General features: G+C 48.1%; 2 protein-coding genes across 2 annotated transcripts in view; both read left to right on the top strand.

The window, feature by feature from the left end:
• Positions 1-31971: 31971 nt before the first annotated feature.
• On the top strand, positions 31972-47197 carry CIMIP5 (ciliary microtubule inner protein 5). The gene is made up of 3 exons (XM_075338770.1): positions 31972-32352; positions 39294-39333; positions 45543-47197. The coding sequence occupies exons 1-3, from the start codon at positions 32111-32113 to the stop codon at positions 45732-45734; spliced, it is 474 nt and encodes a 157-aa protein (XP_075194885.1). The 5' UTR covers positions 31972-32110; the 3' UTR covers positions 45735-47197.
• A 12169-nt stretch (positions 47198-59366) lies between these two features.
• The window catches only part of SLC66A3 (solute carrier family 66 member 3), a 17298-nt gene continuing 4575 nt past the window's right edge, over positions 59367-72089 (top strand). Inside the window, exons 1-6 of the mRNA XM_075338771.1 lie at positions 59367-59622; positions 65194-65276; positions 67233-67302; positions 67905-67962; positions 71242-71362; positions 71633-71674. Coding sequence (XP_075194886.1) covers positions 59474-59622; positions 65194-65276; positions 67233-67302; positions 67905-67962; positions 71242-71362; positions 71633-71674 — 523 coding nt within the window. The 5' untranslated portion in view covers positions 59367-59473. The remainder of the gene's footprint in view (positions 59623-65193; positions 65277-67232; positions 67303-67904; positions 67963-71241; positions 71363-71632; positions 71675-72089) is intronic.

The following is a 72089-nucleotide window of genomic DNA, read 5'->3' on the forward strand; positions in this document are numbered from 1 at the left end:
GGACCTGTTTATGCTTTACCTGTTGAAAATAAAAAAAATGTGTAACCAGTTTACCTTGCAGCCCGAGGACTTGCTGAAATTAATCAAGGGGGAATGTAGCGCCCCAGAGACCATCAGGATGCTACAAGGTTCTGCATCCCCACCAGGATGCAGCAGGGCCTACCCCCTTAAGGACCCAGAAACCCAGTGCCGGTAACACCAAAAACCCAGATAATGACAGTTTTCCCCAACAATCCCCGATACAATAGTACCTAGCTAGGGTGGAACCATGGATGACCGCCTAGAGGTGGAGCCACTCCAGTCCACTAGTTCACCAGGTGGGAGGGGCAGACTGTGGAGAGTAGTAGTCAGGAACATAGGAAGTCAGAAGGGAGACTGCAGTGAGACAGAGCAGTCAGTCGAAGTCGAAGTCTAACTAAGTCTAAGTCTGAACAGCAGTGACAGCAGAGGTGAAAAGGTGGAAGTGAAGTGACTCCCTGACTCGGGTTGACGGTGACCTGGTGCCCAGAAGAGGTGGTTGCCAGTGGAGTACTCCTGGAACTACGCACCGACGGGGTACAGGACTCTAGGACAGGAAAGAGCTTCAAGCCGATCTGTTTACACCTGCACAGCAAAGGGGACAATCAAGGACCTTGCTGACCCTTAAGAATCCAAAGAATCAGTAGCAAAGAGAGAGTCGGGGACAGGACCAGAGACTGCACTTCCACAGGGTTCACGCTACCGTCAGGCGGACAGAGGTGGACAAACCACAAACCGGGAACCCTCAGTGTTCCATACCACGGGTTCCCACTTACCAGAGACAGGTGCAGGGGAAGAAGGTACCAGAGAACCAGACTGGCACTGGGACGAAGGGGACCTGGAGGCGAAACCAGCCGGCCTCGGGCAACCAGTTAACACCCGAAAAGTGAGTAAACCAGTTGCACTGAATACCTGTCTGGACTTCTTCTTCCGATGCCCACCGCACCATACACCCGCTGGGGCAATACCCTACTTGCGGAGGGACTACCATACTAGCTGGAATACCATCAGCCTCAGAAGGGACACTGCAGCGGCGGCTCCCTACCTTTAGCCTCATTACAAAAGGGTCCAGGGCACGGAATCAGGCATCGGCCACCACCGTGACATTCCCAATAGAAACACTGCCCGAGACCAAGTACCTCATTTTCCTGAGTGCTACACATCTTTAGAGTGGAAAACATCTGAAGAATAGTAAGGTCACTTATTTTAATAACTTGGTGTCTTTGGAAGCATAAAGTAGTTAAATGACTTATCCAAGACTATTTTAGTTCTTTCTTGTGGTCCAAAGAAGTTACAAGCAGGTAGTTGCTAACTATCAGACCAACTAGACCTGGTTGTTTGTACATCTGTCTTCTCCATGTTTTGAAGGTTTTATCCGGTTTTGGAATAAAGGATGAATCTTTTAAAGTGCTAGACCTGGTTTTCTAATTTTGATTTCTATTGAGGGCATTTGCAGCCCATGCACTGGCGCAAGTGAGCTGGTTTTTCTATTCCATTGCAGTTGTTAACTACTTGCCAGTTTTACCTGGTGCCATGTAGCGGTAATCTTGAGATCACTGCAGTGACGGTTGCAAATGTAATTATGGTACACAAGACGAGATTGCAGAATCAAGGGTAGGTTTTATTACCAGGCAGGGAATAAGAGTTTATGCAAGTGAACGGGGTAATTATTCTGGTAACAATAAAGTTTTAACACGCACCAGAACCTAACTGGCACGTGCCAACAGTATGTCGCCCCAGCAATTGCAAAGATCACAACAACAATAAACTTGCAGACACAAACTAATTGCAACTGCACTGCACTAGCAACCTAGTTGGTCTTCGCTACTCAGGCTGCTTTAGCTACGGAGGACTACGCTACACCCTTTCAAGTGCACATGCCGGTAAAGACTGATGGTCCAGTTGAGGGAGAACATGTCCACTCTCGGAAGCTCGATGCTGTAATGCTCATCGGTGCGCACTTCTCCTTGCAGGGTGGGAGGAACTCTTCCCCAAAATCATTGACCTTAGAAACATCGCGTTCCTGTACTCAAACATCAGTCTTCAGGTCTCTCTCATGGTCCGGCTCCCAGTTGGCACCATTCCTTGTCCCAAACCACCTCTCTCAGACAGAACACAAAAAATGTCCCTGCTCTCAGGCAACCTAACTGTGCCAGTTCCCGCCTAAACTCTTCTTTTGTTCTTTCTCTCTTTCCCGCACTTTTTGAGGTCAGGTTAGTCCAAGTTTACAGCTCAGAGGTGAGGTAGTGGCCAAGCTGGCCAATCTATAACATAGAGAAAACAGGAGAGCCCTCCTCTTAAAGCAATGGTACTCTAACCATTTGGTAGGGGAGATACCGCTACAGCTGATCTTTGCCGGCTTGGAACAGTGACAGACTGCATCTGCTAGGAATTCTGTGGCTTCCAATGACGCTATATCAACAGAGCCTCTTCTTCTCTTCTGCTCTGTTGAAGGGGCTGTTACTGCCGATATTATGCTGATTGCCAGCTGACTCCCCGCTGCCTAAGTGCAAGCAGCCGTCTGTCAGTCAGGCTGATTTTAGCACTCATACCCTGTGGAAAGAGCAGCCCGAAAGAGGAAGAGCTGCTCTGTTGACAAGAACTCAAATGTAGCAGCATACTTGCCGGTCGGTGCTGCCCACGAAAGCTCTGAGCTGGCAACAGGCAGATTAGTCAAATAGTTAGCAATGACCTGCCTAACAAATAGTCCTGGACAACCCCTTTAAAGGACACTCAAAAGGCTGAACATATGAACAGCAATGGAGTTTTTATATAGAAATGCGAAACACATTTGTTCATTCTTTTGAACATTTTTTGGGAACTTTTTTCAAGTGGATATTGGAGAGGACTTGCTGGAAAAAGACGTTGTGTGCACATACTCTGAAACCAGCTCTGTTTTACATACCACCAACAATCAGAAACAAATAAAAGGAAATGGCATGGCCAGCACTGATTACACATGTTGGCTCAAAGAACATAGTTTATGATTTGGTTGCAAAGCTTTTATTGACAGAAGTCAGCAGGACTCTTCCAGACACCGAATTAGTGAGCAAATAATTAGAAGTTTGCTAGATAAATCAATGAGAATAAAGCCGTCTGCATTTGCTGTGCGCTGTTTCTTGGTTACCGGTTCAAGAAAAACAGTTAAAATTGTAGTCAGATCATGCACCCGAGCTATGACAGCAGTGTATAATTGCTCGCCTCTCCCACAGGAAAGCTGTCTTTGTGAAACTCTGTCAGGTGTCAGGTTATGGATTACCATATGTTTCAAGTAAAGTGCTTAATGGAGAGAAGGAAAGAACCCCTGAATGTCTCAGAATTAAAAGTATTTATTTCCATATTGTTACATGAGCCTTCAAAGACATTAGTCCTGACCCAGCAGAGAAACTCCAAGGAATGGGGGGAAAAATGTAAGATAAGCAAAGTCTCTCTGCAATAGAATTCAAGAAAATCTAATCTAAAAAATAAAAATAAAAAAATCCATAAACCTATATGTCAATTTGTAAGATTTTGAAAAAAAAGTGCTGGGTGCACAGAATAATTGATTTCAGAGAGAAGCTTTCTTCAGAAGCAATCTCCTTCTCAGTCTGCACTTCAGTAGCTGAAGTCCAGCTGTTTTTCCCGAATTTAAGGTTTTATGTGTACATACTGTATATAAAGAGGAAAATCTAAGGAAAAGAGTAAACAGATGCCTGTTGGGAAACATATTCGAGTATTTTCCTCTCACTTTCGATCTTGATATAGTTGACTTATTGAAAATTTAAAACCCAATGTAACTCAGAAAAATAAATTCCTTGCACAACTACAGTGCCTACAAGTAGTATTCAACCCCCTGCAGATTTAGCAGGTTTGATGAGATGCAAATAAGTTAGAGCCTGCAAACTTCAAACAAGAGCAGGATTTATTAACAGATGCATAAATCTTACAAACCAACAAGTTATGTTGCTCAGTTAAATTTTAATAAATTTTCAATATAAAAGTGTGGGTCAATTATTATTCAACCCCTAAGTTTAATATTTTGTGGAATAACCCTTGTTTGCAATTACAGCTAATAATCGTCTTTTATAAGACCTGATCAGTCCGGCACAGGTCTCTGGAGTTATCTTGGCCCACTCCTCCATGCAGATCTTCTCCAAGTTATCTAGGTTCTTTGGGTGTCTCATGTGGACTTTAATCTTGAGCTCCTTCCACAAGTTTTCAATTGGGTTAAGGTCAGGAGACTGACTAGGCCACTGCAACACCTTGATTTTTTCCCTCTTGAACCAGGCCTTGGTTTTCTTGGCTGTGTGCTTTGGGTCATTGTCTTGTTGGAAGATGAAATGACGACCCATCTTAAGATCCTTGATGGAGGAGCGGAGGTTCTTGGCCAAAATCTCCAGGTAGGCCGTGCTATCCATCTTCCCATGGATGCGGACCAGATGGCCAGGCCCCTTGGCTGAGAAACAGCCCCACAGCATGATGCTGCCACCACCATGCTTGATTGTAGGGATGGTATTTTTGGGGTCGTATGCAGTGCCATCCAGTCTCCAAACGTCACGTGTGTGGTTGGCACCAAAGATCTCGATCTTGGTCTCATCAGACCAGAGAACCTTGAACCAGTCTGTCTCAGAGTCCTCCAAGTGATCATGAGCAAACTGTAGACGAACCTTGACATGACACTTTGAAAGTAAAGGTACCTTAAGGGCTCGTCTGGAACGGAGACCATTGCGGTGGAGTACGTTACTTATGGTGTTGACTGAAACCAATGTCCCCACTGCCATGAGATCTTCCCGGAGCTCCTTCCTTGTTGTCCTTGGGTTAGCCTTGACTCTTCGGACAAGCCTGGCCTTGGCACGGGTGGAAACTTTCAAAGGCTGTCCAGGCCGTGGAAGGCTAACAGTAGTTCCATAAGCCTTCCACTTCCGGATGATGCTCCTAACAGTGGAGACAGGTAGGCCCAACTCCTTGGAAAGGGTTTTGTACCCCTTGCCAGCCTTGTGACCCTCCACGATCTTGTCTCCGATGGCCTTGGAATGCTCCTTTGTCTTTCCCATGTTGACCAAGTATGAGTGCTGTTCACAAGTTTGGGCAGGGTCTTAATTAGCCAGAAAAGGCTGGAAAAAGAGATAATTAATCCAAACATGTGAAGCTCATTGTTCTTTGTGCCTGAAATACTTCTTAATACTTTAGGGGAACCAAACAGAATTCTGGTGGTTTGAGGGGTTGAATAATAAATGACCCTCTGAATAAACTTTTCACAATTTAAAAAAAAAAAAAAAAAAGAAATAACATTCTTTTTTGCTGCAGTGCATTTCACACTTCCAGGCTGATCTACAGTCCAAATGTCACAATGCCAAGTTAATTCCGAATGTGTAAACCTGCTAAATCTGCAGGGGGTTGAATACTACTTGCAGGCACTGTATACCAGGATGGGACAAGGATGGCAAACATATACACCAGGATGGGGTTCATGCAATATATACCTGGATGGGGCCCAGGATGGAGACATTAGTGCAGGATTGGGGGACATTACATCAGTGTCAGCAGTAGATCCCCCATAACTGTGCATTATGACCACATTATTTACTTCAACTATTCCTTTTCCTATTTTCCTCCTCTAAAACCTTATGATCTGGTGCGTCATATAGTCAGAAAAATACGGAATAGAAAAATCACCTCTAACTTTCAAACAATTCTACTCTTGCAGACCTGTTTTATCATTGATATACAGAGATCAGTATTCATTGACTATAATAATATAACAATATAATAAGATATAATGAGAGATGGCTGGTATTGTGTGAATAGGTGGTAAGGAAGCATTCTTTGAGATCACAGTGCATCAGGAGCCTGGAGATACAAATAAAACAATATAATAGCAATGAAGTCATATAGTCCAGGCAGAATAATATCATTTCAGAATTACATTTCAATTAAGTATTACATGGAAATAAGAACAATGCAAGAAGATGAAGAAAATAATGAATAAAGAGAAATAATAAAATAATAATACTAATAGAAATAATAAAGAAAAAGAAGAAAAAAGAAAATAAATGATGAAAAAAACAAGTTAGAAAAAGAGAATTGCTTTAAAAAAGGTAAGGGATTTTCTTGATGTAATTCAAAACAGCCAGAGTGTGATTTTTAGTATTAGTAGGGTTGAGTATCTTTTCTAAAATCATAGCCAATGGAGAAAGAATAGAATTAATAGAAGACACAATCGGTCTTCCAGGTGGTTTCTTGAGATTATGGTGTATTTTGGAGAGGGTATACAGTCATGGCCAAAAGTGTTGGCACCCTTCAAATTGTTCCAGCAAGTGACGTATTTCTCCCAGAATTTGTTTTCCATTACACATGTTTTGTCATACACATGTTTTTTTCCTTTGTGTGTATACCGTAGGAACAACACAAAAAAGTAGAAAAAAAGGCAAATTTCACACAAAACCCCCAAAATGGGGGCACCTTTCCAGAATTGGAGCAACCTTGTTTCAAACATGTGATGCTCGCTGAAACTCACTTGTAGCAAGAAACAGGTGTGGGCAATATGAATATCACATATGAAACCAGAAGAAAAAGGGAGAAGGTAACTGAATCTTTGCATTGTATGTCTGTGTGTACCACACTAAGCAAAGAGAACAAAAAGAGAAGAGAATTGTCTGAGGACCTGATAAGGAAAATTGTTGAAAAATATCAACAATCTTAAGGTTACAAGTAGTGATAAGTGGACCGGGACTGTAAGGGGTACTTTGCACACTACGACATCGCAAGCCGATGCTTGCGATGCCGAGCGCGATAGTCCCCGCCCCCGTCGCACATACAATATTGTGTTATAGCTGCCCTAGCGAACATTATCGCTACGGCAGCTTCACACGGACTTACCTGCCCTGCGACGTCACTCTGGCCAGCGAACTGCCTTACTAAGGGGGCGGGTAGTGCGGCGTCACAGCGACGTCACACGGCAGGCGGACAATAGACGCGGAGGGGAAGAGATGAGCGGGACGTAAACATCCCGCACACCTCCTTCCTTCCGCATAGCCGGCGTGAGCCACAGGACGCAGGTAGGAGATGTTCCTCGCTCCTGCAGCTTCACACACAGCGATGTGTGCTGCCGCAGGAACGAGGAACAACATCGTAACATCGGTCCTTCCGAAATTATGGAAATTACCGACGCTACACCGATGATACGATTTCGACGCTTTTGCGCTCGTTAATCGTATCAAAAACTATTTATTTACACACTCTGATATCGACAGCGACGCCGGATGTGCGTCATTTTCGATTTGACCCCACCGACATCGCAGCTGCGATGTCGTAGTGTGCAAAGTACCCCTAAAAGTCCGGATCTGTGCGGTTTCAAACTTACCCGTATGCCAGACCCAGGAGTCCGGGTGTTGCTCTGGAACCGGCAACTAGGAAAATAAAAAAATAAATAAATAAATAAAGGAAAAATAAGAATAAAGCAAGTGCTTCATACTTACCGAGTCTCCGGAGCGGCTGTAACTGCTCCTGTGGCCACCCATTCACTTCCAGGCCCACTCATTACCTTAATTGGATATGCACTGCTGTCACCGGCCACTGGCCATCCTGGTGTTTGTGATTGGTTGCAGTCATACCCCACATGCCCCAAGCCTGTGTGACCTGCAACCAATCATAGGTGTCGCGGGCGGGGAGGATGGGACGCTGCGCTCACCCACTGCTCGGGTCCAGCTGCTGCTGCTGCTCGGTGGTGGCTCGAGCAGTGGGCCGGATCCCGGGGACTCGAGCGGCGTTCCTCGCCTGTGAGTGAAAGGGGGTGGTGTGGTTTGGGGATATTTTCCGTGACGCCACCCACGGTTGTGGTGAGGTTGTGACACCACCGCTGCTCTGGACGGGGAACCCGGGAGCGATGACAGGGAGCAGCTTGGATGTTGGTTCTCCCCTCCGTGGGTAGGGGGGGTTGGTTGTCCCGGGGCCCCGGTGAGGGTTAGGGATGACAGGCGGGTTACGGGGCCTGGTGAGGTGCAGGGTTGCGGGGGCAGCGCTGTGCCGCACGGCACGGTGGTACTCACTCAGCCAATAAATAATGCAAAGTCTCCGGTAAAACAAACGGCTGGATGGACGGGTCCCACAGACGGCTGCGGTTGTTCTCTTCCCGGTAGGTTGATGGTGACTGCCTTTCCCTGCACCTGTGTTGTGTTTACGGTTCCAATGGCTTCCCACCGGTAACCCGCTTGGATGGATGCTGAGGGAGCCCCTTTTGCCCGCAGGCTCTGGCCCTGGGAACTGTAGCCTTGGCGGTGACTGTGTTTCCCTTCACGGTGTGAGCTGTTGCCTTCAATCGGGTCTTGACTGCTGGGAAACCCCGGAGGTTCCCTTCGCTAATGGATTTGACCGGTTTTACGACGACTCCTAGCCTGGTCGGGGTCCGTAGGCCCTGCCGAATGGTGCTGGCTTCTCTTCGCTCCCCGATCCGGTACCGGCGGGCCACCGCCTGTCCCCGGTCCTTACGGTTCGCTCCAATCAGCCTCTTCTGCAGACGGTCACCACCGTCTGCCAACCTTGCTGTATGTGCCCGGGCCACGCACCCGGACACGGTCAGTCTCCTCCACTACCACTTCACTCTCTAAAACTAATCTGATCTCTCACTCCTTTTCCCGCCTCCAGGACTGTGAACTCCTCGGTGGGCGGGGCCAACCGCCTGGCCCACCCCCTGGTGTGGACATCAGCCCCTGGAGGGAGGCAACAAGGATTTCTGTTTGACCTAGATGTGCCTAGCCGGGGTGTGGGGTGTGTTGTTGCAGTATCTGTGACGTCCTGGCTTGTCCAAGGCACCACATTCCCCCTTAGTAAAATGCAGACCGTCCGCGGGCTGCCCGTCCATCACCGGTTTTATTTTTGTTTAACTGTAGAAAAAGGGGTAAAACACGTACAAACATTAAAACATAAGCATTTGCATCAATCTTAAGATAACGGGAGGTACGGTACTTAAACGTTGCAAACGGTAATGGCTTCCGCTCTTCTCCCACCCAAACAACCTGGCCCTGATGCTGCCCCTAAGAAGTGGGAAGCACCCCTTGACCCTAGTCCATCACCAGGCTGCCCGAGCGGGTTCTGTCTCTTTCAGGGTACCCGCGTCCATGGGGACCCCTGAACCCCCGGAGGATCGCCACCTGTTACGGTAGTGGCGGGCCTGGGCCATCCCTTTCCTCCAGGCCCATCCTCCCAAATCAGCCTCTCCGGAGGCGGTAACGGTATCAAGCCACACATTTTTATTTACATTCCACTAAGTTTGTGGTTGCCCTGCAAGTTCTCGGGCTTATCCGTAAGAAGTTCCTTACGCAAGGATTGCAGACAGTCCCTACGGGGACAACAGTTGCCGGCAACGGCCGGTTCAATCAACGTGTCAATCTGGTTACTTCCACAGGTGATTCACTTATCATTCAAACTTTTAAACTGGTGGTCCCAACGGGGGCAACTTCTAACAACGGTGGACCGCTGACTTACTCCAGATCCACTGTGTCGGCCAGGGGAGGGGGCTGGGCGGATACTCGGGCCTCTTGACTGCCCCTCAGCTTCGCATCCAGCGCAAACCAACCCCTCTCCCCGTAGTGCCTGGTGTATTGGACCAAGTCTCCCGGCATCAGGTTGCGGCCTGGATGGTCCTCGGGTAGGTGGGCTTGACGTCCCGACTCCCGAGTCCCGACGGGCCACGAAGATTTCGGCCTCCAGGCCCGGCTCGTACACGAACCCGTACCCCCGACGGACGTCAAACCTCCTCACATGTCCTTCATAGAGCGGGCCCCGTACCCAGTAGGTGGCCTGGCGAAGGCTTTCTTTTTCCTTTATCGTACGGGCTACCAGCTCCGCCTTTCTTCGCTCCCTCTCCGCAATCTCCTGGCCCAGCGGGGTCTGTCCTCTGTCCCAGTAAGGGGCTACTGCGGGCCCAAGCACACAGGTCGGGCCCCGCGAGACCTCCTTCACGCTGCCCAGGACTGGCATTCTGGGGGGAAGGTCCCGCGGTGTCATGGCCTGGGGTGCTGCCCTGCAGCGGCAACCCGGCGCGGCCTCAGCCGAGGCGTGGGGGATGGGCACAGGGGTCGTCTCCCGCTGGACCTCCTGCACGGAGCGGTCGATCGGCACCAGTTCGGGGGAAGTCTCCACAGGTGCCTCCGGTATCTCTCTTCCAACGGCCTCAGACTTCGGCACCTTCCACAGGAGCGGCTTCGGGCGGTCACGGGCCCCGGCTGCAGGTCGGTCCGCCTGGGCGGATTGGTGGGGTACCGCTACTGGTGGTGGTGGTAGCGGGCCTAGTGGCGGGGCAGCAGCAGCCAACACGGGTAGCGGGGGAGGTAGCAGGGCGAGCGGGTGTAGACCGGGCCCCTCAGCCGCGATGACCGACCCACTAGAGGTACAGGGGCGTGGGTCACTTACCCTCTCTTCCAAGACTCCCTCCACCTCGCGTCTCCGTATGGCCGCCACCACCTCCGCCATGTCGGCCTCCCACTCCTCCAAGAGGAGTTGCACTCTGATCTGCAGCCGTTGTTGCAGATGAGCGGTCCGGACCTCCATCATTCCGCTTGGGGCTGCAGATACCGGAGGTGTTGGGAGGGCAGGGGCCACCACGACGGGAGCCATCTCAGCTGGCCATGGGGCTGCCTCAGGGACTTCCGATGCTGGAGGCTGCAGAGCTTTAAGGAACGGGCCTCCTTTAACACGGCAAAGCCCACATCAGGGTGTTCTAGGGCCCACAGCCGGAGTTGCTTGCGGTCCTCCGAGGACCTCATCCCCTGTACAAACTGCTCCACTAGCATTTTGTTGCTGTCCGCATCGTTGATGGTGTCTACCCGCTTCAGTGTGCGGAGGGCGGTTTGCAGACGCAAGGCGTAGTCCCGAATGCTATCCGCAGGCCGTTGCCGGCATTGATAAAACTGCATCCGCAGCTCGGCTTCGGTATGGGTCTCAAAGGCAGTCTGTAGCTTCTCAAAGATGGTGGCTACAGAGGACCGGTCCCCCTCGGCCCAGGTCTCCGCTTCCTGCTCAGCTGCGCCGGTTAGCTGCCCCAGCACTACTGCTGCACGTTGCTTATCAGTTAGGGGGTACAGTTCTAATAGCGGGCTAAGCTTCTTTCGGAAGACCTGCAACGCATCAGGTTTCCCATCGTACTGCGGCAGCCAGGTAGCTCTGGGCACGTAGGGCAAGGAGAACGGCATCACCTGAGCGAGAGCTGGGGCCGCGGCACCTCCCGCCAGTGTGGCGGGACCTGGGCAGGCCCATTCCCATCTGCGGGTGCCACCGCGGCTGCGACCGCCGCTCCTCCAGCGGCTCCGTCGGGCGCAGACATCTTGTTTCCGTCCCCCTCCTCTACAGGGGCAGGGTTTCGGTTTTCGCGCCTCCACTACTCGGAAAGACGCTCGAGCGGGGACTTTTCGCACCCAAAATGGCGGCTTCTCAAGATTTTCGTCCTTACACCTCCGGCGGTCACAAGGCGCACCTCTACCAGACGGCAGAGCGGTAAGATCCTGTTCGTGACGCCAAGTTGTCGCGGGCGGGGAGGATGGGACGCTGCACTCACCCACTGCTCGGGTCCAGCTGCTGCTGCTGCTGCTGCTCGGTGGTGGCTCGAGCAGTGGGCCGGATCCCGGGGACTGGAGCGGCATTCCTCGCCCGTGAGTGAAAGGGGGTGGTGTGGTTTGGGGATATTGTCCGTGACGCCACCCACGGTTGTGGTGAGATTGTGACACCACTGCTGCTCTGGACGGGGATCCCGGGAGCGATGACAGGGAGCAGCTTGGATGTTGGTTCTCCCCTCCGTGGGTAGGGGGGGTTGGTTGTCCCGGGGCCCCGGTGAGGGTTAGGGATGACAGGCGGGTTACGGGGCCTGGTGAGGTGCAGGGTCGCGGGGGCAGCGCTGTGCCGCACAGCACGGTGGTACTCACTTAGCCAATGAATAATGCAAAGTCTCCGGTAAAACAAACGGCTGGATGGACGGGTCCCACAGACGGCTGCGGTTGTTCTCCTCCCGGTAGGTTGATGGTGACTGCCTTTCCCTGCACCTGTGTTGTGTTTATGCTTCCAATGGCTTCCCACCGGTAACCCGCTCCCCAGCTTGGATGGATGCTGAGGGAGCCCCTTTTGCCCGCAGGCTCTGGCCCTGGGAACTGTAGCCTTGGCGGTGACTGTGTTTCCCTTCACGGTGTGAGCTGTTGCCTTCAATTGGATCTTGACTGCTAGGAAACCCCGGAGGTTCCCTTCGCTAACGGATTTGACCGGTTTTACAGCGACTCCTAGCCTGGTCGGGGTCCGTAGGCCCTGCCGAATGGTGCTGGCTTCTCTTCGCTCCCCGATCCGGTACTGGCGGGCCACCGCCTGTCCCCGGTCCTTACGGTTCGCTCCAATCAGCCTCTCCTGCAGACGGTCACCACCGTCTGCCAACCTTGCTGTATGTGCCCGGGCCACGCACCCGGACACGGTCAGTCTCCTCTACTACCACTTCACTCTCTAAAACTAATCTCATCTCTCACTCCTTTTCCCGCCTCCAGGACTGTGAGCTCCTCGGTGGGCGGGGCCAACCGCCTGGCCCACCCCCTGGTGTGGACATCAGCCCCTGGAGGGAGGCAACAAGGATTTCTGTTTGACCTAGATGTGCCTAGCCGGGGTGTGGGGTGTGTTGTTGCAGTGTCTGTTACATCCTGGCTTGTCCAGGGTGCCACAATAGGCGCTGTCTGCAGGTCTATATCGTACAGTAAAAATAAATAAATATTTGGCGTAGGGTCACCCATATTATGATACCCAGCACAGATAAAGCATACACCTACAGGCTGCAGTCCCCAGCTGTGCGCTTATCTTGGCTATGTATCAAAAATAAGAGGAACCGCATTGACTTTTTATATTTAAATAAATAATTTTAAAAAACAGGGTGCGGTCCCCACAATTTTGATACCCAGCCATGATAAAGCCCGAGAGCTGGGGGCTGGTATTCTCAGGCTGGGGAGACCCATGCTTATTGGTCCTCCCCCCAGACTAAAAAAAGCAGCCTGCAGCCACCCAGGATTGTTGCATACATTAGATGTGACAATCCCAGCACTTTACCCGGCTTCCCGATTGCCCTGGTGCAGTGGCAATCAGGGTAAAAAGGGGTTAATAACATCCAACAGTTGTCACTAAGCCCTAGATTAGTAATGGGGAGGCGTCTATGAGACCTCCCATTACTAATCTGTAAGTAAAAAAGTAAATAAACACAAACACCAAAAAAATACTTTATTTGAAATAAAATACAAAAAAACACCCTCTTTCACCACTTTATTATTCCCAAAACACCCCTGCAGGTCCGATGTAATCGACGCTAGGTCCCATGACAGTTCTAGCTCTGCTAAATAGCTGAATTCACACCGAGCGGCCATAGAACATGACCGCCCGCTGTGAAGTTCAGACAGAAAATGAATGAGCCACACAATCAGCAGTGACGTCACTTAGGTTATTTTTGGTCACAGCTGGAGGTTCCCATGGTCCTCCTCCTGTGACCGCAGGTAACAACCTCAGATGACCTCAGTAATGTCAGTGACCTCACCTCAGGTGAGAACTGCACCTCCTGACAGAAAACCGTGGTTTTTTGCCAAGAGATGTAGATTTGGTGCTGAAAATTTTACACCATATTCCTGCACCCACTGTACACCTTATGGCAAAAAAATTCGCATCACTACCGCATCATACCACATGTGGTTTTGATGCGCTTTTTTTGCCAGAAGGTGTAGATTGGGTGCATGAATATGATGTGAAAATGTCATCACCATATCTACATTTTTTGGCCCAAAAATGAAAAAAAAACAAAAAAACATTTTGACGCCATTTTGATGCAGTTTTCTGCCAGGAGCTGCAAATTTGGTGCTGAAATATCTGCACTAGATTTCATCACGTAATTTGCACCTCCTGGCAGAAAGTTTTTTTTTTTGCATATTTGGGCCAAGAGATGCAAATTTGGTGATGAAATTTCTACTCTATATTCATGCACCCAATCTACACCTCCTGGCAAAAAAACACATCAAAATCGCATGCGGGATTATGCGGTAGGGATGCAATTTTTTGCCAGGAGGTGTAGAATGGGTGCATGAATATCGTGTAAAAATTTAAGCACCAAATCTGCATCTCTTGGCAAAACAATAAGGCTTTTTGCCAGGAGATGCAGGTGAGTTCACTGAGTTTAATGAGGTCACCTGAGGTCCTCTGAGGTCAGTTTAACTGCGTTCACAGGTGTAGGACAATGAGAACCTCCAGCTATGACTGCAAATAACCTGAGTGACGTCACTGCTGATTACGCAACTCATTCATTCATTCTCTGCCTGAACCTCACAACGGGCGGTCATGCTATATGGCGTGAATTCAGCTATGTAGCAGAGTTGGAATCATTCTTGGACCGCATGTGGATTACATCAGACCTGCAGGGGTGTTTTTCGGGTTAATAAAATGGTGAAAGAGGGTGTTTTTTTGTATTTTATTTCAAATAAAGGGTTTTTTCGATGTGTTGATTTACTTTTAGTTACGGATTAGTAATGGGGGTATCTCATATACACCTCCCATTACTAATCTGGGGCTTAGTAATAGCTGTGGGCTTAGTACCCTTAGCCACCGCACCAGGGCATTTGGGAAGAGCCGGGTAAAGCGCCGGGACTGTTGCATGTAATGGATGTGACAATTCTGGGTCCCTGCAGGCTGCTATTTTTAGGCTGAGGGGGCGGCCCAATAAGCATGGGTCTCCCCAGCCTGAGAATACTAGCCCCCAGCTGTCGGGCTTTATCTTGGCTGGGTATCAAAATTGGGGGGCGACTGCATGCAATTTTTTAAAATTATTTTTTTAACTAATCTTTTTTAAAAAAGCTGTGTGTTCCTCTTATTTTGATACACAGCCAAGATAAGCGTATGGCTGGGGGCTGGAACCTTATGCTTTATCTGTGCTGGGTATCATAATATGGGGGGTGGGGCCCTAGGCCAATTTTTTATTTATTTATTTTTATGTCATGATAGATGCACATAGTGTCTGCGATTAGAAGCAGTCAGCTGACATGCTGTCACTCAGGGTGGGGGCACGTCTGACTGCAACCAATTACAGGCGCTTGGGGGAGGGGAAAGCGGTGTATATGCAGTGAAATCTAATTTTCAGCCCCGGAAATGAATGGACGGCCTAAAAGCAGTGTACAGCGGTGACTGAGCCTTGGTAAGTACAGTGCGCTTGCTCCCATCCTTCTATCCCTTCTACCAACATTTTTAATCGCCGGATTATGGTCCCCATAGACTTATATGGGGACCAGCATCCGGCCCGGATCTGTATTTTAAAAACCAGATAACAGGGACTTGCTGGTCCTGGTTATCTGATAGTCCGCACATCACTAGTTACAAGTCCGTCTTCAAAGATCTTGATGTTTCTTTGTCCATGGTGTGCAACATAATCAAGAAGTTTATAACCCATGGCACTGTAGTAACCTTCATGGACGTGGACAGCAGAGAAAAACTGATAAAAGGTTGTAATGCAGTGTAGTCCAGATGGTGAATAAGCAGCCCCAATCAAGTCGCAAAGAAATTCAAGCTGTCCTGCGGTCTCATGGTGCTTCATTGTCACTGTCCGCTGACATTTGAATGAAACGAAATTCTATGGCAGGAAACGTAGGAGGAGCCCACTGCTGACACAGAGACATAAAAAGCTTCACTGAAGCGTAACAAAATTTACGTGAGTAATCAAAATCCTTGTAGTGTAGGCTCCCGTACAACACCTTCCCTCACAGGGTTAAACCTTGCCAACCAAATCCTAGTCACCCCCCGCAGGGTAGGAAAGGCACACCAGTGGGTGGGACCAGGCGGATGGAGAACGCCCACCTAAGGGTCTGGAGAAGCAGTAGTCTAAGTTAAGAGTTGAGAGTCTAAGTGGTAGTTCAAGTGGAGTGGAGAGGAGCAGGAGGAGAAAGTCTGAAGCTTAAGTACAGAGAGCAGAAGCGTCGGGGTTGGAGCCCCGGCGTATTGACTAGGTGGCAGACGGTGGTCCGTGTCTGTCAGGAAATGGGAAGACGACTGCCGGAGATCTGAGGTGGACCGGGGCAGGGTTGGAGCCCGCCGGTACCGACACCGGAGAATCGACCCGGAAACCGTGCACAGAGGGGCTACTGTTATGTCCTGGTGGTGGATACTCTGGGCCGTGCACCGGACTCCTCCAGTGAGGCAACCCGGAGCTAACCCCTGTACAGGGACTGTCCAATCACCCCACCAGAGTGCCTAGATGCACGGTAGCTGGAGCACTAACAGTACAGGAACAGAGTCCTTCAGAAAACTGGGATGAAGATGTCTGTGGGATCACGGAGTTCCTGGAGGTAGTCCAGATGACGAGGCTCAGGTTCAGGTGCCGGATAGAGACGTCAGGCGGGATCCAGGTCCAGCTGAACAAGAGGGCAGAGGTCAGCGGGTGAAGCCGAGGATCGGAGACGGGTTCAGGCTGAAGAAGATGGTGGGGGCCCAGCCGACAGTCACCGAAAGACTTCCTGGGCGAACCGTGGTCAGGACCGGGTTAAAGTGGTAGGACGGGCTCTGCGAAAGATACAGGGTTAATAGGAGACAAGGCAAGAGGGGACCTGAACACCTAGCTTAGGGAAACATGTTGAACAGGCACCGCCCACATGGAAGGAAGGTCCTAATATACCCTGTAACGGAATTTGGCAATATCCTGTTTCTGGAACGCTGGCCCTTTAAGAGGAGGTCAATGACCGCGCGCCCTAATGCGAATGCGCGAAGCCCGAGTGCCGGAGACCAGAGCAGGAAGCGGTGCAGAGGATGCAGGAGAGCCCAACAGTGTGTCCTGGGTCGCAAGGGAACACCGTGAGCGGGGGACAGGAAGCATGGAGGACTCAGAGGGGGAAGAGTGAGCTGTGTGGCCATGGGCAGGAGGACCGGGAACCAGAGCGGTGAGTGAGGGACGGCGTAGGGACCCAAGGAGCGTGACAGTACCCCCTCCCCCACGCCCCCCTCCCCGCAACCGGGACAAGAAGTCACGTATCAGAGGGGTGCCAACATTCTCCCGGGGTTCCCAGGACCTGTCCTCGGGACCATAACCCGCCCAGTCGACAGGAAAGAATTGCTTACCCCTCACGGTCTTCATGGCCACAACATGGCCACAACATCATCGTCTGCAATAGGAGGTAGAGGAGTACTAGCGTCAACGGAGAAAGGACCAAGGACAACAGGCTTGAGAAAGGAGACGTGGAAGGAGTTAGGTATCCGCATCGTGACCAGAAGCTGCAGGTTGTATGAGACCTCATTGATCCTTCCGATGACCTTGAACGGACCGATGTACCGCGGACCCAACTTGTACGATGGCATCCTCAATTGGACGAATTTGGAGGCAAGTCAGACCAAGTCCCCAGGAGAGAAATAAGGAGGATCAAGGCGTCTCTTGTCCGCGTGTCTCTTCATCTGTGCGGAAGCACGTTCAAGGGAGGTTTTGACAGAGGTCCATATAGCCGAGAAGTCTCTGGCCAGGGCATCTGCAGCGGGGACATCGGAAACCGCGGATACCAGTAAAGGAACGTAAGGCTGAAGTCCATAGACGACATGGAAGGGAGAGCTGGAGGTGGACTCGCTGATGTGATGGTTATGAGAGAACTCAGCCCAAGGGAGAAGCGTGGACCAGTCGTCATGATGAACGTTGACGTAGTGGCGCAGGAAGGAAGTCAGGATCTGGTTGACCCGTTCCACTTGGCCATTTGACTGGGGGTGGTAGGCCGAGGAAAAGTCCAGAGACACTCCCAGATGTTCGCAGAGGGCCCTCCAGAAGCGCGAGGTGAACTGAGTTCCTCTGTTGGACACAATGTGTGCGGGAAAGACGTGCAGCCGGAAGATATGCTGTATAAAGGCGTAAGCGAGATCCTGGGCAGAGGGCAACCCGACCATGGGGACGAAATGAGCCATCTTCGAGAAATGATCCACCATGACCCAGATGACCATATGTCCGGAAGACAGGGGCAAGTCCGTGATAAAGTCCATGGCAATGTGTTGCCATGGAACGGAGGGAATCAACAGAGGCAGAAGGCGACCATAGGGCAGGTGCTTGGGCGTTTTGTTCCGGGCACAGGATGGGCAGGCAGAGACAAAAGAGACAACGTTCTTGCGAAGGGATGGCCACCAATAGTGACGGACAATCGTACTCCATGTTTTCTTCTGACCGGCATGGCCGGCTATTTTCGAAGCATGTCCCCATTGTAGGACTTTCTGTCTGTCGATCTCCGTGACATAAGTCTTCCAAGGGGGGATCTGAGCCAGAGTGACGGGAGCCACCGGAATGACCTTACTGGGGCAGATGATGGGCTGGAAGGTCTCCTCTTCCTGTTCCATTGGCACAAAGGACCGTGACAAGGCATCCGCCCTCACGTTCTTATCCGCGGGCCGAAAATGGAGTTGGAAGTCAAACCGGGCAAAGAACAGAGACCAACGGGCTTGGCGCGGGTTCAGTCTTTGGGCAGACCGCAGATATTCCAGGTTCTTATGTTCAGTGTAAATAATCACTGGGTATACCGCCCCCTCCAAGAGGTAACGCCATTCCTCCAAAGCCAGCTTGACAGCCAGAAGCTCTCGATCGCCAATGGTGTAGTTGCGTTCAGGTGCCGAGAAGATCTTAGAGAAGAAGCCGCAGGTTACTATCTTCCCGGTAGAGGACTTTTGCATAAGCAAAGCCCCAGCCCCAGAGGAGGAGGCGTCCACCTGCAAGGTGAATTGTCGGTTCAACTCTGGTCGGTGGAGAACGGGGGAAGAAGCAAACGCCCGCTTCAGGGAGCAGAACGCAGCGTCGGTCTCAGGTGACCAGTCTTTCGGGTTAGCCCCCTTTTTGGTGAAGGCGGAGAGAGGCGCTATCAGAGCAGAGAAGTGAGGGATGAATTGGTGGTAATAATTGGCAAAGCCGAGGAAGCGTTGAATAGCCTTCAGTCTGGAAGGAGGGGGCCAGTCGAGGATAGAAGAGACCTTCTCGGGATCCATCTGCAGGCCTGTGTCGGAGATCACGTAGCCCAGAAAGGGAAAGGAGAACCGCTCAAACACACACTTTTCGTACTTGGTGTACAGGCGATTCTCCCTAAGCCTTTGTAGCACGAGTTGCACATTCTCTCTGTTGGTCTGCAAATCCGGGGAATAGGCCAGGATGTCATCCAGATATACGACCACACAGACGTAGAGGAGATCCCTGAACACGTCATTCACCAGTTCCTGGAAGACAGCCGGAGTGTTACAAAGACCGAAGGGCATCACACAATACTCGTAGTGCCCATCACGTGTGTTGAATGCAGTCTTCCATTCGTCCCCTGAGCGAATACGAACCAGGTTGTAGGCTCCGCGGAGGTCTAACTTGGTGAATATATGGGCCCCTCTGAGCCGATCGAATAATTCTGGGATTAGAGGCAGGGGATATTTGTTATTCACGGTGATCTGGTTCAAGCCCCGGCAATCGATACAGGGGCATAAGTCCTCTTCTTTCTTCTTGACGAAGAAGAAACCTGCTCCGGCAGGGGACGAGGATCTCCGAATGAATCCCCTTGCCAGGTTCTCGGCGATGTAATCAATCATGGCCCGTGTTTCAGCAGGAGTCAAGGGGTATATCCTTCCCCGAGGAGTGGTTCCAGGCAGGAAGTCGATAGTACAGTCGTAGAGTCGATGTGGCGGCAATACCTCTGACTCCTTATCAAAAACGTCTGCGAAGGACCAATAGGCGGAGGGTAGTCCTGGTAGGGACTCCGGGGCCGGAGGTCGATGGATGGGCTGTACAGACTGCAGGCAGTTCTCATGACAAGATGGGCCCTCATCGGGTAATCTCTCCAGAACGCCAGGTGACAGAAGGTTCATGTACCCGTAACCAGGGTAAGCCCAGCAGGAGCGGGGTTGGACATACGCGGGAGGACATAGAGAGCGATTTTCTCGGTATGCAGGGCTCCGATACGAAGTTCCATAGGTTTGGTGATAAACAACACGGTGTCAGATAGGGGTTTCCCATCCACAGAGGCAATCACAAGGGGTTTTCCAAGTGGGATAACAGGTACCCGGTACTTGTCCACCGTAGCCTGTTGGATGAAGTTGCCTGCTGCCCCGGAATCGAGATACGCCTCTGCTGTGAACCGTGTCTCCTCCCGTCGTCACCTGGACAGTCCATGTAACTGGGTCTGAGAGAGTCCCCGGTACCTAGGGTGGCCTCTCCTACCAACCCCTAGGCTTTTTGAGTTTCCTGGCTTCTCAGGACAGGAACGCAGCAGGCTGGTGTACTGTCTCCGCAGTAAAAACCACAAGCACTTGGCGAGCCGTTCTGCTCGGCGTTGCTCGGATTGCCTCAGTCGGTCTATTTGCATGGGCTCGGTGAGTAGAGGTGCCAGACGGCGCGGACTGAGGGACGGTGGACTTCAACGGAGTGGGGGAGTGCCGCAGGGCTGCCACTAGGAATTTCAGGGCCCCATACTGGCAAAAGTTTGGGGGCCCCTTGAGGCTCCGCCCCAGCTCCACCTCCGCCCCAAGCTCCGCCTCCACCCTACGAATCTTCCACAGTCCCACCGCCACCACCACTATTGGAAAAACTTCCCTTCTGCACTACAACCTCATCAATCACACATGAACCCTTTACACTGAACACCGTATCACACAGGCAGCCATCAGATTTTTTTTAAGCCTGCCTCCACGACAAGGCAGACTCTTTTGGCCGGGCCCTACTTTACTTAGTGAGGGACGGCGTTGGGACCCGGGGAGCGTGACAGGTACTTGGACCCTGAAGCAGGACCGGAACCAACGGCCTAGCTAATTAACCAATTGAGGGCAGGATAATAGTTCCTGTCCCCAACAAAGTCCCAAAAGCAGACAACCACCCACTGAGAGGGATAGGGGCATCCGCCAGGGCCCGGTAGATCCCACAGGTCAGCGTCACCAGGCAAGGCTCCCAACAGAAGTACCGGGAGCGGACTCCCGTGTTCCACACCGGAAGTCCACCACACCAAAAACACAATGCAGAGGAAAGTGACACAGACCTTCACCCCGGGTGAGGGGACCCAGAATACACCCGGCCGCGGCGGCCGGCCCACCATCACCTTGGTTAGCCATTGGACTTGTCTGATTCATTAATCGTGAGTAAACTGAGACTCCCTGGTCTGACCAGCCGCACCGGCCCCCTGCCATTACCGTCCCCTGCACCGAGTCAACGGACCCCGGGGCAACCATCCCTACCCACGGAGGGGTTAACAACAAGCTGCCATCCCATCGCCCCCGGGTACCCCACAACAGCAGCGGCGGTGCTGTACACTTCACCACACACCGTGGGTGGCGTCACAGACTGCGTACGGCAAATCCCGTACAAATACGTTCCCTTCTATTTGAAAAGTCCGCGTGACCCCCGGGTCCGGAGAATCCCTCGAGCCACACTGCGGATCCGGATCCGAGCAGCCCGGCTGCTACTGACGTGGGGGCGGCACAGATACAGTGACAGACGATATGACGTTTAGATTGCACACAGGTGGACTTCCTTTCACTCAGCATGTGACTTAGGGCTGCTTCTCACTTGGCGAGTTTCTCGCAGTAGAGCAAAGCGAGAAAATCTCGCATTGAAATCGGACACATGTTAGTGAATGATTCAGCTCGCATTTGCGATTTTATTCTCAGTCCAAATCGGACTGAGAAAAAAATCGCAGCATGCTGCTTTTTTGCAAGTTTCTACTGCGAGTCTCTCCAATGCAAGTCTATGGGAGCGTGTAAAAAATCGGATGTCACGGGACGGCATTCACACCATCCTAGTGACATCCGATTTTCTAAATACATTTCTCGCACGTTTCCTAAAACACTGGAAACGAGTGATGTCTCACAATGTCTGTCAATCACTATTCTCTGTCAGTCAGTCTCTCCCTCTCGGTCTCTATTCTCTCTCTGTCGGTCGGTCTGTCGGTCGGTCACTATCTCTATCCCTCACTCTCTGTCCATGTCAGTCTATCCCTCTCCCCCCTCCCTCATACTCACCAATCCCTGATCACCAGCGCGGCGCTGCACGGCGTTCACACTTCTCCGGCGGCTTCTCCTCTTTTGAAAAAGCCGGCCGCTCATTATTCAATCTTGTATTCCCTACTTTACCCACCCACCGGCACCTATGATTGGTTGCAGTCAAACACGCCCCACGCTGAGTGACAGCTGTCTCACTGCAACCAATCACAGCAGCTGGTGAGCGTGTCTATGCTGTGCATTAAAATACATAAATAAATAATTAAAAAAAAACGGCGTGCGGTCCCCCCCAATTTTAATACCAGCCAGATAAAGCCATACGGCTGAAGGCTGGTATTCTCAGGATGGGAAGCTCCCCGTTATGGGGAGCCCCCCAGCCTAACAATATCAGCCAGCAGCCGCCCAGAATGGCTGCTTCTGTTAGATGACTTAGTGACTAAATGTACAACTGGTGGAGGAAGGTTGAACTAGATGGACCTAGGTCTTTTTTCAACCTAAGTAACTATGTAACTATGTAACTATGCGACTGTTCTGGGAGTGTACCCGGCTCTTCCCGATTTGCCCTGGTGCGTTGGCAATCGGGGTATTAAGGAGTTAATGGCAGCCCATAGCTGCCACTAAGTCCTAGATTAATCATTGCAGGCGTCTATGAGACACCGCCAATGATTAACATGCAAGTTAAAGTTAATAAACTCACACAGTGAAAAAATCCTTTATTTGAAATAATAAACAATAACAAAGACCCTCGTTCACCACTTTATTAAGTACGCAAAAAACCCATCCTTGTCCGACATAATCCACGGAGGTCCCGCGTCGCTTCCAGCTCTGCTACATGAAGGTGACAGGAGCTGCAGAAGACACCGCCGCTCCTGTCACCTCCACGCAGCAACTGAGGTGAGAAGTGCGATCAGCTGATGTCAGGTTACTCGCGGACACCGCTGGATCCTCCAACAGTGACAGCAAGTCGCCTGAGGGACAGCGATGAAGTCACAGGTGAGTTGCGGTCACGGGGGGAGGATCCAGCTGGCCGCGGGTAACCTGAGTGACAGCAGCGCTAATTGCGCTGCTCAATTCAGTCACTCAGGGGATTAGCGGTCACCGGTGAGTGCTTCACCGGTGACCGCTAATCAGGACGCGACACAGACAGAGCCGAGGCATGACAATGAAGTCGGGTGAAGTTCATCCGAGTTCATTCTGATCGTGCGGCTCTGTCTGTGTCTGCTGTCATCTGCCATTCAGCTCTGCTACATGGCTGTCTATGGCTGCTGTCAGTGGCCATGTAGCAGAGCTGAATGGCAGATGACAGCTGCTGAGAAAAAAAAGGATCACACACGGATCACACACGCATTGCACACGCACTGCAATCATGAGAAAAATCTCAGGATCGCAGTGCAGTTGCATTGCACTCTGACCTAACGTGAACTAAAATCAGCCGAGTTTTTTTCAGTTAACTCGGACCGATTTTACTCGCATAGATGTGTTTCCAGCCTTATGAAGGTAATTGCTTGCACCAGAATTTTTTATTGGCTTCATAGTAAAAGGGGTGAATACATATGCACATTGCAATTTTTTTTATCCCATAAATTATATTTTTGCCTATATTTTTCTCATTTCACTTCCCAATTTAAACTATTTAGTGCTGATGCCTCACACATAAATCAGATTACACAAATATTTAAACACAGGTTGTAACTTGTAATGTAACAAAATAGATAAAAAGCCAAGTGGGGGTGAATACTTTCGCAAGACACGGTATGTATTGTCTGGTGTACTTAATAGTAAATTTGGTAAGCTGTACCATTAGGCTAGCACATTTTTTTTAAAAGAGCGGAGGGGTTGGAAAAGAGACAAAAAGTTGCACAGTTTTGCAAAAATAAGCAATTTATTAACACCAATGCACTTTTTCTGACAACAAATTAAAATGCAGCATCACAACAATTGGGATTAGTTGTACATTGTGTTTCAGCTTGCTAATATACAAAATGATGAATAAGATATGGAAAAAATCCAATAAATATTATGATCTAATGGGACATGGTGCTGCCAAGACAGTACCCTAAAAGTAATAGTCCTTTTTGGAGCTAGTATGGTGATATCGAAAACTGTTCACATGCAAAATAAATTTGCCATCTAGTGGTCAGTAAGAGTAGTAATGTCCTATCATCCCAAGAAATGTGTCCACAACTGTGATTAATCTAACCAGGGGTGTAACAATCACAGTTGTACAGGGGCGACTGGGCCAATGCTGAGGGGGGCCTGTCAGCATGCTAGTCACAGGTGGCGTATTCCAGTGACATAATGCTCTGCCTGTTGCTTGCATGCTTAAATCATTTGCCAGCTTCTGTGGCAGCTATAGAAGAGGATGCCGCAAGTCGTGCCAACACAGGAAAATAAGTTTTTGGGATTCTTTTACATTTTTTGGAGAAGAACCAAAGAACATGGACATTTTACTGGAATGGGCCCAGGATGGAGGACGTTATACCAGGAAAGGAAGACATTATACCAGGAAGGTGCCCAAGATGGGGGACATTATACCAGGAAAGGAATACATTATACCAGCAAAGGGTCCAGGATGAAGGACATTATTCTGGGACATTTTACATGGAAGGGGTGAGGATGGTTGACATTATACCAGGAAGAAGCTTATAATGGTAACATTATACCAGGAAGGGGCACAGGATGGGAGAAATTAGTACTAAAAGGGGCACAGGATGGGAACACTATTACAGGAAATAGCCAAGATCAGGGACTTTATTACATGATGGGGCACATAATTTGAGGAAGGGGCCAGTATGGAGGATATTATTACAGGATGGGGGACATTATTATATGGGAGGAAACATGTATGTCTAGAAGGGCTCATATTTCTGACAAACATGCAGGTGGGAGCCCAGGTCCAAATTTTGCACTCTCATTCTATGCTTCTTTGCTTCAGCTCTGGAAACCCAGTGTGTCCTACAGCAGCTGCTGAGAATCTGTGCATTAGTGATTGTGTGGCATTGTGTTTGGTGGCCAGTCTAGTGCCAGACTGCACCAGACACTAGTACTAAAGGTAGGAATGGCATGCCTTTGTATATCTGCAATGCTTGGTCACTGTTTGTTGTTCATAGCTTTTTAAGCTTCTGCTATGTATGCACCTTTGTATATCGTTCACCTTTGCCTCCTTATATTATGTCCTGCTTATTTCTGTTTTTAGGGCTCCTCCTGCTGTTGCGATCTGGAATACAGCTTCGCATGTCTATGCTGTTTATTACTGAGAGTTTAGTGACACCTAGTGAACTTTGATGTTTATGTATTTTTCTATGCTTTTTAACTAGCATGGAGGAAAGCTAGCGTTTAATATCTTCTGATTTTTTTTATTTCTTGCTTACTAGATGTTTTCATTGAAAAAGGAAAGTGGCAAGAGATCCAGGAAATCTAGATGAAGAATGTGTCCTAGTCCAACTTAAAAGCAGAAAAAGTTCTACACATGGTAAAAAATGCAGCAACTAGAGACTTTCCGAGGAGGTCAAAACTTCAATGGAAGACTTCAATAAAGTATCAGAGAGATGATTACGAGGATTCTTCCATGTGTTCAGTTCCACTGGCTTCTTCATCAGTTGCGTCACTCTGTATCAGAATGGGAGATTCTAATTTAGGGTCCCTGAGAATTTTTATCTGTTTAGTAAAGACAAACCTTTGCTCGCTTCTTAAAGCAGTGAAAGACTAGTTTTTGGATCTCTCTCTCTCTTCAAAACTTCAATTATGCTACTCTTTGAGAAAGCTGTCAGTTTGTCCACCCCATTCTTTGCCTCAAAAATTATATGGCCACAGCTTCTTCTTGCAAAGCAGTTCTTACCTCGCTTCCTAATGGTAGGTAATTTCTGATTTGTCTTAGCCAGTTGTGTAAGGATTTGCAAGATGGAGTCTCAAGAGAGAAAATCTTTAAGAATATTACCAATCTTAAACCTGCTTCAGAGTTTCTAGTGGACTTTTCTTTGAATGTTCTTCACCTAAGCTTTAAAATCTTGGTACTTTCTATATCTTCCAGACTAGCTTTGTTGCTGTAGGAGTGGGCAGTAGATGTGCTTTTGAAAAAAAATCACTTTTGTTCACTTCCTACTCATGCAAATAGTCTATTCGACCATCAGTTAGAAAAGATCTTTCAGTCTTGAGTTATGATTAACGTATATCTTACCCTTAACTTTCTAAAAGAAGGTACAGACCATATTTTTATAAAAAGATCTCCATGTAATACAGGAAGATCTTTCTCTTCTACAAATATATCAAAGGTTAATCAACCTAAAATTTCTTCTATCTTCCCCTTCAAAAATAAATGGTTTTGTAGGAAGAATCATGATGCCAAAAGATTTCCCCATATAAGAGCCTATCTGGCAGACTTTGTGTCAAGTTGGGCAAACATAACCTCAGACAACTGGATCATCTTCCCGATTGTAAGAGGATATTCCCTTGAATTTACCTCACCTCCAACTTTTTTATTGTAAGCCCAGGCAGCAATTTGGTGATTACATATCTCCTACAAGAATTCATTTTTAAAGGTGCATTGGAGGTTGTTACAATCCATCAGAGAGGCTTGGGTTTATATTCAACGACCTTCTTGGTGCCAACACAAGATCAAGGTTCAAGCCTTGTCATATACTCACATTTCACAATGGGTTGTTCAGGAAAACTTAATTCACAATGAAGTCCATCACTTCAGTGATCTCCCTCCATTTTTAGGATGGATATTTGGATGGCAATATTATATGTAATGCTTACCATAATGTTCTGGTCCTGTGGTCCAACAGATAGTTTCTTTCATTAAGGTTCATTTATCAAACACCTAGAGTGCAGATGCCTCCTGTTTAATGTCTCATCATCACAGAGGGTATTACGATGATTGTGGTAGTGCTAGTATCCTTTCTGATCTTTCATCTTGACAATTGCTTTCTCCTAGCTCTATCTAGAGATCTTCTACCATTTATAGACTTTACAATTCAAACCTGAAGGACCTAGACTGGTTGAAGAAAAACATATCTTGCATGAAAGAGGACCTGAAGTGGTGGCTTCAGTTAGGTCAATTGTCTCAATGTAAACCTGTGTCTTGCCTTCTTTGAGGTAAATCCTGGGATATGAAGAGGAATTATGATGTCCAGTCATATTTTCTCTAATCGCTCCCTGATGGCACCCCTCCCTTCTCCCTTCACACACAGGAAGCCTTTGCAGATTGGTGTCAAAGGAAAGGTGTCAAATAAACTTACACAGCCAGAGGCAATCTCCTATGATATGGAGATTAGCTGAGCTGTGTACCAAAGACCCAGGAAGATCCCCCTCAGTGACACTGTGGTGGAAGTTTGTATCTACTTAGCAAGCTTGGAAGTATCCAGACAGCCAGGCTCCAGTAGAATATGGTTAATATTTTGTGAGCCGTGCTTTCTATAAATATGGCAAGCAGAAATATGGCGTCCCAGCATGCGGACAATGCTAGCACATATTTTATATAGAGGTGGGACCTTTGGAAGTATCCCAAACGTGATATGGGCCAGTGGGGAACCAGCAGACCAGCCATGTGTCCTATCATTTTGAAGGTAAATTCATATCTCTTAAAATGAGAGCATTGGCATCCGCCTACGACGTTCCCAGGCAAAGGTATGGCCAATAATCCCTTGGGGATACTATCTTAGACACAGGACAAGGGTGGAGCTGTACACTCCTGTGAAGTCACCAAATGGGGAGGGGACATGTAGCAGGTTGATAACCACAGTTCAGACATTTTGGCTTGTTCTTGCTCGGGGGTCGGTGTCTGAGAACACATGTGAGGAAGTTCCTGGAAACCTGGTCGAACAGCGCCCCCCTGTGACCAGACGCACAAGGTAACTGTTTGAACTGTATGCCTGTTTGTAAACCATACTTTATTGTAAATGTACTCTGACCTATGTGTATTCTGTAGATTCCAGATTGTATATATTGTAGTTTCTAGTGTGCATAAGGCCGATTAAATTATATAATTAATCTTGGGCTGTTCTGTTATCTCGATCGTGAATCCCACGTCCGTGTGCTCGGCTTAATAGTTACCGTAATCAGTTGGTGGCAGCGAGTTTATGCCAAGGATCATTGTGGGGCGGCCAGTGAGATTTGGGGAGGTTTATATATATTCCGTCTGCGGAGGTCGGGGGAATATAAACCTTACTCTCACCGGGAGCCCTTCAATCATCGGCATGGGAGAATAGCGGCCTCCTTGCTTATTTTCGGGCAATTCCATAATTGGCCTGACTATAAGAGGGGCGCTAGACAGCGCATCACGTGCTCTGTCTGTCGGTCGGATGGGTGGTAGCAAGGAAGGGCGTAATTCCCACACCTTCCCACATTCGTGACACCTTCCCATTTGGTACTTTATAAAATAAAGCAACAATTTTTTTATACTTTTGGATGTGCCGATTTTTCCCTTTTCAATAAACAAAGAGTGACACAAAGGTGTAGTTAGGTCATGGTCAAAGGTCTAAAATCCAGGAAGGTAGCAGATCAAGACAAAGGGGCTAGGCAAATGGATTGTCAGAAGCAAGGTCCAAGGTTGAGTAAACAATAGATCAGACTAAGGGGTACTTCTCACATAGCTGCTTAGTCACGGTTTTTGTGACACACCAGTGACCTCATTAGCGATCTCGCTGTGTGTGACACTAAGCAGCGATTTAGCCCCTGCTGTGAAATCGCTGCTCGTTACACACAGTGCTGGTTAATTTTTAGGACATTGCTCTCCCGCTGTGAAGCACACATCGCTGTGTTTGACAGCAAGAGAGCAACGATCTGAATGTGCAGGGAACAGGGGCCGGCGTCTGGAAGCTGCGGACGCTGGTAACTAAGGTAAATATCGGGTAACCAAGCAAAGGGCTTTGTTTGGTTACTCAATATTTACCTTGGTTACTAGCGTCCGCCGCTCTCAGGCTGTCAGTGCCGGCTCCCTGCTCCCTGCACACGTAGCCAGAGTACACATCGGGTAAATAAGCAAAGCGGTTTGCTTGTTAACCCGATGTGTACTCTGGCTACGAGTGCAGGGAGCCAGCGCTAAGTGGTGTGCGCTGGTAACAAAGGTAAATATCGGATAACCAAGCGCTTGGTTACCCGATATTTACCTTAGTTACCAAGTGCAACATCGCTTCCACGCGTCGCTGGGGGCTGGTCACTAGTCGCTGGTGAGATCTGCCTGATTGACAGCTCACCAGCGACCATGTAGTGACGCACCAGTGATCCTGACCAGGTCAGATCGCTGGTGGGATCACTGGAGCGTCGCTAAAGTGTGACGGTACCCTAAGCACAGGCACAACAGGCATGCAAACACCACCAAGTGAAAGATATGACTGACAGTAATAGAAGGCAGAGAGGCAGCTAAATAGTAAGCAGGAGACACATGGAGCAAATCTTGCACGCACCAGCCCTGACTGGATGGCTGATGCCTCTGCCTCTGATTGGCCAGGTGAACTGTCCATCACCATACCGACAGCTAAGCATGTCCTTGTATCTGATTAGATAGCTAAACTGTTCATTCCCATACTGACAGCTCCACATGCTCCTGCCCAAGATTGAATGGCTGAACTGTCACTCACTGCATCCAGACAAACCGGTAGGAAGAATCATGACAGTATGAAATACTTGAGTTTAGACATATTTCATCATATCATGTTCAGATTTGGTTATCCAGAGGTAACCATGATGGCTACTTGCCAGAACATGACAGTCAGTAGCCTCTGTTCAGTGGTCCAGCAATGGCATGCTGTAACTCTGGACGACCAGCTAGAAAAATCTAGTTCATCTGTTTTCATACCTGTATCTTATGTCGTGTGTTTTAGGCCTTACAGGCAAAATGGACAACAGAAGGTATTTAGAAAAAGCCTTTTGTCTCAGCTTTACATTGATGTGGCCACTTTGCTTTGTAGTGGACGACCACCCCTTTAAAGGGAAGGTGTCGTCCAAAAAAAAAGTCAATAACTAAAAAAGTAAAGTATTAATGTTTTAATGTTTTGTTTAAAATATTATTATTTGTTTTTAATTGAGCAAAATATAAAAAAAATTAAAAAGTTTGATATTTTCCACTGTTAAACACTAGGGAAGCAGCTGCTGAAATCCTACAGAAATCCCACTGCAGAAATAGCCTGGATTACAGCTGCAGTAAAGTGGGCAGAGTCTGCTCTCCTGTGTGTGATGTCACCTCCCCCTCCCAACCTGGATGTTTACAAAGGATAAGGGAAGATGAAATGTAGGGACATTTGTTGGTGACCAGAAAAGTCTAAAGTGTCACCAAGGACAGCTGGAGTATCACACAGAATAGGATTAGATACACGGCTCAGCAGACATTATCACACAGGATAGGATTAGATACACAGCTCTGCAGACAGTATCACACAGGATAGGATTAGATACACGGCTCAGCAAGCAGTATCACAGAGGATAGGATTAGATACACAGCTCAGCAGACAGTATCACACAGGATAGGATTAGATACACGGCTCAGCAGACAGTATCACACAGGATAGGATTAGATACACGACTCAGCAGACAGTATCACACAGGATAGGATTAGATACACGGCTCAGCAGACAGTATCACAGGATAGGATTAGATACACAGCTCAGCAGACAGTATCACACAGGATAGGATTAGATACACAGCTCAGCAGACAGTATCACAGGATAGGATTAGATACACAGCTCTGCAGACAGTATCACACAGGATAGGATTAGATACACAGCTCTGCAGACAGTATCATACAGGATAGGATTAGATAAAGAGCTCAGCAGACAGTATCATATAGGACAGGATTAGATACACAGCTCAGCAGACAGTATCACACAGGATAGGATTAGATACACAGCTCTGCAGACAGTATCAACGGTACACACACAGGCCGACAGCTGGCAGGCGGAAAAGGGGCGGGGAGAGCAGGGGGTGTTTTTGGAGACGGTAGCAGTGGTGGTGGGGGGAGGGGCGCCGGTACTCACATGCAGAGGCACACAAACACACACACAGCAGTGGCGACGGGGAACAGAGCGGGGGCTGGGTAGAGCGGAGGGAGGGGGTGTCATTGGAGACGGTAACGGCGGGGGGGGAGGGACAGTGGCGGCAGCAGTAGCGGGGGCTGGGTAGAGTGGAGGAAGGGGGTGTCATTGGAGATGGTAACGGTGGGGTGAGGGGAGGGTAGGCGGCCCGTACTCACACATCCCGGCGGTTGACAGGGGTAAAGTGGAGAAAATAGCATACGCTGTGAGCTCCACAATGATGGCGCCGATCTCCTCCCTCTGCTGTGATCTGGACAGCCCAGGGGGCGCGTCCAGGTCACAGCAGACACCTATTTTAACGTTACTAAATGGGGTCGGATCCTGACCACTGTTCTCTATGCACAGGGGCTGCCATAAAGGAGGTGAGTAACTGTCGTTACACACACAGCAAATCCATGATGGCAGCCCCCAGTGCTTCAGTAAAATTAAAATTCAATAAAAATTAAATAAGCAGTGATTTTAATTTTGTATTAAAAATACTTGATTTCATAATCACTATTTTTAATACAAAAATAAAAAACTGCGAAACCTTCCCTTTAATACAGAGAGGCATGATCTTCCTAGAGCTAGGGAAAATATACTTATATATGAGTTTTTAAATGGGTAAAATTGCAGGGGCTTGTTAGAAAAAGCAAATTTGTAATTTAGCTCCTACAGTATTAAAAATCCTCTCCATTTTCAAGAAGGTTTTTGGACACTGTTGCAGGCTTTGGAGACTTGGTATCACCCCCCCCCCCACCTCTCCTTCCCTCCCCCAGAAAAAACAAACAACAAAAATAATAAATAAATAAAGCTCCCTTGTACACATTCTGTTTGTATAGAAGTACAATGCATGTCATCTTGGTTTGCTGTTGTTTGTTCATGGGAGATTCCTGTGAAGTCAGGGCAGCCAGTCTCGGCTGCTTTTTTCCTTTGTTCTGCTATTCATGATCCCTGCGGTAGATCCGGTTACCCATGGCTACAGTAAACACACCGGCCAATGTGTTCACCTCTCCCTGGGTTTTACTTCATCCTCAGCAACACAACATAAACTTCTCATCTTCTCCATATGACTCACTGCCTCATAGACAGACGGCCATTGAGAAACTTTGCAAGATCTTTCTTCGAGTTTTGCATTGAAAATGGGCAGCAAACAGATACCTATCAGGAGAGCCACCTCCGCCGGCTACCGGATGCCAGACAGAACTGCAACCAAAATTACATCCGTGTCCTCGGTCTGTTTAAGTAAGACGCATCCTGGGACACGACAAATAACATCACTGTCCGACAGGGAAAAGGAAAAGCAAAGCTGGGGAGATGCCGTCAGAAAGGACCATGTCTGGAGAGAGTTCGTAGAAGCGGAAAGACGAGGTGAAAAACTATGGTGAGTCCCTTGGGTTTTTTTGGTTTCTTTATTAAAAGTTTAGTCATGTTCTTTCGTCAAATCGTTCTCGTTTGTGAGATTTTTTATTATTTTTTTTTAAAAAAAAGGGGGGGGGGTGGGTTTCCTCACTAACTTATGCCATAATGGTTGGGAATTCGAGTGCGTAGGTTGACTCATACTCAGAAGAGCCAAAAGTGACGTATATAATAAAACTACACAAAAGTGATAATGGCCAGCTCAATGTACAGGTTCGTCTTTATTTTCTAAAACATGCTATGGTAGCATCCGCATCAATTGTAATAAAACTAGATGGTGGAATTTTAAAATTCATAATTTGATTTAAAAAACTTTTATATAATAGTGCGAGACAGTTTTTATTATTAATGCAAGATAAGTAAACAAATATAAAACCGCATAATGTTTTTGCAATATTTTATATAAAACAAATAATAGTTTCAAAATGTAGTGTGGTTTATGCATATTAGCACGTATTACTATCTTTTTACATCTCCACCAAGCTATTAATTTGTGTAAAATCATTTCAAATACCCTTTGAATAAACTTCCTATTGATTTTAATAGAAAAAACACCTCGTTCATACAGAAAGGCGGGTTTTTTTTAGAGGATATTAGGGATAACGTTGTATACAGCGCTGTAATCTATAGAGTAGTTCCAAAGACAAGGAATGGAGGTCAAACATGTCCATCTCTGCTATATTGAAGACGGACAACTCCAGGCTCCCATTCTTGAATTCTAGAGCCCTGTCTTATGAATAAATGGGGGTTCCAGAACTTGAACCTTTAGCAATTGATAAGGTATCCTCTATATTCTATGGATAGGGGATAGCTTTTAATTCTCCTAATATCCTTTAAATCTTCCGCAGCTAGACAGGTTCTTCAGAAGGACCAAGAGATTTTCAATAAAGAGTTTTCATTGCATTGTACGGGATATGTCAAAAATTTCTGATACACAGCAGCCACCTATTTAAGTAATGGAAGTCCACTGTGCCCAATTCTGCAAGCCAAAAAGACAGTTAGTACATGAACTTAGAGACACAAGTATTGTAGGGATTCTTCAGGTTCTTCAACACCAACAGTCCAGTTGTAATTAAGGATCAGGACATTCTGTCTATTAGCGCAAATACATACAGCTGCACTCTAGAATGCTATGAATAAGGGAACTCTGGTATTGCATTACTGCAATAGGAATATTTGACATAAATAGATACTTAGCTCATGTATTAGCCAATGCATGTGAGCCCAGTAACCAATTGCAAGGTAATCTCTGTATACCGGGAACCTAACCTGTAATGCCACTATCTGGGTTAAAAACCTACATGTCTGGGCAAAAGGGATCCAGCTATAAAGGAGGATGGACATAGCCTGATTATAGGGCGGAGAGCTCAGTCTGCCCAGACATGTAGAATTTTAATCCAGATAAGTGCAATTAAGTTAGGGGCCCAGAATATTGAGATCACCTTGACATTGGTTAACGGGCTCACATGCATTGACCAATACATAAACTAAGTATGTCGTTATTTCAAATATTCCTATAGCAGTAATGCAATGCCAGAGTTCCCTTATTCATTGTGAGCATTCTAGAGTGCAGCTGTATGTACTTTGTAGTTATATTGTGTTTTCAGCTAGCACCTGTTCACACCTGTTAGATGTGCAGGTCAGTCTTTTTGATATATTTGTCTATTAGAGCAGTATTTTTTATTTTTTTTTGTGCAATAAAACATCTTGTAGCACCTGAGCCTTAATAACTACGGGGGCCCCAAGGCTTCTCAACCACATAAAGATACCAGGATTATGAATGATACATGACAGGAGGGGGCCAAGGTGTGAATTCTGCATTGGGGCCTAGATGTTTTAAGTTATGCCTAATGAAGCTATTATTGAGTTTCTGTGTCTGCTCTTGATTTTTACCCATAAGGGCAAATATGCTGAAAATTCCCTTTGTTGTCAGAAACCAAAGTGGATGAAAAGCTCTTGCAAGTGTCTTACTATACACCATAGTACTGAATCTAAACTTAAAAAGAAACTTCTCACAAGACGGGTTTTGCTGATTAATGGATAAAAATCTTTTCATGTAAAATATATGTGAGAGCCATTAATGCTCTGCCTCCTGAATAGATGGATGTAGCTTCTTGTTGTATTGCTGAGCTCAGCTGAACACTCGGTTCATACAGTTTCTACCAGTCACGGAAGAGGCATTTTGGACATCCTTACTTGGAGAAGGGTCCTTTTAAAGAGGTTGTCCAGAACTGAACTGACCTGTCTATTGGATAGGTCATCAATATGAGCTCGTTGGTGGTCCAACAACCGGCAACCCCTCCAGTTAGCTGAAATCTGCGGCATCAATGGAAAGATAAAAGAAATACACACAGTAGAGTGCTTCGACAACTGTTGTCAGTGATTTGTAGAAGAAAGGCTGTCTGGTTGTCTTATTTCAAGAGCAAAGCCAGCCCCCTTCTCTGTGCATCCTGATGGAAAAGGAGGCTGGTCTATATACTGAAATAAGCTTGTTAGAAAGCCCCTTCACACAGTTATTCCGTTACGTACAACGTCAGTTTTCATACGTACCGGAGACACAAGCATACGCAGACCCAGGAAAATTAATAGGTCTGCACACACATCAGTGTTTTCACAGGGACCGTGTGTTCCGCACAGCGACAAGTCCGTTTTTTTCCGGCAGCACTGATGTCACACAGACCACACACTGATGTGATCCGTGTGACATGTACTGGAGAAAACACGTGTCTTTGAAATAAAATGATATTCTATTCTCACCTGTCTCATTATGCTCATTGCATATTCATGGACCCGGAAGCAGCAGCAGCGCCGGAGACAACAGCACCATGGACTGGAAAATATAGAAGTTCACGCTGTCCGTGTGCTATGCGGATGTCACACGAATAGCACAGGAGCAGCACATGTATGCCAAAATCATCGCACACAGATGGGTCATACCCACCTTCAACACAGCCGTGCAAAACACAAACGTTTTTCACGGACGTGTGAAGGGGCCTTAGAAAGTTTTTCATCACGTCTCCGAGTTTTCATCACATCTCTGACACAGAAGTGAGATTTCTCGAAGCAAATATGTAGTTGGATGTGTCGCCGGTGGAGGGGACGCGCTCGCCACGCTCGTGTCCGGGGCTTCTGCTGCTGCGGCTCGGTGGCTCGAGCGGTGGACTGGACCCGGGGACTCGAGCAGCGCTCCTCACCCGTGAGTGAAAAGGGGGGTGGTTTGGGAGATTGTTCGTGACGCCACCCACGGGTCGTGGTGATAATGGCACCACCGCTGCTGGTAACGTGGATCCCGGGAGAGATGGTAGGGTGCAGCTGAGATGTTGTCCCCTCCGTGGGCAGGGGTTGGTGATCCCGGGGCCCGATGGTGTAACAGGGAGGCCGGATGGCTGGGGTGCAGGGTTGTAGGGACTGCGCAGCTCGGTGCCAGACGGCACTGGTGTACTCACTCAGAAAATCACTGACAAAGTCTCTGGTAAACCAAAACGGCCGGGTCCCGCAGCCAGCTGCAGCGTTGTTGTTGTGCTCACCCCGGACGGCTGATGGTGGCTGTCTTTCCCTGCACCTTTGAGAATGTTCTTGACTCCTGTGGTTGCCCACCGGTAGTCCGCTCCCCGGCGTATAGGTGCCGTAGGAGCCAGTTTTGCCCACAGGCGCAGGCCCTTGGATCTCTAGCCTGTGGCGGTGGCTGTATATCCTCTCTGGGTGGACGGTTGCCTTTAATCGGGACTTTAGTAGTTGAGAAACCCCTGGGGTTCCTGTCACATTTGGATTTGACTATTGACGGCGGCTCCAAGCCTGGTCGGGGTCCGATGGCCCTGCCTGTGTGCTTAGCTTCTCTCCATTCCCCGGTCCGGTACCGTCGGGCCGATGCCCGACCCCGGTCCTTACAGCTCTGCGGAGTTCCACTAACTCCTGCAGACGGCCACCACCATCTGCCAACCTTGCTGTTAGTGTCTGGGCTCCAACCCAGACACCCAAGTGTTCACTCCTCTCACTTTCACCTCCAGACTCTGACACTTTTCCCGCCTCCAGGCCTGTGAACTCCTCGGTGGGTGGGGCCAACCGCCTGGCTCTGCCCCACATGGTGTGGACATCAGACTCTGGAGGGAGGCAACAAGGGTTTTGTGTTTGGCTGCTGTAACTGCCTAGGGTGGGGTTGTGTGTGTTGGTATGTTTGTGACTACCTGGCTAGTCCAGGGCGTCACAAATGTGTATCATGCGTTGATAATGTTGCCAGTAGATTCCTTTCTTAATTAAATCGGTTGTCTAAGCAAAAAACAAAAGTTCAATATGGTCTTAGATCTGTAAAAAAACAAAACAAACTAATAGACACTCCCCCACACCCACAGGTATCCAGCGCATACTGCCCCACATCTGTGATGTCACTCAAAGGAGATGTTAAGGGGGCTTTACACGCAGCGACATCGCTAGTGATGTCGCTGGTGAAAGCACCCGCCCCCGTCGGTTGTGCGTCACGGGCAAATCGCTGCCCGTGGCATACAACATCGTTAGGACTTGTCATACATACCTGCCTAGCGACGTCGCTGTGGTCGGTGAACCACCTCCTTTCTAAGGGAGCGGTTCATTCAGCGTCAGAGTGGCGTCACTAAGCGGCCGCCCAATAGAAGCAGAGGGGCGGATATGAGCGGGCGTCACATCCCGCCCACCTCCTTCCTTCCTCATTGCGGGCGGCCGCAGGTACGGTGATGTTCCTCGTTCCTGCGGTGTCACACGTAGCGATGTGTGCGGCCGCAGGAACGACGAACAGCAACAATTTTATGAAAATGAACGACGTTTCAACGATCAACGATAAGGTGAGTATTTTTGATCGTTAACACTCGCTCGGAGCGAAATTCGTGACCCTGGCGATATATCTTTAGATACGTCGTTGCGTGTAACAGGGCCTTTACTGTTCCACTAGCAGACGGATGACTGCAGTCTGTGACTGGCTGCAGAGGTCAAGAAGTGGACAAAATAAACAGCTCATCATCTGAAAAATATCCAATGGCAAAGTCACCTGATTCCTGCAGCCAATGTCATAATGTAAAGGGTGCTTTACACGCTGCGACATCGCTAGAGATTGCTAGAGATGTCGAGCGCGATAGCTCCCGCCCCCGTCGTTCGTGCGACATTTCGTGCTCCCTGCCGTAGCGAACATTATAGCTACGGCAGCGTCACACGAACATACCTTGTCAGCGACGTCGCTGTGACCGCCGAACAATCCCTCCCTCAAGGGGGAGGGCGTTCGGCGTCATAGCGACGTCACTAAGCGGCTGGCCAATAGTAGCGGAGGGGTGGAGATGAGTGGGACGTAACATCCCGCCCACCTTCTTCCATCCGCATTGCCGGTGGACGCAGGTAAGGAGATGTTCATCACTCCTGCGGTGTCACACATAGCGATGTGTGATGCCACAGGAACGACGAACAACATCGTACCTGTGGCAGCAGAGATATTAAGGAAAGGAGCGACGTGACAACGATCACCGTTTTTGAACGATTTTGCGATCGTTGATCGTCGCTCCTTGGTGTCACAAGCTGCGATGTCGCAACCAGCGCCGGATGTACGTCACTAACGACGTGACCCCGACGATATATCAGTAGCGATGTCGCAGCATGTAAAGCACCCTTTAGTCCCCTGACACTACTCTTAAGCGGGCTTTACACACAGCGACATCACTAGCGATGTCGCTGGTGAAAGCACCCGCCCCCGTCGGTTGTGTGTCACGGGCAAATCGCTTCCCGTGGCGCACAACATCTCTAGGAACAGTCACACATACTTACCTGCCTAGCAACGTCGCTGTGGCCGGCGAACTGCCTCCATTCTAAGGGGGCGGTTCGTTCGGCGTCACAGCGACGTCACTAAGCGGCCGCCCAATGGAAGCGGAGGGGCGGAGATGAGCGGCCTGAATATCCTGCCCACCTCCTTCCTCATTGGTGGCAGCCGCAGGTACGATGTCGTTCCTCGTTACTGCGGTGTCACACATAGCGATGTGTGCTACCGCAGGAACGATGAACAACCTGCGTCCTGAAACAGCAACGATAATCGGGATAGGAACGACTGGACAACGATCAACGATTTGGTAAGTAATTTTGATCAACGTCGCTAACGAGGCCGGATGTGCGTCACGAATTCCGTGACCCCAACGACATCTCGTTAGTGATGTCATTGCGTGTAAAGCCCGCTTTATACTCACCCTCCAGTGTCCTCATCTGTTTCCAGTGTCGGTCTCCAGCAATTTGTGACCTGCCGGCAGCTCCAGTGTTTCATGGAGTGTTTCCGGAGGTCGCAACTCAATGCATCTCCATGAGAGCCTCGTTCTGGCCTTGTCCTAGCTCTCATAGACTTGTATTGAACACTTGTGACGTAACTTCTGACTTACAGGCAGTCTGTAGTTAAGGGTGCTTTACACGCTGCGACATCGCTAACGATATATTGTCGGGGTCACGTCGTTAGTGACGCACATCCAGCTCCGTTAGCGACATCGCAGCGTGTGACACCAAGGAGTGTCGATCAACGATCGTAAAAACGTCAAAAATCATTTGATCATGGTAAATTGTTGATCGTTGACACGACGCTCCTTTTCATAATATCGTTGGTGGTGCATGCCGCTGGTTGTTCGTCGTTCCTGCGGCGTCGCACGTAGGTGTTAGACGCAACGACGTCACAAATGATGACGGAAATGCGTCATGGAAACCGTGACCCCAACGACATATCGTCAGATAAGTCGGAGTGTGTCACGGGGCCTTAACTGAGTCCGCCTGCGTTAAAGCTGGAGACTACACATTATTTTGTTACATATCCTGACTCTTAAAAAACTTTGGAGCAGTCGGACAACTCTAAACTTTGTCGGAGTACAGCGAATGAAAAAGCTATCATTACAAATCAATGTTCTTCTTTTGTCACAGGCATGAAAACTGGAGTTTTCTGAAAGAATATGATTCATTGGTAAGAAAGACTTTCATATTGTAATACCCCAAAGTTGTTGTGCCTTTAAGATGTAGCAGATCTGACACCTACCTTATGTTTGCACTTTGTTAAAATTTCCCTCTGCAGATATTGCACATTAGAACTCCGCACATAGAAGTGGTTTATATACAGTTAGGTCCAGAAATATTTGGACAGTGACACAATTTTCGCGAGTTGGGCTCTGCATGCCACCACATTGGATTTCAAATGAAACCTCTACAACAGAATTCAAGTGCAGATTGTAACGTTTAATTTGAAGGTTTGAACAAAAATATCTGATAGAAATTGTAGGAATTGTACACATTTCTTTACAAACACTCCACAGTTTAGGAGGTCAAAAGTAATTGGACAAATAAACCAAACCCAAACAAAATATTTTTATTTTCAATATTTTGTTGCGAATCCTTTGGAGGCAATCACTGCCTTAAGTCTGGAACCCATGGACATCACCAAACGCTGGGTTTCCTCCTTCTTAATGCTTTGCCAGGCCTTTACAGCCGCAGCCTTCAGGTCTTGCTTGTTTGTGGGTCTTTCCGTCTTAAGTCTGGATTTGAGCAAGTGAAATGCATGCTCAATTGGGTTAAGATCTGGTGATTGACTTGGCCATTGCAGAAGGTTCCACTTTTTTGCACTCATGAACTCCTGGGTAGCTTTGGCTGTATGCTTGGGGTCATTGTCCATCTGTACTATGAAGCGCCGTCCGATCAAATTTGCGGCATTTGGCTGAATCTGGGCTGAAAGTATATCCCGGTACACTTCAGAATTCATCCGGCTACTCTTGTCTGCTGTTATGTCATCAATAAACACAAGTGACCCAGTGCCATTGAAAGCCATGCATGCCCATGCCATCACATTGCCTCCACCATGTTTTACAGAGGATGTGGTGTGCCTTGGATCATGTGCCGTTCCCTTTCTTCTCCAAACTTTTTTCTTCCCATCATTCTGGTACAGGTTGATCTTTGTCTCATCTGTCCATAGAATACTTTTCCAGAACTGAGCTGGCTTCATGAGGTGTTTTTCAGCAAATTTAACTCTGGCCTGTCTATTTTTGGAATTGATGAATGGTTTGCATCTAGATGTGAACCCTTTGTATTTACTTTCATGGAGTCTTCTCTTTACTGTTGTCTTAGAGACAGATACACCTACTTCACTGAGAGTGTTCTGGACTTCAGTTGATGTTGTGAACGGGTTCTTCTTCACCAAAGAAAGTATGCGGCGATCATCCACCACTGCTGTCATCCGTGGACGCCCAGGCCTTTTTGAGATCCCAAGCTCACCAGTCAATTCCTTTTTTCTCAGAATGTACCCGACTGTTGATTTTGCTACTCCAAGCATGTCTGCTATCTCTCTGATGGATTTTTTCTTTTTTTTCAGCCTCAGGATGTTCTGCTTCACCTCAATTGAGAGTTCCTTAGACCGCATGTTGTCTGGTCACAGAAACAGCTTCCAAATGCAAAACCACACACCTGTAATCAACCCCAGACCTTTTAACTACTTCATTGATTACAGGTTAACGAGGGAGACGCCTTCAGAGTTAATTGTAGCCCTTAGAGTCCCTTGTCCAATTACTTTTGGTCCCTTGAAAAAGAGGAGGCTATGCATTACAGAGCTATGATTCCTAAACCCTTTCTCCGATTTGGATGTGAAAACTCTCATATTGCAGCTGGGAGTGTGCACTTTCAACCCATATTATATATATAATTGTATTTCTGAACATGTTTTTGTAAACAGCTAAAATAACAAAACTTGTGTCACTGTCCAAATATTTCTGGACCTAACTATATGCACAAAGTGATGTGCCTGTTATGTTTTGCTATTAAAGGGAACCTGTCATCACTTTTTTGGCCTATAAGCTGCGGCCACCACCACCAGGCTCTTATATGCATCATTCTAACATACTGTATTTAAGAGCCCAGGCTGGGGGTGTAACATAAAAAACACTTTATAATACTCACCTAACAGTCGTGCGGTGGGCCTAATGGGCGTCTCTGTTGGCCATTTTAGTCATCTTTCTGAAGCCTGTGTGCATGACGCGGCTACGTCATACACACTCGCCGGTCCTGCGCAGGCGCACTACAATACTTTGATCTGCCCTGCTCAGGACCTGAATGCAGGCGAGTGTGGATGATGTCAGACCCGTCATGCATCGTGACTAGAGAAGAAGGAGCACAAAGATGGCCAAAAGAGGCGGCGATGGCACCGGAGAAACCCATAAAGACCACCGCACGACCATTAGGTAAGTATTATAAAGTGTTTTTTATGTTATACCCCCGGCCTGGACTCTTATATACAGCATGTTAGAATACTGTATATAAGAACCCGGTGGTGGTGGCCGCAGTTTATACACCAACTAATGTGGTGACAGATTCCCTTTAAGAGGTTAAGACTAGAGTTAATGAGGCGGCCCAGCTTTCTATATATTGCAAACAGGTCACCTGGTACAACCGCATGACAGTGTGTCTGAAATTAGCAGGGAAGGAGATATTTTGTCTCTGTGTGAGTCTATCTGGAGAAGCTGAGGGGCAATATAAGAGAGCAGCCATAGCTCTTGTATACAGTTAGGTCCAGAAATATTTGGACAGTGACACAATTTTCGCGAGTTGGGCTCTGCATGCCACCACATTGGATTTCAAATGAAACCTCTACAACAGAATTCAAGTGCAGATTGTAACGTTTAATTTGAAGGTTTGAACAAAAATATCTGATAGAAATTGTAGGAATTGTACACATTTCTTTACAAACACTCCACATTTTAGGAGGTCAAAAGTAATTGGACAAATAAACCAAACCCAAACAAAATATTTTTATTTTCAATATTTTGTTGCGAATCCTTTGGAGGCAATCACTGCCTTAAGTCTGGAACCCATGGACATCACCAAACGCTGGGTTTCCTCCTTCTTAATGCTTTGCCAGGCCTTTACAGCCGCAGCCTTCAGGTCTTGCTTGTTTGTGGGTCTTTCAGTCTTAAGTCTGGATTTGAGCAAGTGAAATGCATGCTCAATTGGGTTAAGATCTGGTGATTGACTTGGCCATTGCAGAATTTTCCACTTTTTTGCACTCATGAACTCCTGGGTAGCTTTGGCTGTATGCTTGGGGTCATTGTCCATCTGTACTATGAAGCGCCGTCCGATCAACTTTGCGGCATTTGGCTGAATCTGGGCTGAAAGTATATCCCGGTACACTTCAGAATTCATCCGGCTACTCTTGTCTGCTGTTATGTCATCAATAAACACAAGTGACCCAGTGCCATTGAAAGCCATGCATGCCCATGCCATCACGTTGCCTCCACCATGTTTTACAGAGGACGTGGTGTGCCTTGGATCATGTGCCGTTCCCTTTCTTCTCCAAACTTTTTTCTTCCCATCATTCTGGTACAGGTTGATCTTTGTCTCATCTGTCCATAGAATACTTTTCCAGAACTGAGCTGGCTTCATGAGGTGTTTTTCAGCAAATTTAACTCTGGCCTGTCTATTTTTGGAATTGATGAATGATTTGCATCTAGATGTGAACCCTTTGTATTTACTTTTAAGTATGCGGTGATCATCCACCACTGTTGTCATCCGTGGATGCCCAGGCCTTTTTGAGTTCCCAAGCTCACCAGTCAATTCCTTTTTTCTCAGAATGTACCCGACTGTTGATTTTGCTACTCCAAGCATGTCTGCTATCTCTCTGATGGATTTTTTCTTTTTTTTCAGCCTCAGGATGTTCTGCTTCACCTCAATTGAGAGTTCCTTAGACCGCATGTTGTCTGGTCACAGCAACAGCTTCCAAATGCAAAACCACACACCTGTAATCAACCCCAGACCTTTTAACTACTTCAGTGATTACAGGTTAACGAGGGAGACGCCTTCAGAGTTAATTGCAGCCCTTAGAGTCCCTTGTCCAATTACTTTTGGTCCCTTGAAAAAGAGGAGGCTATGCATTACAGAGCTATGATTCCTAAACCCTTTCTCCGATTTGGATGTGAAAACTCTCATATTGCAGCTGGGAGTGTGCACTTTCAGCCCATATTATATATATATAATTGTATTTCTGAACATGTTTTTGTAAACAGCTAAAATAACAAAACTTGTGTCACTGTCCAAATATTTCTGGCCCTGACTGTATATATCAGAGCCTTTTGTGGCTAGGTTTGTGCTTTTCAGCAGGAAGAAGCTACGGAATCACTGAATCTGATGTTTAACTACATGAACACCCTGGAAAGTAACTGATTGCTGAATAGAAATTGAGCATGTGTGCAAACATCATTCATCTGGATGTACCTATGTAAACTTACAAGTAAATTTATTTTTCTACTGCTCCACTGGCTTCCCTGTTTTCTGCACTAATCGGAGTGCACCGCATTACATTACACTGCCATGAAATATTATTATAGCGCCATTTATTCCGTGGCACTTTACATGTGAAAAAGGGGCATAGATAGACAAAAATAGTGAACAATACAAGGCACAGACTGGTACAAGAGGAGAGGTCCTTGCCACAAGGGCTCAGAATCTACAAAGGGTGGGTGAGGATAAAGTAGGTGACGGTACACCTGTAGTGTCGGTCATTTCCATAATTTCGCTGCAGCGACAGGTACGATGTTGTTCCTCGTTCCTGCGGCAGCACACATCGCTGTGTATGAAGCCGCAGGAGCGAGGAACATCTCCTTACCTGCGTGCCGTCTGCAATGAGGAAGGAAGGAGGTGGGCGGGATTTTTACGTCCCTCTCATCTCCGCCCCTCCGCTTCTATTGGCCGCCTGCCATGTGACGTCGCTGTGACACCGCACGACCCGCCCCCTTAGGAAGGAGGCGGGTCGCCGGCCAGAGCGACGTCGCAGGGCAGGTAAGTGTGTGTAACGCTGCCATAGCGATAATGTTCGCTACGGCAGCTATCACAAGATATCGCATCTGCGACGGGGGCCGGGACTATCGCGCTCGACATCGCTACAATCGGCTAGCGATGTCGCAGCGTACAAAGTACCCCTTACTGTTGGATCCTATCATTTTTGTCTGCGGTTATGTGTATAGAAGGCCTGGTGGTGGAGTAACTGACTGTGGCTGTAAACACTAGTGTGGGGACACTGAGGCATCTGAAAGGAGGCATGCAAGAAAAACCCAAAGTGTCCTCTTAGCATATCCTCATTCTAGAAATTGTTGTCCCTGTAGTAATACATACTATATAGAGAGGCAGAATTATAATCCTTGTCTAATACTTAGGGCGGCTTTGCACGTTGCGACATTGCATGTGCGATGTCAATGGGGTCAAATCGAAAGTGACGCACATCCGGCGTCGCAGTCGATATCGCAACGTGTAAAACCTTTTTGATACGATGAACGAGCGCAAAAGCGTCGTTATCGTATCATCGCTGCAGCCTCCAACATTTCCATAATGCCGGTGCAGCGACAGGTGCGATGTTGTTCCTCGCTCCTGCGGCAGCACACATCGCCGTGTGTAAAGCCGCAGGAGCGAGGAACTTCACCTTACCTGCCGCCGGCTGCAATGAGAAGAACGGAGGTGGGCGGGATGTTTACATCCTGCTCATCTCCGCCCCTCCACTTCAATTGGCCGCCTGCCGTGTGACGCCGCACGACCCGCCCCCTTAGGAAGGAGGCGGGTCACCGGCCAGAGGGACGTTGCACGGCAGCTATGTGCGTGTGAAACTGCCGTAGCGATAATAATCGCTACGGCAGCTTTCACTAGATATTGCACGTGCGACGGGGGCGGGACTATCGCTGCAGCATCGGTAACACATTGTTACCGATGTCGCAGCGTGCAAAGCCCGCCTTAGACTGGACAGTTTAAAGTTGCGCTGAATGACAAATTTGTTGGTGATTTTTTAAACATTTTTGTCTAACTTTAGAACCACCTACGGGTTGGCTTAGTTTACGCTATTATTTTGCACCCATGTTTTTTCCCAATTTTAATGTGCAGTGTCACATTATAAGACACATTCTATTTCAATTAAACGAGGCTGTCCTCTCTGGACACGTGTCTAGCACGTCGGAAACATCTGTTATTTTTCGAGCAAATGCTTGATGAATCTCTCTAAAAAGAGAGTGGTGGTTAAATTTTGGAGCAAATTGTGGATCATATCCAAAAGCAAATCTAACCCAAAGTCTAAGAAAGTGAAACTTGTATTATGAAATTATGGTGTTAACCAGTACATATACATGAATGGATCCACTAATGTCTCCTCTGTTGCAGGGCGATAAGAAAGACGTTGAGACGTTACCTGACAACGTACCTGTTTTCTCCGATCAAGTACCCAATACAACCAACCAAAATATCGGAAGCCGGATAAACACGGATCTGGGTAAAACGCTGGTATATATGGATTTCCTTCTCACCAGTGGAAATCAGAAGAAGAAACGGGGAAGCGACCTTCAGCCCTGCTAATCCCCGGTACACACAGGAGCAGGAATGACAAAAGAAAAATTGACTGAGAAATAATTTTTACTTTTTTTTACAATATCCAGTTTAAATCAATTTAAAAAATGTATTTATTTAACAGATGAGAATTTGATGCCGACAAGCTGACTACTGGGAGGGATAATATCCAAATATCACTTCAAAATAATGAATAAACAGACAATTAATAGAGCGATATGTCTTAACGATATACTGGTTCTTTTACAATGGTATTGTGTCTCCCAGGGAAGGGGGTATTCGGTCCCGGGCAGTAACAAATGGGAATATCACTCTGGTGGCCGTTGCCCAGTCCGTGCCCTGGGCCCCTTTTTGTAAGGGGGATTATTTACAGGGGTGAATAGAGTTAATCTCATGTGATGCCACCTGCGGGTTGTGGTTAAGGATAGAAAACCGCCGCTGCAAAATGTGGGTACTCCCAGAGCTGGTGGTGATTGCAGCAATGGTGTTAGGCCCTCCGCAGGTAGGGCCGTGCCTGGGAGATGATGAGGGATAATAACGGAGACCACACCAGGTTGTCTTTAACAGTCTCTACTCACTGTGCACCCAGGGATTGCTGGTTCAGGTCCCTTGGGGTATCAATGCCAATGTAGTGACCCAGGTTGCTCTGTCCCCGACACTCTCTGTTGGTTGGGTCCCCGTAGCATGGAGCGTTTGGGGCCCAACTGTCCCTCTTGGGGTACAGTCTCCTTCTCCATACGGCGGGTAGTGCGGACCCTGTGGGGAGGTAAGTGTCTGAACCCCGATCCTAGTTTACTGCTGATGCCCCTGGATTATTTGGTTTGGTGAAGTCCGTGAAGGTGTTCTCACCAAGCAGGTATTTATCAAGCTGTGTAGAACTGGTGCCTGATCGAGGGCCCTGTGCCCCGTGCATGCTCTGGTCCCAGCGGTATCTCCGGTACCCGACCTGGCGACCTCTCTCCTGTGCCACTGTGTCACCGCTGCACGGACCAGCTCAGGCACGTCCGCACACCTCTCCTGTGTACCCCACTGTCTAGACCCTCTACTGACTGCTGACCCCTCCCACTGGGCTGGCTAATCCCAGGGACTCGTTCCTTTCCATGGTTAACCCTCTATGCCCGGTGTGTAGTGGAGAACTAGGATTTTAGTTGTGCTTTGGTGGTATCGGTACTGGTACTCCAGGTCCCAGGGGGTAGGTCCTGCATCCCCAAGAGGATGCAGTTCCCTGTAGTGCCCTGAGTGGCTCAGGGGTGCTACAGTATCATTTAATAAATGTCATCTAGTAATTACAATGAGTTTAACCCTTTCACGCCAGAGCCTGTTTTTGGCTTCATGAACGGGTTATTTTTTTTCAATTCTGTCACTTTAAAATGTAATAACTCTGGAACACTTCAACGGATCCCGGTAATTCTGGCTCCGGATCCCGGTGAGACTGTTTTTTCATGACACATTGCACTTCATGTCAGTGGTAAGTTTTGGTCAATATTATTTACGTTTATTTATGAAAAATAAAACAATGTACAAAAAAATTACAAAATTTTGCAATTTTTGAACTTTGAATTTGTTGTACAATTTCTCCTGAGTACAACCATATTCCATATGTGGTGGAAACTTATTGTTTGGATGCATGGCAGGGCTCGGGAGGGAAGGAGCACCATTTATCTTTTGGAACGCAAATATTGCTGGAATCGATGGTGGACGCCATGTTCCTTTTGCAGAGCCCCTGATGTGCCTAAAAGAGTGGAAACCCCATCAAGTGACCCCATTTCAGAAACTACACCCCCTTAAGGAATTTACTTGGAGGTATAGTGAGCACTTTAAACCCATAGGTGCTTCACAGACGTTTATAACATGAAAATGAAAAAATTGATTTTTCCGACAAAAATGTACCTTTAGCCCAACATTTTTCAGTTTTACAAGGGTGACTGGAAAAATGGACCACACATTTTGTTGAGCATTTTCTCTTGAGTACGCCAATACCTCATATGTGGTAACAAACTATTTCTGAAGGGAAGGAATGCCACATTGGAGTTCCGATTTTGTTGGAATTGTTTGTGGGTGCCGTGTCACATTGGAAGAGCCCCTGAGGTGCCAAAACAGTAGAAACCCCCCACAAGTGACCCCATTTTACAAACTACACCTCTCAATGAATTAATCTAGGGGTGCAGTGGTCATATTGACACCACAGACGTCTCAAAGAATCTGAAGGGCCCGTTACACGCAACGACAGATCTAACGATATATCGTCGGGGTCACGGATTCCGTGACGCACATCTGGCATCGTTAGCGACATCGTTGCGTGGGACAGCAAGGAACGACCGTTAACGATGAAAAATACTTACCTTATCGTCCATCGTTGACACGTCGTTCCTTTTTATATAATCGTTGATTGTTGAGCATGCAGGTTGTTCGTCATTCCCGAGGCAGCACACATTGCTACGTGTGACACCTCGGGAAAAACAAACTGCAGCTTACCTGTGGCCGCCGGTAATGCGGAAGGAAGTAGGTGGGCGGGATGTTACGTCCCACTCATCTCCACCCCTCTGCTTCTATTGGGCGTCCGCTTAGTGATGCCGCTGTGACGCTGCACGAACCGCCCCCTTAGAAAGGAGGCGGTTCGCCAGCAACAGCGACGTCGCTAGGCAGGTAAGTCCGTGTGACAGCTCCAAATGATTTTGTGCGCCACGGACAGCGATTTTTGCTAGCGATATCGCTGCGTGTAACACCCCCTTTGCCATTGGGTGGTGAAGAAAAAATAATGACATTTTTACTGCAGAAATTTTGTCTTAGCCAAAATGTTACATTTTTTTCATAGGGAAATGGTTAAAAGAGGCACCAAAATTTGTTACACAATTTCTGCTAATCGGGGCACTTGTGGTAGTACAGTACTGCAAACCACATGGTGAAAAATGGGAGGGAAGGAGCGCTACTCGACTCTTGGAGCACAGATTTTTCTAGAATAGATTTAAGACATTATATACAGAGACCCTCAATGCCAGATGTCTAGAATTCCTTCAAGTAACCCCATTTTGGAAATTACACCTCTCTGGGAATTTATATACAGGTGTATGACAAATTTTGACACTGTATGCTGGACGCTGATCAGCAGACATGTGCAGCTCACAGGCATGGGTGGATCAGAAAGCCACCTGCTCCTGTTGGCTCCTTAGATCTGCTGTCCTGGGTTGTCATGACAACTAGGGTCAGCTGATGACTTCTGTAACTGTCATGACTCACTCCTGTGAAGGCCAGCAGAGACCAGATGACAATCTAAATACAGTATCTAGTAGCTATCTTAATTCTCAAGCCTTGTAACTTACCAGTGGGTGGTTCCTTGTTGTAATGCCCTTACTATCATCCCTGCATTGTCATGGGAGCACACTTAGGGCATGTGCACGTGTGCGCGCGCCTATTCCTGAAGGGTCAGTACGTTCCAATCCAAAAATGCCTCTCAGCCTATGGCCTCCTTCACACGTCCATGTCTCCAGTATGTGTTTGGTCCGTTTCCTCATGTGCTGGAGACTCGGGCACACGTAGACCCATTAAAATCAATGGGTTTGCGCACACGTGCATATTCTGCCATGGACCGTGTGTACGTGTGGAGCATACGTGTGTCTGTGTGCTCCACACGTAGACATGTCCGTTTTTCTTCGGCATCACAGGTGTCACACGGACTGCACGGATGTGATCCGTGTGACACGCAACGGAGAAAACACATGTGCCTGTGAAATAAAAAGAATTTCTATACTCACTTTCTTCGGCACTGCTGTCTCTGCCGCTGCTGTCATTTGCTTCCGACCCTGCTCATTATGCTCATTGCATATTCACTCCACTGTGGGCCGGAAGCAGCATCAGCGGGGAGTCGGCAGGACCAGAGACCGTAGATCAGCACCACAGACAGCAACGCCAGGGACAGGTGAGTAGAAAGTTCCCGTTCTCCGTGTGTTATTACGGATAACACACGGAGAACACAGATAGGCCATAAACACGGCACACGGAGGGCCATACGCACCTTTGACACATCCGTGAAAAACGTGCGTGATTTTCATGGACGTGTGAAAGAGGCCTATGGCTGACAGGCACTATTTATTAAAGGCATCCTCCTCTTATTGGAGGTGCCTTCGCAACGTGGTCTAACCTTAGAGACGTTTTGCTGGTTGTTCAGGTCCCTTACCTATGTGCTGCTGCTGTGTTACTTACACCTGTCTGTTTTGCTGTACCAGCTGCTCCTGCTGCATCGTCCCATACCGTCCAAGCTTGCTGTACCGGCCGCTGATGCTGCATTGATCTGTGATGCCCTGACAAAATCAGGTTGTCACAGGAGACTGAATCCATTTTCCAGATGCAGGACTCTCTCCTCCTTGTCCTACCAACACAACCCCACACACAGGTACAAACACCAGTCACAAAGCCTAGTCACCCCCCAGGACAATAGGGACATACCAGTGGACGGGGCCAGGCAGCTGGTGACGTCCACTTAGGGGTTCTGAGGTGTCAGGGAAGGGAACACGTTAGTTAGAGTTGAGGAGTGGAAGTGAGAGGAGTGAAGTGGTAGTCGGGGGTTGTAGCTCCCGGACTACCGGACTACCTGAGCTGACTAGATGGCAGAGGCAGAGCAAGGCCACAGGCAACGGAGATCCGGTCGCGGGAGACCTGAAGTGGACCGGGGCAGGGTTGTAGCCCGCCGGTGCCGACAGCGGGAATCCGGTCCGGAGGCCCTGTACAGTTGGGGTGCCTGGACCCTAGGGCGAGTACAGCTTCAAGCCACTTGTCAATTAGCCAGAAGGGGACAAGATTCCACGTTTTGTCCCACCAGTGAGCCCAGACGGAGCGAGACGGAAGCCCAACCCGGGGCATAGGGCATCTGCAAGTGCCTGCAAAGATCCCAAGGGTGAGATCTCGCGGGCAAAAGCTCCCACAGCAAAGACACCGGGAGTGGACTTTTCCCGTTTTATGCGGACTAGTCAACACACAATACAAAAACACTGAAGTGCAGGAGGAAGGGCTCCTGTCCTGTCAACCGGTGTGCCGGACCCGAGCACACTTGACTCGCCCCCCGGGCTCTGGGGGTTGTCAGCGGTGGCAGGGCCCGGCTCCGTGACCCTGGCGGGGTCAACTGATATAACGACTGCTGGGGATGGTGATTATAACTAAGTTTATGGAAGATTCGTGACGCCACCTGTGAATTGCGGCTATAGAGCCGCCGCTGCTGGATAGGGCCTCCGGGGGTGATGTAATGGCAGCTGGGATGGTTCTGCTCCCCACAGGTGGAGCGGTACCCCGGGGCAACCGTAGGTGCTTATTAAAGTCTATGCAATAGTGGTGCAGTGTAGAACAAAAGGGAGGCGACACCAGGAGTTGCAGTTTCAAGGTCTTTTACTCACTGTTTCACTGAGTCCAGGTGTCGACAAACCAGTTGCCCAATGGTATGCTGGGATCCACTGTCAGGGACCTCCGCTGATGCCAGGTAATTCGTAGGGTTAATACCGGTGCACCACTTTTATGTCTCTTTCCTCAACTGGCTTCACAGCCTTGACTTTGATAGATGAACTTGTCTTGGCCTCTACCATATAATCTGGTCAAGGGGGCTTGCCTGACTGGAATCTTGCCCTCTTCCCAGGGGATCTGCGGCAGGATGTGGCCCTGGGCGCTTGCTACAAGGTGATCAGGGCCCGCACTGTCTAGGGAGCCATCCTCACTGTCGGGTTCAAGCGGTAATCGCCCAAGCCTCGGTGTGTTCAGCGGGCACCTCCTGCAAGCCTGCAGGAGGGCTGGGCGGCAGTGCTTCATTGTGCCCTGGGCTTGGCCAGGTAGGGGCGGCGTACTGCTTACCCAGGTGCATCACTACGGCCTGCTCTCTCTGGCTCACGACCACGGGTGTCGCCTGGTCCTTTTTGGCACTTGCCTCTCCAGCTCCTTCATCCATCCGTCTCTCCACCTCCGCTTGTAAGGTGCTCAACCTCCGGGTGAGGAGCTCCACTTCTTCCTGGAGGAGGTTTAGCTCGGGGTCCAGCTGCTTGCTCCCTGGGGTGCCTGGCTGCAGGTGTTCTGCCATGTTTCCGGCCTGGTTCCTGCTCGCGTCTGCACTGCTCGAGTGCTCGACCACACCACTCGGCTGCACCCTTCTTCCTTCTGGAGGCGAAGCCGAGGGCTGTACCAGCGCCTGGCGCCAAACTGGCACCCAGCCCACCACGGCCGGCATCACTCCGCCTACGATCCAGTACATTCTAGCGGTCTCCTGGTCTGGCATTTAGGATCACTTTGCCAGCCTTTCAGCTTCTTTATACGCCATTTTCCAAGCCTCCTCTTTGCATAGCGGAGGCGGGGCTCACTTCGCGCTCTCTCAAGACAAGGGGGTGGGGCTTATTTTCGCGCTCTTTCTTCAGGCACGCCCCTCTTCTTCCCGCACTCAGCAGTTTCAATGGCGGCGGTTTTCACACAATAAAACAGTCTTTTAAGCACAGTTCTTTAAGGCGCACAGTACCCGGTGGCACGAAATCCTGTTCGTGACGCCAAGGTTGACTCGCCCACCCTAGGGCTCTGGGACACCCGGTGCCGGGCCGGACTAGTCCGGGGATAGTCAGCGGTGGCAGGGCCCGGCTCCGTGACCCTGGCGGGGTCAACTGATATGACGACTGCTGGGGATGGTGATTATAACTAAGTTTATGGAAGATTCGTGACGCCACCTGTGAATTGCGGCTATGGAGCCGTCGCTGCTGGATAGGGCCTCCACGGGTGATGTAATGGCAGCTGGGATGGTTTTGCTCCCCACAGGTGGAGCAGTACCCCGGGGCAACCGTAGGTGCTTATTAAAGTCTATGCAATAGTGGTGCAGTGTAGAACAAAAGGGAGGTGACACCAGGAGTTGCAGTTTCAAGGTCTTTTACTCACTGTTTCTGAGTCCAGGTGTCGACAAACCAGTTGCCCAATGGTATGCTGGGATCCACTGTCAGGGACCTCCGCCGATCCCAGGTAATTCTTAGGGTTAATACCGGTGCACCACTTTTATGTCTCTTTCCTCGACTGGCTTCACAGCCTTGACTTTGATAGATGAACTTGTCTTGGCCTCTACCATAGAATCTGGTCAAGGGGGCTTGCCTGACTGTAATTTTGCCCTCTTCCCAGGGGATCTAGGGCAGGATGTGGCCCTGGACGCTTGCAGCCACCCTGGGCCTCGGTGTCACTTTATGAGGAAATGTCTTTCTTCCCTCTGTCTGGGGACCGTCCCCGAATGCAGCCAGATCCCTCCACCCGATCTTCCTGTGGAGCAGGCCACGAGCAAATATGCCCTTCCGTGGCCCTGGGATCCTTTCTTCTCTGTCTGTGGTGTCACCTGGGCCTAGCTGGGCCCCAGGATCTCTACCAGGAAACTTCTCTCTCTGTCACTTTCTCTTCACTCTCCTGAGGTAACTACCTCCCTCTCCTTCTCCCTCTCACACTCTGTTCTTAAACTTCCTGTTTCTACTCTTACTTTCAGTTGGCTCCTCCCACTTTCCTTGTTGCTAGGCCCCACCCTATGGGAAAAGAGATGGGTCTTACGGCCCCCCTGACTACAGCATGGGGGTAGCTGCCACTATCTCCGGTCCCAATATATGCCTGACAATAGGTGTAGTGTGAATTTGCCTGTGAACTGGTATGTACCCTTGTCCTTACCCAGGATGGGACATCACACCTCTGGCTGAGGTGCAATGTCTCTGTGGCGATGGAAGCCTCAGGGGCGCCACACACCCCTCCGGAGGCTACCGGTATCCGGCACTTGGTTTACTACTTGGACATTGAGTGATTTATTACTAAACAGTGAGTACACCGGTGTCATCCGGTCCAGCCTGCAGACGGCAGCCCAGCACTGCACATCACCTACACCTGGGCCCCGGGACAACATCTCCCCTACCCGTAGAGGGGATACCATCCTGCTGCCCAGCTCCATCAGCCCCGGGTGCCCCCATACCAAGGCAGGGGCGGTGTCACCAAACTATCACCGCAACCCACTGGTGGCGTCACTGACAAACTCTTCCCCTGTAAATACCCCCTTTATTACGCTGTGGGCGACGGGCGGCTACAAGAGCCCCGAATCCGGCTGCCACTCAAGCCACAGCCACGATCCCGGATCCGAGCGTCTCGAGTAGCTCCTCACTGGCCATGGCCTGCGCCCCCGCCTGCGACAGATCCATACTGGCCAACCCTGCTGCATCAGCAATCCTGGCTGCACCCACCATACTGTCAGTGTCTATACCCCTGGGGCCAGCTGTTGCAGCAACGAGTCTCCCAGCCATTCTCCTCATCAGAGGCTCTGGTGAAATTCCAGTGTGCGCCTAGTTACACCCCTCAGGTGTACTATCTATCTATCTAGCCATCCCTCTTAGTATCTACATACAGGCATAACAGAGAGTCAGGTTTTCAGTTTGGGGCATACAAGCAATTTGATTTTGGAAGGAGCAATACTTGATGAGAAGTGAGAGGAAAGGAAGTTCCAGCACCTATAATGCTGGCAGAATGTTAATGACAATGTGACACCCCTGGACTATTCAGGTTTTCACAGGGTACTGCACACTCCATCACCCCGGGTACTCCCAACGACAGTGGCGGTACTCCCAATTACCACACACCACGAGTGTCGTCACAAACTATATCTGCCCCCTGTAAATACCCCCTTTACATTTGAGTGTGGCCCCTAAGCCCTTGGGTCCGGAGACCCTCGAGCCACGAACAGATACTACACCCGAATCCAAGCGGTTCGACCACTGCAGAGGGGCGGCACAACAAGTTTAATGCTCGCGGGTGCAGGCGAGAGTGGCTCCAACATACAGTGGCATAACTAGAGTTCAATGGGCCCTGATGAAACATTTGGACGTGCGGCCCCTATATCTGCAAATGATGTCGGAAGGGCCCCTGCTTCTCCTCTCTGCAGTCACTGATAGACTCAGTTTCAACAGTTGATTGCCCCCTCCTCTCCTTAGGGGCCCAGGTGAAACCATGTCCACCAGTGGTTCTCTTTTATAGCAGCACAACTGATCACCCAGCAGCAGCAGGAAGCCAGCTATCACTTGTGCTGCTATTAAAGAGAATGCATATTCACTTATCTCCACGCCAATAATCCTACCCACCTGTCAGCATCAGCTTCAGCTGAAAGAGATTGGTTGGTTTATGGGCGTGGGGAGCAGTGAATATGCAATTTCTTAAGCAGTTGGCACACTGCTAGCCCCAGAGCCCACTGCTGCCTCCTGTATCTCCATGGTGCTGCAATCTGCAGTGCAGTGACCCAACTGGGTCTCTGAGCTGCAATTCATCTGGGTGTGCACCATCCAAAGCATACGCAGCTGAAGCAGGGGCCTCTCCACTCTCGGGCCACGTCGCAATAGCAACCCCAACAACTGCGATTGTTCCGCCCCTGTCAACATAACCGTGCCATTCTGCAGAAGAAAATGTAATTTTTCTTTCACCCCATCATGAAAAGCCTCTAAAATACTTTTAAAAAAAACTAATTGAAAAACAATTGCATATTTGTTGGGGTTTTTTCATGCTATAACCACCAAGAAATAATGAATGTTTCTCAATCATTGAAGAGCTCTATTCAGATAAATGAGACAGGGTTCTGCCATAATATGAGCCAAAATATATGTCTTTAATGACCTGCAACACAGTTATGTTTTAGATACTTTCAGTGTCTTGTTCGACAAGAGGGTGTGGCCTAGCTGGAGAGACGAGTGGCTCATAGACAAGAGAGTGTGACCTAGCTGAAAGGAGGAGTGACTCATAGACAAGAGAGTGTGAGCTAGCTGAAAGGAGGAGTGGCTCATAGACAAGAGAGTGTAACCTAGCTGAAAAGAGGAGTGTCTCATAGACAAGAGAGTGTGAGCTAGCTGAAAGGAGGAGTGGCTCATAGACAAGAGAGTGTAACCTAGCTGAAAAGAGGAGTGTCTCATAGACAAGAGAGTGTGAGCTAGCTGAAAGGAGGAGTGGCTCATGGACAAGAGAGTGTGAGCTAGCTGAAAGGAGGAGTGGCTCATAGACAAGAGAGTGTGACCTAGCTGAAAAGAGGAGTGGCTCATAGACAAGAGAGTGTGACCTAGCTGAAAGGAGGAGTGGCTCATAGACAAGAGAGTGTGAGCTAGCTGAAAGGAGGAGTGGCTCATAGACAAGAGAGTGTAACCTAGCTGAAAGGAGGAGTGGCTCATAGACAAGAGAGTGTGAGCTAGCTGAAAGGAGGAGTGGCTCATAGACAAGAGAGTGTGACCTAGCTGAAAGGAGGAGTGGCTCATAGACAAGAGAGTGTGAGCTAGCTGAAAGGAGGAGTGGCTCATGGACAAGAGAGTGTGAGCTAGCTGAAAAGAGGAGTGGCTCATAGACAAGAGAGTGTGAGCTAGCTGAAAGGAGGAGTGGCTCATGGACAAGAGAGTGTGAGCTAGCTGAAAAGAGGAGTGGCTCATAGACAAGAGAGTGTGACCTAGCTGAAAGGAGGAGTGGCTCATAGACAAGAGGGTGTGACCTAGCTGAAAGGAGGAGTGGCTCATGGACAAGAGAGTGTGAGCTAGCTGAAAGGAGGAGTGGCTCATGGACAAGAGAGTGTGAGCTAGCTGAAAAGAGGAGTGGCTCATAGACAAGAGAGTGTGACCTAGCTGAAAGGAGGAGTGGCTCATAGACAAGAGAGTGTGACCTAGCTGAAAGGAGGAGTGGCTCATAGACAAGAGGGTGTGACCTAGCTGAAAGGAGGAGTGGCTCATAGACAAGAGAGTGTGAGCTAGCTGAAAGGAGGAGTGGCTCATAGACAAGAGAGTGTGAGCTAGCTGAAAGGAGGAGTGGCTCATGGACAAGAGAGTGTGAGCTAGCTGAAAAGAGGAGTGGCTCATAGACAAGAGAGTGTGACCTAGCTGAAAGGAGGAGTGGCTCATAGACAAGAGGGTGTGACCTAGCTGAAAGGAGGAGTGGCTCATAGACAAGAGGGTGTGACCTAGCTGAAAAGAGGAGTATCTCATAGACAAGAGGGTGTAGCCCAGCGGAAAAGAGGAGGGGCTCATAGAGAAAACGTCCATTTCGTAATATGCAACACTGCGCCAAAAAATGAGCTAGAATTGTGCCGCACATTTCTGGCAGAAAAAAACAACTAAAGAAAGGTGCAAGCTTAAGACTAACTAGTTTTAAAATTAGATTTAGCAAACAGAATGCACCACTGTGATAAAACGGGTGCATTTTCTCAAGTCTTAAAAAGCTTAAACCCCCCAAAAAACTGTGTCTGTGCAAAACACATGGAAACAATACAAGTCTATGGGCCCTGAAAAACATGTACAGCACATGGATGGCATAGATGGGCTGTACATATATAACACCATAGGAGAAGCTTTGTAATTTCGTTATTTAATGATCCATCTCTGACAAACACGGACACCTTTCGGCCATGTTTTTTCCATCTCCTATATAAGCAAGTCCTTGGTTACCCCTCTCCACACACAGCAGTTTTTAATTGCAATGAGATGACACACAGGGTCACAGAGCTAGGGACCCCAATATAGAGATATACCTTGACGAGGTTTTGGGGCTCAGTTACATTGATCAATGCGATTGCTAAATATCTCCTTTTTCCTAATATTCATGGCAGGTATGCATTTCATTATTCAGACTTTCAACTTAGCAAGTGGCATTTTTTCATTGTATGCTTCAATATTTTTCGGTATGCTTATGGCATTATACTATTATCTATGTTTGATGTGCAGCCTTATCCTTATGTATTATGTATTTTTTGGCTTGCACTCATATATACTAGTGCTCACTTCAGTTATCCCATTTAGAAACATTCGTTTGGCGGATTCCGTTGTTCCCATAGACTTGTATGAGCGGCGGATTGTGACTGATGATGCTGCGTTGCATCCTCCGCCCGACTGATCAGTCGTGGAATGACTGACCGCCGGGCAGAAGGAACACAGCTTGTAACGTTTTTTGAGGAGCGCAATCCGTAGGATTTCGCTGCGCATGTTCTCTCTGGCTCCCTGCACACGTAACCAAGGTAAATATCGGGTAACCAAGCAAAGTGCTTTGCTTAGTTACCCGATATTTACCCTGGCTACGTGTGCAGGGAGCCTGACACTTCCCCGCTCAGCCTCGCCCCCTCCCGCACTCCGCATGTACACACGCACACACACTCACACTCACCTGTCCCAAGCCATGCAGTCACCGGCACTGACGTCCTTAGCGCCATGGCTCCACCCACCCCGCACTCCGCCCCCGCACACATTCTCGGTGGCCGAACGATCAGCTGATCACCCGACGGCCGGCACCTGTGAACGACCAGCTGATCACCCGGCGTCCGGCACCTGTGAACGCTCAGCTGATCGTTCTCTCTTTTACAACGGAGTCCGACAATAAATTCTAATTCTTGTCATCCGTTGTACAACACATCAGTCACAAGTGTCAAGCAACGCATGTGACTGATGCAAAACAACGGAAATGTGAACCTAGCCTTAGTGAAACACTTTGTGTGCCACTGTCACTACTTGCAGCAGCAGATGAGGGGTTAAACTGTGGGAATCAGTGTTTTCATTGCTCCTTGCAGTTACAATTGAAGCCGCCTTGTGTCAGATATACACATCACGGAGCATCGAAAGGATTTTCTGGTTTAAAAAGGATCTGACCCCAGGTAAAGCTTAATGTAAAAAAACAAAAAAAAAGGCTTTAGGGCAGAGTCATCACTTCTAATGCCAGAGCATCGGATGTGATATGCTAATGACCCCCGGCTCAGGCTCTGCTTCGAGTGTGAGCCGAGTGTCATGTGACTGTGCTCCGTTCCTGAGATCGGATCACAGCTGCGGAGGAGAGGGCGGGACTAATCTCACTATCTCCTCCATTGTGAGCTTGTGCGTATATCGCACTGCTCTTGGATAACATCCAACATGTTTTTCTTGCACCCATAGACTTGTACGGGTGCGAGTGACATGGGTGTTTAGGGCTGAGGAAAAACTCACAGATCTGAGCTGTAGCTTTGACTTAAATGGGGCCAAGTGCAATGCGAGATTTCCTCGCATTGCACTCACGCGAGTCATACGCAAGTGTGACTCTGCCCTTATTCACCCTTCCCGAGTCTAGTGCCAAGCCTCCGCCATTGCTGTTGTTTGCAGACAGAAGAAACCACTGAGCTCAGTGATTGAATGCAGCGCTGTCGACATGATAACAGTGCTGTGAACAATAACAGATACCAGGAGCAGAGGTGGATGGTCAGCACTGGACCTGGGGAGGGGAGTAATGCATAGCTTGTTTTTATATTGTAAACTGCAGAACTTCTCCAAAACTGACACAACCCTTCTATGTCCCTTCCTTCTCCAATATAATGATGGCGCATCCCAGCGAAAGTCTGCACTGACAGGTGTCCTATTTTACAAGAATGGGCAGGTCTGACCCATCTATGGTTAGGAGGTACAGGGCACATCTGCCACCATCTACCATACACTTACATACTCTCTGGTGGTACCCTCGTTGTACTAGCTCACATGCTCCCCTACACTGAGGCATTGGGGTCCCCCAGTGATACAAATATGGGGTAGTAGTGGTGTGAACAGAGACTGATAACACAGCAGCTTTCCCGTCTCCACACACAGCTCTGCTGCAGCTTCTCCTCAGCTCTCTCATCCTCATTGTTATTGCAGGGAGGAGCCGGCATTTCCCTCCCATCTGTGACATTGAGGAAGAGGAAATGACTGAGCTCTTCACTGACTTCAAGTTTTAAACTTAGCCCCTTCCTCCCCCTGAGCTGAGGGAACAACATGGAGCTGAGCACGGAGATACTAGTGTTCGCCAACTGGAGCACCCTGGTGGTGTGCATGGTGCTGAAGTTCCCCCAGATCCTGGCAGTCATGGCATCCAAGTCTGCAGAGGGACTGAGCCTGGGCAGTCTTCTGCTGGAAGTGACAGGGTAAGGTGGGCAGTCAGTGTGCTGCTGGAGGGGACAGGGTAAGGTGGGCAGTCAGTGTGCTGCTGGAGGGGACAGGGTAAGGTGGGCAGTCAGTGTGCTGCCGGAGGTGACCGGGTAAGGTGGGCAGACATGGTGCTGCTGGAGGGGACAGGGTAAGGTGGGCAGACATGGTGCTGCTGGAGGTGACAGGGTAAGGTGGGCAGTCAGTGTGCTGCTGGAGGGGACAGGGTAAGGTGGGCAGTCAGTGTGCTGCTGGAGGGGACAGGGTAAGGTAGGCAGTCAGTGTGCTGCTGCTGGAGGTGACAGGGTAAGGTGGGCAGTCAGTGTGCTGCTGGAGGGGACAGGGTAAGGTGGGCAGTCAGTGTGCTGCTGGAGGTGACAGGGTAAGGTGGGCAGTCAGTGTGCTGCTGGAGGGGACAGGGTAAGGTGGGCAGTCAGTGTGCTGCTGGAGGGGACAGGGTAAGGTGGGCAGTCAGTGTGCTGCCGGAGGGGACAGGGTAAGGTGGGCAGTCAGTGTGCTGCCGGAGGGGACAGGGTAAGGTGGGCAGTCAGTGTGCTGCCGGAGGGGACAGGGTAAGGTGGGCAGTCAGTGTGCTGCTGGAGGTGACAGGGTAAGGTGGGCAGTCAGTGTGCTGCTGGAGGTGACAGGGTAAGGTGGGCAGTCAGTGTGCTGCTGGAGGTGACAGGGTAAGGTGGGCAGTCAGTGTGCTGCTGGAGGGGACAGGGTAAGGTGGGCAGTCAGTGTGCTGCTGGAGGGGACAGGGTAAGGTGGGCAGTCAGTGTGCTGCTGGAGGGGACAGGGTAAGGTGGGCAGTCAGTGTGCTGCTGGATGGGACAGGGTAAGGTGGGCAGTCAGTGTGCTGCTGGGGGTGACAGGGTAAGGTGGGCAGCCAGTGTGCTGCTGGGGGTGACAGGGTAAGGTGGGCAGTCAGTGTGCTGCTGCCGGAGGGGACAGGGTAAGGTGGGCAGTCAGTGTGCTGCTGCTGGAGGGGACAGGGTAAGGTGGGCAGTCAGTGTGCTGCTGCTGGAGGGGACAGGGCAAGGTGGGCAGTCAGTGTGCTGCTGCTGGAGGGGACAGGGTAAGGTGGGCAGTCAGTGTGCTGCTGCCAGAGGGGACAGGGTAAGGTGGACAGTCAGTGTGCTGCTGGAGGGGACAGGGTAAGGTGGGCAGTCAGTGTGCTGCTGGGGGTGACAGGGTAAGGTGGGCAGTCAGTGTGCTGCTGCTGGGGGTGACAGGGTAAGGTGGGCAGTCAGTGTGCTGCTGCTGGGGGTGACAGGGTAAGGTGGGCAGTCAGTGTGCTGCTGCTGGGGGTGACAGGGTAAGGTGGGCAGTCAGTGTGCTGCTGCTGGGGGTGACAGGGTAAGGTGGGCAGTCAGTGTGCTGCTGCTGGGGGTGACAGGGTAAGGTGGGCAGTCAGTGTGCTGCTGCTGGGGGTGACAGGGTAAGGTGGGCAGTCAGTGTGCTGCTGCTGGGGGTGACAGGGTAAGGTGGGCAGTCTGTGCTTTATGCACTGATCTCATTAACCCTTTATGCTTTGTGGTCTGCTTTCATTAATGCTTTATGTTCTGTAAAAGGACTAGATGAAGAGCCGACTGCTAAAACAGTCTATGGGTGCAGAGAGTTAAACATCAAGAGTTAATAATTCAATTTGCCTTGTGTTTTTGGAGGGTTTTTTGCAGCTGAAGCCTTACATTTTATAGGTTTGTGCGACTTTTATTTCCAAAAAATCCATTATAGTTACAATTTTTAAAGCCCATTTTCTATTATGCACTGATGCTGTTAACTCTTTATGTGCACCACTACCATTAAGGGTGCGTGCCCACAATCAGTATTTGCAGCGGTTTGAACGCAGCATATGTCAGCTGTGTCCAAAACGCTGTGTTGTACAGTACAAGCACAGTGCATGGATTCCTAGAAATCCCGTGCCCACTGTGCTTGTTTTTTCTGCAGCGAGTCCAGATCATGGGCACATACCCTAACACTTTTTGCTCCTTGCACTGATCTCGTTAACGTATTATGCTTCTTGCACTACTCCCATTAGCGCTTTTTCATTACCACTCCCATTTACTACTGATGCTCCAGTTAAATCTTTTTCTTGCGCTGATTTTGGTAACTTTTTATTCTTCATGCACTGCCCTAACTCTTTATCCTGCTTACATTGCACACATTGAAGCCCCCAAAGTCATTGTTTTTGTCGTTTCTTCCCTTACATTTAGCTCCAAAGATTAAAAATGGACTATTGGAATATTAAAAAGTCCATTATTGTTATAATTTTTAGGGTTAAAACCCTTAAAGGGAACCTGTCACCTAGAATATGCGTTCTGACCTATCAGCAGACCCATGTGAGGCCTAATTACACCTCCCTACCCATCCCTGTGCTGTAAAATTGTATAATATGAAAGTAATAAACGTTTTATTTCCTTCATATCTCGTATGTAAATAGCAGGGAATGTGGACACAGGCAGCGCCTTGCCCTATGGACGTCTGCATATTTCCGTGGTATCACGCCCCTGTGGGTGTGATACCATGAAGCGACGTCCCCGTCTCTCATTCTATTCTGCGTGCATTGCGGCAGGCTTCTCTTCCAGGTGTTCACGCGCCGGCTTCAGATGTGCACTGCGCATGCGCAGTGCGCGTCTGAAACTGACAAGGAGAACCCGGAAGAGAAGCCTGCCGCAATGCTCGCAGGATAGAATGAGCGACGGGGACGTCGCTCCATGGTATCACGCCCACAGGGGCGTGATACCACGGAAATATGCAGACGTCCATAGGGCAAGCCGCCGCCCCTGTGTCCACATTCCCTGCTATTTACATACGAGATATGAAGGTAATAAAACGTTTTTTTATTACTTTCATATTATACAATTTTACAGCACAGGGATGGGTAGGGAGGTGTAATTAGGGCACACATGCGTCTGCTGATAGGTCAGAACGCATATTCTAGGTGACAGGTTCCCTTTAAAATGTTGCATTTTAGTCTTCAGGTCCAACAAACCCTACAAACATTTCCTCCAGTTCAGTTATTGACTTTCTGCACCCAGCTCTTCATCCAGTCCTATTACTAGGGTTGTCTAGGTCTACTCAAAAGATAGGTGATAACTTTATATCACCACCAATCTAAAAGCTATCCTCATTAACATGCAGGGGCAGTGCTATGCTCGAGATACGCTCCATTCCTTCCCTATGGAGCTGCTGAGGCTGCCCTCAACTTTTTCCCGCAATCCCATGGAGAATGCCTGCATTGCCGCTCTATTCCAACAAGGATAAAAGTGCTCTTTTCTGACAATCAGTACAGGTCTGAGCAGTTGGACCCCCACCGATCCTAAAAAGGGGTCATAACTTGATCACTTAACACATTAATTAACCCATTATGCTCCTGTTATGGAGTATATAACCGCGATTAATTCTGCATATACAGCATTCAATATCCGGGACAGAGGAGGCAGGGCGCTATATCAGTGTTGTTATCTTTTAGTGAATGCCTTGTGTAGTTTTTGGGTGTGTATTCGGTTTTCTGTCCAGGCAGGTAACTGTGCACTATACACGTCACACACGGTGTGCACCACATTCTTCGCTCTAAAAAGGAATGTTCACTATTCATTTATCCCTTGTAGCAGAATTTGATGCCGGAGAATCCCTTTAGGTTAAATTTCTCTTTAAGATTAATAAATATTTTTATATGTAATGAATATACTGACATTATATGATAAGAAGGGATTATGACGCTGCATCTCCACCAAACCTTTCCATAGACAGTCGGTATAGTGTGAAAACACTTTCTTTCCATCACTAAATAATTGTTTCTGGGCGTCAAAATAAATTTTGCAGACTTGTGGCCCCCTAATACACTCGTGCCTGGATGCAACTGCAATCACTGTGCCTCTCAATGTTGAAGAAAATGTATTGGAGCACTTGAATAGGCAGGATATGCCATTATTTTATGGGTGATGGGCAGACCTTTGAGGCTCTCATTATGGTCGGAGTCCTACTTGCGAGTGAAGCGCATCACAACACCCAGCACGGCCGCACACTCCTGACAGGAGCGGGTCGGCTGCATGTATTCCTATGCAGCTGAGTTGTGAGTGTGCGGCCATGCCGGGTGATGTGATGCGGGACGCGCATGAGTCATTCGCAAGTGTGACTCCAGACTAATCAGGAGAATACAGACCCTTTAGTGTCTTCTCCAGGTCACCAGCTTTACAGGTAAACTGCAACTGGCTTCATTAAGCCCCTCTAGATATGTGACGTCCATGTATGTCACGCGTTGGGGACTGGTGTATGGAGCGGGCTTATATATGCATATATGTTTTACAGCCAGCAGCTGCCACGAACAGCAGCGACTGGCACTAGCTCCGATCACTGCTGTTTGACCACTGAAATGCTGCTATCTGTCTGGGATAGCATTGCCAAGGCAGCCGAGACAATCTTCTTCTATATATACTGCTTAAAAAAGTAAAAAAAATAAATAAAATACACACATATGTATGTTGTATGTACAGTATGTATGTATGTATGTGTGTGTGTTCAAAGCACTTCCATTTTTCCAATTCAAAAATAAAGTAATAATAAAAAAAAAATTATCATCTCATTTGTAAAAGTCCAAACTATAAAAATATAAAATTAATTAACATGTACAGTGACAATCGCAAAAAAATAATTTTTTACAATTTTTTTTTTTTTTGTATTTTTTTTAACCAAGATATGGAAAAAAAAAAGTTTGTCACCCCAATAATCTCTGACCTGGACAATTATAATACCTGGTTAATTTTATACCGAAGAATAAACACCATAGGGCTATGTGCACACCCTGCAGATTTGGTGCAGAAACTTTCCACATCAAATCTGCCCCTTCTGGCACAGAAACGCACCAAAAACGCATTTTGGTGCATATTTTATTTATTTATTTATTTTTTTCAGTGAAGTCAGTGGCTGGAAGGGCGGAAAAATGCCCCAACAATTGACATGTTGCAGATTTTTTATTTTTTTTCCTGCATCAAAATCTGCAAGTAAATAATGACGCAACGTTGACGCAGCTCTTCAGAAGTCTCATAGACTTTGGCTTCAGGAGAGGCATGCAGATTTTTGGAACAAAACAAAACAACAAAAAACGCACCTAAAAAACGCGTCAAAAACCGCAGGGTGTGCTCAAGGCCTAAAAATGATACCAAAAATAGCAACTTTATGTCGCCGCCCTTGGAATTGTTTTCCAGTTCATTTCATGATATAATTAATGGGATCTTTTAAAATTACAACTTGTCCCAAAAAAAAATAAGTTGATGAAAAAAAAAATATGTATAGCTCTTGTAAAAAGGGGGATGGGAGGGACTAAAGGTCACAAATGAAAAATCATCCGGTCAGGAAGAGAGTAACGTGAATAGGGTCAACTGCACTTGGAGAAGTAAAGAAAAAGGAGCCCCTGTATTCTCAGGATCGACGGGGTCCTCAGGTCCCAGGGGTCATAAAGTGATGTCATTTCATGAGATAGGAGAAACCCTTTAAATTTAAGATAATTCAGCAGAAAATGTTATTTGCGTCTGACGTGCACGTGTTTAATAAGTGTCTCTCTTTAGGTTCCTTGTATTTCTGAGGTACCAAATGTACTATGACTACCCAATGGAGACCTATCTCGAATATCCAATCCTCATAGCACAAGGTAAGGGATATGTTAAAGACAACCTGTCAGGTCCCTTATGCCCTCCAAGCCGGCATTTACCTTTGCATGTCCAAATTTCCTTCCTAATCAGCCCTGTATAACATCATTCTCTAAAATAATACTTAAGAAAAAACAGGTAATAAATGTTTTTTTTATATTCCAATTAGACCTGTGACTATTTGGCCCTTGTTCCATGTTTTCATGCCCCTGTGGACAAAGTAACATGATTTTCAAGAGTCACCACCAGTTCCTGGAAATCTCGTGCATGCTCATGGCTCCTTCTGGCCATATGAGTGGACCTCAGAAGCTGGGTATACGCTTCCCAGGTTCAGAGGGCGCGCGGTGTATGGTCGGAAGTGCAGAAGACTTCTGTTAATGCACAGTGCGCCTTCTGAATGATTATGATGCAACTGAATGTGGACATGTTCATATTCTATAGATGGAGGGTGGGTTTGAGAGACCAGTATTGATGAGCGGGCACTGCCATGCATGGGTGATCGGTACTTGTAACGACTAGTGATGAGCGAGCACTACCATGCTTGGGTGATCGGTACTCATAACAACTAGTGATGAGCAGGCAATGTCATGCTCTGTACTCGTAACGACTAGTGATGGGCCGGCATTGCCATGCTGGGTGCTCGGTACTCATACCGACTAGTGGTGATCAAGTACTACAACGCTTGGCTGCTTGGTACTCGTAACGACTAGTGGTGAGCTAGCATTGCCATGCTGGGGTGCTCGGTACTCATAATGACTAGTGGTGAGCGGGTACTACCATGCTTGGCACTCATAACAACTAGTGATTGAGCAGGCACTATCCTGCTCGGGTGCTCAGTACTCGTAATGTGCAGTTGGACATTGATGGGCGCGGCTCATTTACCGAATTTAATGGCAGTCAATGAAGCATTATCCTGAGAAATCTCCTTGAAAAATGTTCGATTTCTCAACTGACCTTCATTATACTCGGGTACTCGAGTCATGCCCATCAGAGCATCCAACTGCTCGTTATGAGTACCAGAGCATGGTGGTGCTCGATGATCACTAGTTGCGAGTACCGAGCACCTGAGTATGGTAGTGCCCGCTCATCATTAGTCATTACAAGTACCGAGCATGGTAGTGCCTGCTCATCACTAGAGACCAGTAATTTCCATTGGTGACCTCACCTCATTAATAACACTGACAACATGTAATAAATACAGTATTGATCTTAGTGTGGCGCCAAAACTTTCATGCTGCCCGGTCAGTGTCGCACTGTTTCTCTTCTGTGACTGGCTTCTTCTGTCTGGCATCTGGTGTTTACTAGATCACTCATGACTAGTGTTGAGCGGACCTGAACTGTAAAAGTCCGGATCCGTGCGGTTTCAGCGTCCGATCCTGGTCCGACCAGGACCTGGGAATCTGGCTGCACGATCCTCTCCCCTCTCCATTGACATACATAGGTCCGGATCAGATCCGGACCTCTTTGACAACCTGCTACGGATCCGCCGGATCCGGATTATTAGCAGTCCGCTCAACTCTACTCATGACGTTGTTGGGCCCAGTGACTAGGACTCATGCGACATCACATCCATGGGACCTAACAAACGCCAGAGGCGCTCAGTATCCCGAGCTGAGGATGTCGGTGGAGAATTGAAGACTTCCTTGCTCTGGATGCTACAGAGAACCCGACTAAATGTCTGACCAGGGGAGCACAAATATTTATTTGACATGAATAATTAATTATGCAGGTTATTAAAGGAGTTTTCTGGGTTGGAAAAGAATAAATAATTTATTTTTTTAAAAAAAAAAACAACTTAATTTTTCGTGGTGTTCTAGTGGCAGAGCAGGACATCCTACTGGGGAGGTCAGAACGAGATTTCTGCTCCGGGTGAAAGATTCAGACTGCAGCAGTGACATGGTGTGCGCGGTTCCCTGTTCTCTGTGATGTCATTCCTCGTACCATCTTGTGTATTGCAGATGTGGTGCTTCTAATATTCATCCTGTTCTACAGTGGCAGTATGAGTAGCGCCTTGCCTTACATCGGGATGTATCCTTCCTAATATTGGCTGTGGTCACATGGACGGGCAGATCACAGCACTTCTCCATCACCACCTCTTATAATCCTGATGACGCCCTAGAAATCTCTTACCTCACTTAGACTGTGATCACACATTTAGGATTTGACAAATTAGTGTGAATTTATCATATAATCAGCAGCGGAAATAAGACACTGAAACTGCGATTTCTGCCACAGACATGTCGGCGGATACAAATATGGACTAACTCCATTGTTTTTCAGTCCAAGGCCATTGTTCCTCTGTATTAGCGGATTGTCTGTGGGAGAAATGTGCAGCCTCCAGGTTTATATTCTGGGGCCGATGGATGGGAGCCCTGCGACCTGACCCCCCTACTGCCAGCATGCTTGGCTTCTCTTTTGGATAGCCAGCCTGGTGCAAAGTGCTTCACCCCTCGACGATGACGTCGTCCAAACTTGCAATCAATAGAGCTGACAGGTAGGGTGCGGGTCACGAGGCTTCCGTTCATTGGCCACGGACTGACTTGGATTGATTTGCTCTCTAGTCTCTATATTAATACACATGACCATGCGTTTCACCAAACTATTGTTTTCATGACTTAACTACAGATTAGGCTTTTCGGTCTCTGGAACGTATTGGTTCTCAAGAAATGGATAATAGACGTAGCCCTGGTGAGTACAATACACATCCCTGGAGTTCCCAATACAGGATTTGTCCTAGATGTCAGGGAGATGCACGTCCCACCTCTCATTTTCTGAGCCACAATGCTCAGCTGTTTTGGCTCCTATAATGAATGTGGAGATGTGCACCTGTGGCCTCGTCTACATCTACTTTTTTTAAGGCATTAAAGGGAACCTGCTAAGTCCAATATGCACCCAGAACCACCAGCAGTTCTGGGTGCATATTGCTGAACCCTGCTTAACCGTTCCAGTATACACTAGCATAGATAAAGGGATCTTTAGAAAAAGTATTTCTAAAGATCTTTTATTGTATGCTAATGAGTGATGGGACTAGCCCTCTGGGCATTAGTTGCCTTGCCAGTCGCCCTCATTAGCATGGGTGTGCTAAAATGCTAATGAATGCGCAGTGTTAGAAGATGATCTCACTCACCTCTCCACTGCCATCGCCGCCTGACGCTGGATTTCGGGATTTCTGCCCAGTGCACATGACCCCGGAGTTTCAGTCATGCGCACTACTTCAGTTTGAAGCCAGGACACGTACACCCGGCTTTATAGTGCGCATGACCCAAACTCCGGGGTCATGCGCACTGAGCCCCGTCGGGCAGTAATGGCAGCAGAGAGGTGAGTGAGATTATCTTGTGACCATGCACATTCATTAGCATGTTAGCACACCCACAGGGGTGTACTTACATGCTAATGGGGGCTACTGGCCGGGGAACTAACGTCCAGGGGACTAGTCCCCGTGCTCATTAGCATAAGATAAAAGATCTTTAGAAATACTTTTTCTAAGGGCTCTTCTCCACTTGCGATTTCTATGTGCGAGTGTGATCAGATAGAAAATCGGATCTCACTCGCACCAGTGTTAATCAATGACGCCGTGTCCTCGTGCTAAATGTTTTACGGTACCTCTCGCGCTCTCGGTGAAATCGCAGCATGCTGTGATTTCACCGAGTCTCAGCTCTCGCACCCCCATGCAATCCTATGGGAGCAAGAAAAAAAATCAGAATCCGGGTGGCATGCGCATGTCATACAGATGGCATACGCATGTCACACGGATCCTTGACACTTGCATACCGTGTCAGACTGGCTACCGGAGGAATCTCCAGTAATACCAGGCCTGGCCGCGGTTACATGCACTGCACTCCGGAGCTGTCACCTGAGCTCTAGAGTGCAGCCTGAACAGCGAGCGCCGAGTATATGATTCCCCGACGATTGCTGTTCAGTTCAGCACAGCTGCAGACAGACCGGGCTGATCTCTGGTGCTCCGGGGTTCAGTGCAGGTAACCGCGGCCAGGCCTGGTATTACTGGAGATTCCTCCGGTAGCCAGTCTGACACGGTATGCATAAACACTCACATAGCACCCGCATGACGCTCGCATGTCATACGGATGAGGAAAAAAACACACACCGTACGCAGACCACACGCAGATCATACACAGGACGCTCGACTCACATTTGTAGCTGAGTGTCGCTGTGAATTTGTAAACGCAAGTGGAGAAGAGCCTTAAAGATCTCTTTATCTATGCTACTAGCTACAGGGACGGTTAGGCAGGGATTAGCACTATGTACCCAGAACTGCTCGTGGTTCTGGGTGCATATTGGACCTGACAGGTTCCCTTTAAAGCGTTGTTCTCATCTTTTTTTTGTTCAAGAGCGCACCGCTCCCCAGCCTCCCTGCTTGCCTGGGGGCGGTGCTGTCCTGAATATTGGCAGCTCAGACCAGCAGCATGGCTGAGCCGCTGGCCACAGACTGTGTATGTTCTACCATACTACAACAGAAGAAGCTTTAACCCCACCACCTCGAGGGAACACAGGTTGACTGAAGCTGCCCAGATCTACCAATGCAGCCAGCTTCAGAGCAGCTTCCTTGCCTAGGAGCTTGTAAACGTGCTTGGTAATCGAGGCACTGAGCCGTAAACTGTAGAATTTTATTAGAGGCAGATTTCAAAGTTTCTAGTTTTTTCCATTGTGATGGGGAAAAAAAACTTGTATTAACCTGCGCTGACATCAAGAAGATGAAGTTGTGTGGTTTAAAGATGGCTTTTATTTAGATGCTTGTTTAAAGTCCTGATAAAGAAGTCGGAGATTTTGAAACATGTAGACGCAATAAACAGCCATCATTTCGCCACTTGATTCCATCTTCTTGGCGGCTGCGCAGGTCATTACACGTTTTGACCGATCACCCGTCTCATGGAGCTGCACCAGCCTTAATTTTACATGCCAGTCTTTTGCACCCTATGGTGAGCACATAGGACAGCACTCTGACCTGTATACACAGACACAACCCATTGTGCATTTGGATTTCAGCTCTTGGGGGTTTTTTCAAGCACTTTGCAATTTTTCCAATTTAACCAGATGAGACAGCCCCTTTATTTCACAGTATTATTGGTCATGGTGTGGATTTTTGGGTAAGGAAGAAATTGATAGTTTAGTAAGAGGAGAATCAACACCAAAAAAGATTATATATATTTTAGGAAGAAATCCGCAATAGAATTATAAATCACCAAAAAAGGAAAAGAATCAATATAAAAATAATTTTCATTGGTTATAAAATATAAAAATATACACAGGATGTCTCAGGAAAGCAAGCCCCACAGAAGGGGTTAGAAAAAATAGATCTTAATATGTTGGGAACACCATAATTTCACATAACAAATATCAGCCCGTATGAAAAATAGTAATGGTATATACATGTAGCTATAGCAATATATAAGAACACAAGTGTGCTATAATAATGAAAACCTAAAACAAGGAATAGCAAAGTAACAACCAATATACCTACGGGGTATGACAAAGATTAAAGAGCTGTCCCACACCCTCTCCGACGCACTCCTGGAAAAAGCGCTACACAGCGCGAAACGTGCGTCGGAGAGGGTGTGGGACAGCTCTTTAATCTTTGTCATACCCCGTAGGTATATTGGTTGTTACTTTGCTTTTCCTTGTTTTAGGTTTTCATTATTATAGCACACTTGTGTTCTTATATATTGCTATAGCTACATGTATATACCATTACTATTTTTCATACGGGCTGATATTTATTATGTGAAATTATGGTGTTCCCAACATTATATTTAGATCTATTTTTTCTAACCCCTTCTGTGGGGCTTGCTTTCCTGAGACATCCTGTGTATATTTTTATATTTTATAACCAATGAAAATTTATTTTTATATTAATTCTTTTCCTTTTTTGGTGATTTTAGTAAGAGGAGGCCACGTGTATTAGCATCTTATATTTTTTGAGAAATATATTTTTTTATACCTGTTTTGCAGAATTTATGTACTTTGATCAGTGCATCAAGCAAGTTTCTGCAGCTGCAGCATATATGGCGCACGCAGGACTCTGGCCAAGCAAGTGCACTGACGTGGGCCATGGCGACATATACCTGTGCTAGTAGGTCACTTTGTTTTCTTTTTTTGGTGGATATGACGGGAATACTATTCTTTACTATCCCTGATTGTAAGCAAATAAGTGTGGATGGGACAGTGATTGCTGGAGTGTCACCGCCCTGTGCCGGCAGATCCGTGCTCACAACAACCAGCACCGGAGGTCTGAACATTTACTAGATACCAGATGACCCCTGAACCATTACATATATGTGGTAGAAATATTCTACATGTGTTTCTATATTCTTTGTTCATGGCTTTAAATCTTTATTTGCAGCACGGATATTTACCACATTGATGACGACTGGGGACATTGCAGGTATGTCACAAAGCAGAGGGACGGTACAATGGTAAAGAAAGCAGAAAATATACTGAATGCATTGGATTATTGCACTGACGAACATAAGAACAAAATCTAATAGTTTTTTTTTCATGCCACTGATATATACTGCTTAAAAAAAGAAAGGGAACACTTAAACAACAAAATAGTATTTTAGTGTTCCCTTTATTTTTTTGAGCAGTATATATCCTCAAAAATTAGCATTGCTGCTCCAGTGATGGGCGCTGCTAATCATTGTGGGGGAACTGAATGTACTTGATAAAGATAGGGCTCTGGCGGAGGATTTTTGTGTTAGCACTAGGGATGATCGAATATCACAAATATTTGGCAATATTCGGCTTCGCGAATATTCGACTAATAGGTCGCCGCTATGCGAATATTCATTGTGCAATGT

The sequence above is a fragment of the Anomaloglossus baeobatrachus genome, chromosome 3, assembly GCF_048569485.1.
Source record: "Anomaloglossus baeobatrachus isolate aAnoBae1 chromosome 3, aAnoBae1.hap1, whole genome shotgun sequence".
In the NCBI taxonomy this organism is placed as follows: Eukaryota; Metazoa; Chordata; class Amphibia; order Anura; family Aromobatidae; genus Anomaloglossus; species Anomaloglossus baeobatrachus.

What these genes read in the sequence shown, in the direction of transcription:
- CIMIP5 (XM_075338770.1), top strand. Translation starts at nt 32,111, where the DNA reads ATGGGCAGCAAACAGATACCTATCAGGAGAGCCACCTCCGCCGGCTAC. An exon ending in AGACGAGGTGAAAAACTATG is followed by an intron (nt 32,353 to 39,293) that starts GTGAGTCCCTTG and finishes CTTTTGTCACAG; the next exon opens with GCATGAAAACTGGAGTTTTC. An exon ending in TGAAAGAATATGATTCATTG is followed by an intron (nt 39,334 to 45,542) that starts GTAAGAAAGACT and finishes CCTCTGTTGCAG; the next exon opens with GGCGATAAGAAAGACGTTGA.